At 35.8% G+C, this 72089-nt stretch overlaps 1 pseudogene across 1 annotated transcript; it reads left to right on the top strand.

Annotated features, from left to right (window-relative positions):
• The first annotated feature begins 24259 nt into the window (after positions 1–24259).
• LOC149174841 (cysteine-rich receptor-like protein kinase 15) lies at positions 24260–37836 on the top strand (annotated as a pseudogene). The gene is made up of 6 exons (XR_016257946.1): positions 24260–25332; positions 35812–35945; positions 36152–36362; positions 36451–36680; positions 36933–37083; positions 37242–37836. The product of XR_016257946.1 is annotated as a cysteine-rich receptor-like protein kinase 15 (transcript).
• The last annotated feature ends 34253 nt before the right edge of the window (positions 37837–72089 follow it).

Here is a 72089-nt window from a genome sequence, read left to right on the forward strand (position 1 = left end):
GCAATAGCCCGAGACCGAGCATGCAATGCGCATGCAGTAGCAACAAATGAAGAAATGGGTTCCAAAATCCGAAATCTGCATAACACAGTCGCGACTACGCGGTAAGTGCCTAAACTTGTTCTTCAATTGCATAAATCATATTTCAAGGCTGCATGACTATGGGAATGGTTCAGATTGAGTGAAATCAATGGCCAGTCAACTGGCCACCCTCGGCCAGTTACACATCCTCATGGAATCCAAACGAGCCCCGTTACATTCAAAACTTCCGATTAGATGTGCAGCTGGCACATGTGGAGTTTCCATTCAGGGAGAAATCGTCGGGACTAGTAGTGGTGGCAACGGATGACGGGAGAAATGAGGTGATGGCGGTCAGAAACATGTAGAAACATTATGGCTGTGACGTCAAATCAACGGTCCGGTGCAGCCACCTCATCCCCTCACCACGAATCACGCCGCAGTTAAAATACGCTCAGTTGAAACATGCACCACCCTCTGTTCATGACTGCAGTACGCATCCACCGCTTTCAGAGCAGATAACCAGTCGTCATCCACCATTTTTTCTACCTATTTTCGAAAATCTCCCACCTATCGGGCTCTACCGGAAGCACAGTTCTATTCTACAGGAGCCGATAGCTTTCTACAGGAAGGGTTCTACAGGAAAGGCAGAGAATAGCTCTGCAGAATGAAAACCCTGAATTTTTATCGAATTTCAAGCTCAAAACGAGGTAGGCATGGGAAAAATTCTCTGTGCATGATTTGTCTATGCAAGGTGGTGAATTGAACATGGAATTAGATTGAAAAATGAGAGTAAAAGTCTGCCTATGCATTGAGAAAAAAGTGAAAGTCTGCGTGCATATTTCACTGAGTTTACCTAGTTTTTTCTCTGCATCTGAAATCTCCTCATCATTTTTTCTAAATTCTCCTATAAGGAAGAGACATGCAGCAGTAGAGCCCAGCCTGTGTGTGTGAAAAAACCGAATTTACCTATCTATCTATGTGCTGAAAAAAGAACCTGTGTCCTTATACTCTGTTCTGTAAAAAAAATTCTTTTCATAAACAGACAGTCAAATTCTGGGTGACAACAATTTAAAACAAGACAATTATTGCTATTTGATATTGTAAGGAACACACAAGAAATTCCTTCTTGGGTTCAGAAGAAACCGAATTCAGCTATCCTCTATTTTAGTGATTGATTGTTTTTTCCACTTGAGCATTTTCTTTTCTAGTTGAAACATAAAAAGAGCACTCAACACCATGCCAGGAGGATTCATAAGGAAAGAACCCTCAGAATCTAGCAAGTTGCACGAGCACCCTGAGGTGGTGGACGTTTTCACTTGGGCAAATTGGATATCCTTCTTTGACAGAATTTAGGGTTATGATGAGGAGATAACTGAAGAGTTTTTGATGTCCCTGAGACCACAATCGAAGACACATGCCACAGTTGGTTTTAGGGGTTTGACCCTAGAACTTACACCTAAGCTCATCAGTAGAATTACTGGTCTACCATTGGGGATCCCTTGGAACAAAGAGGAGAGATCATTGGGCCAAGTTGCTAAGAAAACATTTTTTCTGCCTGAGGAGCATTCTGTAGAAGACAAAAACGGGGTTAGAAGGACAAGCTTGCCTCCTCTCTGGAGCAAAGTTAGTTATCAAATAATGAATTAAATCACATGTGAAGGGAGGTTTAGCATCATTTATGGATACCATTTCAAGTTGCTACATGAATTAAGGTATGGGATGGACTTGCCTCCAGCCAAGAAACTGAGCATCCCATATTTCCTTCTTCAGTCCTTAATTAAATGTGGTACAAAGCTAAATGAAGGTATCCCAGATCAATTGGCCCATCATGGGTTCATCAAACTGTTGGTGGAAGATGCTTTACACACCTAAACTGTCCCCATAGCTTGGGAACTCTTCATAAATATGTCCAGGGATGATAACATTAGAACTTTGGCCGAGAACATCACCCCATCCAGCAGTGAGGAGAGGGAGCAAACTAAAGCAATTGAGAAGGATAAGGATGAGGGAGCACAAGACATTCAAGAAGAGAGAAAAATAGAGGAAGAATAGAAAGAAAAAGAAGAATTTGGCAAGACTGTTGAGCCTAAAATAGATGAAGAAACAACAACAAAAATAGCAAGGGAAAAGAGGACATAGATTAGAAGGGAAAAGGCTGAGAAAGCCCAAATGAAGGCTGCCACAGCCAAAGCAGGCACCCAGAAAGAAAAGAGAAAGACACACCCTGAGATATCAGTCATACAGACAGAAATAGTGGACACAGAGGTTTCTATAAGAAGTGAAGGAAAAGAACAGCAGGAAGAGAAATCCCCTGAGACGTTGGCAAGGGAGGCAGCGGTTGTGCTTGCTGCATTAAGCACACCTACAAAACAAAAAGGAAAAAGAAAGAGGAAAACCTCCATGTACTTTAAAGCCAGGAGAAGCACAAGGATCAAAGTGGGAAAACCCCAGCCACAATCAAAGGAACCAATTGTCATTAAGGACACAACCACTAAACCAAAAGAAGAGTCTCCTTCCAAGATATCTATCACCTATGAAAGAGGAAGCCCAAAAACCTCCACCTGGAGAGAGAGAATTAGGATGATGGACTCAAAGGCAACTCTACAGGAAGCTGAAACATCTCTACAGGAAACTCTAGCTAAGTTAAAAGAGACTGAGAAATTGGAGGAGAAGGCAGCCAAACAATCACAGGGAGAAAAAAAGACCGAGGAGATACTAGAACCAAGCCCTCAACCTAGCTTGGGCTCATATTACAACTTGTTAGAAAGTGGGAAGATCATCCCACACAAGTTTGTTGTATCACTTTTCTTTCCATTATAACAAGAACGCGTTAGGACTCACACTTGGATGAGAATTTCCAAATCCAAGGGTGTTGCAGACATAAGCCACCTGGAAGAACAACTAAAAGGATTAAGAAAAGAGTTGGCCATGGTGAGGCACATGGAAAACAGTAAAAGAGACAAATTACAGGAGGAGAATGAGCTGCTAAAAAAGTAGTTGCAGTGACAGGAAGGTCATAAGGAAGATATGCTGTCCATTTTGGGAGAACAGCAGTAGCAAGAAGGACCTCCAGCAGACAAGGAAACAACCGAGAAACACTAGAGAGAGGAAAATCTGCAGGCTAATGTTGAGTTGCTGACAAAACTGCTGCAGGAAAAGGAGTCTCAGGTAGCAGAAGAAATACAGGGTTTAAAACAATAGTTGCAAGGAAAAGAGGCCTAAATGGCCTACATGGCTAGCTGGGCAATAGAAGCCTTACAATGTAGGAAACCTGCTAAGTCCTATGCCTTATATCTTAAAGATCAATGGTTGCAATTTAAAATTAACACATTGGCCCAAAGGGACACCATTCCATTTCAGAATTACAATCAGTTTATGTATCTGTGTGACAATAGCTCAGCTGAAGACGAGGCCAAGTTAGTAGAATTCTATTTACACAACTTGGAACTTCCAAACATGAAACTATGGGACCCCAATGCTACATTGGGAGATGTGCAACTCATGGCCATGGCTTCTTGGTTAAGCCATGAGGAAAAGAGGGCAGCAGAAATTCAGAAAGTTATGGGCAGGGAGCTAAGTGAGCCACTCATGATTAGAGCAGAACCAGAAGATCCCTTAGCTTTAGTATATGCCCATCAGCACCTTTCCAACAACCCTTAGGTTCTCCCAAACTACGTTGAAAGGCAAGCTCAGGTCATTGCTCACTTTGAAGACATGGAAAGACTGTTGGGTGCTAACTGCATTCATGCTTGCACAAGGAGATGGAACACATTGCCCCACAGTCTGAAAATAAGAGAGTACCACTCCCCAACAAGGATGAGGGAGGCTTTGGCAAGAGTGCCAATTTATAAACAGTCAATGCAAAATTTGAAGGCCAACTGGATTGGCCTAAAGTTCAGTCCTCCATTGCTTTTGGGACTACTGGAAGGGGTCAAAGAAGAAGAAGAACACAGACAACGGGAGGAAGTAGAGAGAAAAGCATGGTTTCATGACTGAGAAGAGGACATTACCTCAGAAGCCTGGGATGTCAGAGAGGCAGGCAAAGCAATCAAAGATGATGAGCTGGATTAGTTTCTCAGAGGATGAGCAACACATTCAGCAGGGGGGTGATGATGAGCCCCAAAAATGGGTAACTTTATGGGCTCATTTTGCCTATTATTCTCGATTAATCCACCAATCTTCATAGTTTTATGCATGCTTTTGAATATATTTATGTTAATTGAATGAATGAGAATAGTCACTTGACCACAAATCTAATACGTGCTTATTGCAGGTTTTTGAACATCTTTTGGACCAAGGTCAAGCATTTATGAGCAATTTGACAGCCAAATACGAAGGAACAAGGCTAAGGATTTATAGGAAGGGTGTCTCCTGCACTAAATGACCCTTTCCTCGAGTTATCCACCATTAGCGTGGAGTTCAACAGCCCACCAAAGATGATTTCAAGGGGTAGCCGAGCAGGTTTTGTGAAGTGGCTGATTAACTGTAGTCTTGAGCAGCCAAGCTCCTAAAGTTAAGGAGGACTGTTGGGAGTCCTCATGTTTCATAAGTAGGAAGGCTTTAGGCCCTAGTATTTTGGCTATTGAACAGTTGTTTTTCACACTTTAGTGCAGCTTTGCATTTCAACTCATTTTCGAGCTCTTGTTGTAAACAATTTTGTGACATGATTATTTTTTGAGTAATGGAGATGAATTTCGCTTTGCACCAGCTCTGAGATTTCTTAGGAGGCTATATCTCTTGGGGCTGGGCCAATCCCAAGTGCCAGTACCTCCTTTGTGTACTTTTATGTGTTTTCCTTGCATTCATAGAATAAATCTCTGTTATTTAGGTTAAAATCTTGCTTTGTTACTTAGGTTGTTTTTGATGATTAAGATAGTTTCATGCTTTAGGTTGATTTGACAGTTTGGTGACAGAAAATATCTACAAAAAAGGCCATCAAGCAATCCTCGATCTCATCTCTCCCTCCTTAGGACCATGAGCTGAGACCAAGGCATACTTACTGCCACAAAAACATTGTTTTTGCCTTCCAATGCAATTGCTAGTGTTAGATTTTAGGTTGGAAGAAGTTGATATCAGTTGTGTTTGCATGTTTAGATCTGTTCTTTCTTAGTTTCCATAGCTATCTTGCATGATTTCCAGTCTATAAACTTCTATTCATCATGTTTCTGGTTTTTAGGTCAAAATAGATAGATCTCTGGTTTTTCTAGTCTTGGTTCGATCAGTTTTGGAAAATAGTGTGTAGAGCACCTATCATACATTCATATATACCCTTCCTCCATCATACAACCTACTCCAACCCCTAATTCCAGATGCCTTCCCTTCATTCGCCACACTTTCCCAATTTACCCTAATTTCTACATTTTTGTGCAACATTTCTCCCTTCATCCTTGAACGAATCCAACCACCTTCATCACTCCTTAGCCTCATTTACCAGGTCTGAGACCCCTTAGCATCCTTACCCATCGTTCATTTCCACTTTCCCACCATTTTTCCATCATCAACCCTCTAAAATCCACTTTCAGCCATTCTTGTAGAACCCCTGCAGACTTCCTGTAGAAGTTCACGTGAGCAGTTTTTCGATATCTGATCACTATGGAATTATCTAGAAGGGTGCTAGGTACCCCTTAGGCCCTCTTCTCACCTTCCCAACCTCCTGCAAGCACCCACTCCATTTCCTTTCACCAATAAACCCCTGCACAGTCAAAAATAGTTGGCACTTGCATAATAATTCTGCAAAATTACTCAAAAATAGAAAAAGATGCTTTTTCCATATTTTCCCTCAAAAGTCGCTTAGACACATGCATTCTACCTTTCCAAGAGTCAATGGCATCGATTTCAGCAACTTTCGTCTCTTTTCTTGCACTAGTAGGGTTAGTTAGTAAAACTAGGGTTTGCTAGGGTTTGCATTTCCTTTCAGCTTTTCGCTTCTTTCTACAAGTAGACTAGCCTCTTTTGAGTTAGCTTTCATCCATCACAGTTAAAGGCTTCTTCTAAGAGCTCATAGAAGTTGGCTAAGCTCCTAGCGAACTTCTGCCAGTTGATCAAGTGACAGCCTGCGGCAAGAGCTAGTACTTGTGCATACATCACCATCGCTTCCAAGTTTGTTACGAACTACCGGGTTGATAAAAGTAAAGAAGGGAGTCCCAGAAGTTGTAGCATCATTGCTGCAATACTGGAGCCCACCAAATGTGCCATCCTTTTTCAACTGTTTCTTGATTGGTGCAGTGATATGAGCATAGCTTTTGATGAACTTCATGTAGTACCCTGTATGCCCCAAGGTAGTGCGCAACTATTTAACACTTCACGGTGCTTCCAAATTCAGAATTGCTACAATCTTCACAGGGTCTACTAGTAGTCCCTATTTGCAGACCACATGTCCCAACAAGTTCCCAAAGGGAATGAGGAATGTAAACTTCTTGAGGTTCAGCGCGATTTTGTTTCGTCGGCAAGTATCCAGCATCAAGCGTAAGCTCGCTACATGGTATTTAACCAATCCAAATACAGTCCAATCATCTAGATAAACCTCTAGGAATTTGTGGATATAGTCTTTGAATGATGCAACAACTATGTGAGAAAAAATGGTTGGTGCATTCTTCAACCCAAACAGCATAACGGTGTATTGAAAGCAGCCCCACTTAGTCGTGAAGGTGGTCTTGCTCTTGCCTTCCAGCGCGATTTTGATCTGGTGGTACCCTAAGAACCCATTAGTAAAAGAGCATGCTTCCTATCCGCCAACATTTTCCAATACTTCATCTATGAAGGAAGTTGGGAATGGGTCGTGCACACATGTGTCATTCAACTTCCTAAGGTCCATGCATATTCTTACCTCGCCCTTTTGCTTCTTTTCCTATACTACCATAGGGCTTACCTAGTCAGATTCTTCCACTGGCTCGATGATTCCAGCTGTGAGCATTTTGTCTAGTTCCATGTGGACCTTTTCCTTGTACTTCGGATTCAAGCGATAAGGCCTCTACTTAACCGGCTTCACGTTGGGTTTTAAGGTGATCTGCATCATCCCTAAATCGCCAATGATCCCCTCTAAGTCCCTGATCTTGGTCGGGAATAAGTCGTGGTACTTGTGGAGTAACTTAGTGACCTTATCTACTGTCGTGTCATCCCAGTAGTCACTGAGCGTTGGATACTTAGGTTTGGCCTTCGTACCAATGTTTAGCTACTTTGTCTTTACTAACGCAGTTAGGTCAGGGTCTTCAATCAATGGCCCTTGAATCTTGTGATAGCCTTCAGTTTCTGGAATATTAAATTTTCGTGGATCTTCATCATCTTCTTCAATAGTCACATTGTAACACTCAAGCGCGCAGCTTAGTTGGGTCACCCATTCTGGTTCCTGGGGTATCTTAAAGATAGCTTCTTTTATTGCTTGTAGTGCATCATCAACAATAGCCCACCAGCGATCCTCAAATAGGAAGGTTAACAAGAATCCTTCGCGCAAGATATCCCATTCGTTTGTTCCATGGTGTAGCTCTGTCTCTATATACCAGTTCTTGGGTATAACATCCAGGGTATGACAGAACATATGCACCCACTCAAGTTGTGGCTCTTCCCCATAGACCTTTGTCCATTTGGTGAATTGTGCACATGGATCATCCCGCCCATCATACTTGTCTTTGAACTGCATCTGAGGCTTACCAAACTGCATGCGCATCATTCTTCTGTAGTTGCGCTAGTCCTAAAAGCTTCTTTGGTGCATACCCCACCACATTGTGGGCGTAGCTCATAGTACCCATTTTAGAGCATCTAAGTGTTGTTGTTCCTGCACTTTTCTTTCAAATTTTCTCAGCGAGTAATCCATCTCACTTAACCCATCATACATAGGCAGGTCTCTCACCTCCATCGATACACAGGTAGTGATCTCATCATCATGTTACAATTTAGCGTGGTTACCTCGTGTAACTGGTTCTGCCCATTCTATCTCCTCACTAGAATCTGATTTGCAGGAGGTTTTACACTCCCATGAGATTCGGCCATCCGTGGTTGGATGTACCCAGTCTTTCTCTGGTGCGGTTATCTTCTAGATGCAGTCCAGATCATCGTCATTGTCATAGTCGCACACTAGCTCTGTGTAGCACGATCCTTCTGCAGGGCCTAAAGGTACAACTACGCACAAATACCTTTTCTCAAAAATAATCTTGTGCTTCTTCAGATTTATCACTCCATTCATGTCAGTGGCCCAATCTGTTCCCAATAGCGCGGGGTAGGGATTGCTATCATCAACAATCTCTATCACTTCAAAATCTGCTAGCGCACTTGCTCCTTTGATATCTACTGTGATTCCCTGCAATCTCCCCATAGGTAGGATCTTTTGCTGGTTCGCCATTTGCAGTTGGATAGGAGACCATTGTAGTGCAGGCCTGCCCATGCACTCCCATGTCTACTTTGGTAGGACATTCGCATTCGATCCTAGATCCAGAATCACTTGATCCATCTCATATTCCCCAATCTACGCGGTCAATCTCATCTCCCTTCTTGTTCGTGTCGTGTCCTTCCCGAGCTTCCGAACTACGTACATTTCTCCTGGCGCAATCCCAACACATCTATTTATGAGTTCTTGCATTCCCTTTACATCCTTGTTGTCGCGCAACAGCTTCGTGCATGTCTCCAAGAGCATAGTGAGCATCGATGGGTCCATTTCCAACTCCAATCTGTCTTTACTTCCTGAAGTGGAGGCATTAGCGAAGCTCCTCTTAGCTTCCATGAAGGTCTCCTTAGCACGCTCCAAATCAAATTCTTGTTCCTTCGTTGGAGCCCTGCGAACCCAAGTACTTTCTTCAGGCTGCTTGCCTTTGTCATTCCTTATCATAATTCCACACCGGAGCACGATATTTACATTAGGGTCTTCCTCGCATGGCTCAGACCTCATCATTTGTAGGTTCTAAGCTGGGGGAGGTTGGAGTGATCCTTTATCGCGCAACCTCGCTATCAATGTGGGGCAATCCTCCGTCTCATGAACAAACAACATACAATACAAGCATGATAGTCGCGTTGGATTTGTACAATCGTGGGCATAATGCCCTGGCTCTCCGCAATTGTAACATATCAGCTGTCTGCGACCTCTTCCTGGTCCCCCTCCACCTCGGCCTCATCCGTGCCCCTGAAATCCAGTGTGTGCAATTCTTGTGTTTTGATCAAGGGGCCTTGTTTCAGTCTAAACTCTGTAGGTAGGAGTTTGATCCATCATCAACTCATAACTTCTACAGGTGCGCTCATCATGTCCTACTGATTTACAGAAATTGCAGAACAACTGTTGTGAATCCTGCCTATACATTTGTAATATATGGCAGTTATCTGTAGCATGCTTTCCTCCTATCTAACAAATCGCGTACCATATTGCAGGTGTCACGCTCAGTCCTATTTGTGCCTCCGGTCTCAATGGCATTGGCCCTCCTCCCATAAGATAACTCATGAACATCGGGCAGTGGTCCTTGTCATGCCCCTGGCCCTTGCATTTTACACACCATACCTCATCGCACATCTCTGGGTAGGTTGTCTTGTCTTGTTTCAAACTCTGCATCTCAAGGCACAATTTTTTCAACTGCACGTGAATCTACTGAACTCTAAGGTTGGGATCTTGTATCGGGGTCTGATGAAATCTCATCGTGACCTCCAAGGCCTTGGCCTAAGTGGTTATCCTCTATTGTGACAGCACGTTCCATAGATGCGATGTTAATGATGCTACGAACCATTCGCGATGTTGCCCATCTCTTAATGTCATGTTAGCTTCACGAATTGTGCAATTCAGTCTGTGATCCAACTCCCAAGGGGTCTCGCCTGGTAGCATTGTGATTTCCTTGAACCCAATGATTGACTGTGCCTCTGACTTTGGCCTACTAAATTCTTTGTTTAGCGCATCATGGATATCCGCGATCCCCGCATTTGGATCGTCATTGGAATTCTTAATGTACCAAGTTAGTGTGCGATTCTGCAAAGCACTGACCAACGTTGCCTTCTTTATATTGTCATCCATGACTCCTTGCACTTCCCATACAACTTTTATCATGAACCAAGACTAGTCTGGATCTTCATTCCCTGGTATGAGCGAAGATGGGGGTGAAGATGGTGAAACTGGCAGTGGTGTGGGTGGGGTTGGTATGCGTAGAATTCTCTGCCTTATCAGATTGATTGCACTTCTTGGCAAGACCTTCGCGAGCTCTTCTTTGCCCCCTCGCAGAGGTGAAATCAAGGGGCTAGTTCCTAGTTCTATGCTACCTTCGTTTCTATATATTCTCCCACTTTGCGTAGCCCCAAGCATCAATTTATCCGCATAACCCATTTTTCACACAGTGGCATTTTAATCCAAGTGTTCAAAGATTTAACATAATTACCTTGCGGTCCTTTAAGGAAGCATCATTCTGCCTCGCTATAACTGATTGAAGTATCTACCACGAACTCGGTGATGAATCCTCCTATGATTCGATCGAGCCAGTGATCGACAGTGCATGTGATCTTATCTTCCGATGCTTCCAATTTGCACACCAATTCTGAAGTCCGCCCAATAGGTCTGTCGAGTTTACACCTTCCTTGGCTATTTTCTAGCTTCACGATCCACTCATATAGCTCAATGGGGAAGGATGTGAAGAAAATTTCGTGGATATCTGTATATAAGTAGCCGTCTAACCACTCTTCCTTTGATAGTCGCAGATTCCTATTTTCCTACACCGAAAACTCGTGAATATTCCTGTCCAACCAATCTTCAATTCCTTTCTTTGTCGGATTCCAATGATACAACATCAGACATCTCTATGCAGATCCCAGTCCCAGCAACTAAACCATTTCTTGGCTTGTTGTGGCCTAACCCAGGTTTGGAGTTAATTAGCCAAACAAATCCCTGTACTACTGGCCCTTTTGGCAACAGTCCGTGGAGCACAAACTGAGGTCTCACCCGAAGTAGTATGGGAGGGTGTTGTAACCAGGTTTCCACACCCTTGAGATGTCTGAGAGGTTCGACTGGTCCAACTTTTCGCCCCTGCATGTAGGTCACTTTACGCACTTCCCTATTCTTCATGCTTTGATACATTGCCTTCACGCAACCCTAACCAGGGGTTGTGGAGCTTCCACGTTGCTAGAGCAGTGCTTTACGCTATTACCTGAGATCTTACTTATCTTCATATACTATTTAATTACCTTCGCGTACATGGATGTCTTACATTATATTTATTTATACAAAACATTCATATGAGTTCAAGTAGCAAATAAATAATATATTTGCAAATTATACCCAATCATACATTAAAACAGGAAAAGATACACAGAAATATGGTAAACTTCTATTTATTGATTCTTCCAATGGTTACAGACTTGACCTTCCCTGTGCACTCAACTTCAGGGATCTATGCACTCAGCTGCGGACTACTAGGCCTCTGCGCACTTAGCTGCAGAGCCTACTCCTACTCTATGACCGAAAGATACACTTTACCCTTCGACTTGATCACTTAGACTTATCATTCCCCTTCTTTTTTTTCTCTTCTACTTAGATCCTTACTCTATTTATACAATCCCATGGTCCACGGACCATGGGTAGGTCTATCTAGCCGACATTATATTACAAAAACTAGGGCAGAAAACCCTGTGACTCTATTATGATTTCGCGCTCTGCACCAACAATTCGCGAAGCTTTTACAAAAGGATTTGGTCAAAACTTGGGCTTTAAGCCCCAAAGCATGTCTTGGGGGGATTCAATGCCCAACATGTTAATGTTACAAATGCTGAAGATGATCTGGTCAACCTATCATTGCTAGGCCTTCCTAAGAGCTGGCACAACTACCAGGATTCGATAAATGGGAGGGAGAAGCTACCAGAGTGGGAGAATTTTTGGTCTGACTTGGTGCAAGAATAGATTCAGCAGAACACCATAGATGGATCCTCATCCAAGCATGATGCTGAGGAGAAATATGCCTTAGCTAGAAAGGTGAAGAAAGGGAAATAAAATTCATCCAATTCCAAATCAGATTCCAGTCAGTGCGGCAAGAAGAAAAACATGTCGAAGATTAAATGTTTTCACTGCCATGAGCTGGGACATTATGCCATAAAGTGTCCACACAAGAAGGTAAATAGGAAGCCCTCAGGAGGAGTGGTAGGTGAAGCTCTTGATTCACAATTCGAGTTGGATTTAACCCTCATTGCTTGCATGGTGACATCGGTGATGGGTAGTATGTGGTATTTTGATAGTGGAGCCTCATTCCATATGACTAGAAACAAATAATTCTTCAGTGACTTGGAGGAGAAGGACCTCTATATGAAAGATGATGGAAGGTATAATGTGACCCACATCGATACTGTTACTTTTCAAAGGGAGTCTGGTTCTCCTTTCACATTAAAAGATGTCATGTATGTTTCAGGTTTGAATAATAATTTGGTTTCAGTTGCTATGTTGGAGGACCATGGCTACAATGTGAAATTTAGAAAAGGAAAGGCTTTCCTTCATAACATAGCCTCAGAGCAAGTGAAGCAGATCGGGGTTCGAGTGAGGAACCTCTACAAATTGGATGTAGAATATTGTGTTGCTTTAAGCACAAAAACAGAGACGGTGCAGAGTCGAGACATCGATGAGTTGTGACATTGAATATTGGGTCACTTGCACCACGTAGCTTTGAAGATCGTGCAACATGTTTCTACAAGAATTCCCAAGGGTACACTAGAGAAGGGAGATACATGCAAAGATTATATATTGGGAAAGTACACCGAAGCCACCTTTCATGATAAGGATAGTCGAGCATAGGCAATCCTTGAAAGAGTTCACTCAGATGTGTGTGGACCCATTAGGGGGGTTTTGAGGTCTAAAATGGGCCTCCTAAGAAAAATGTATAACCAAAATAAACTTTATAAGACCCAATAGGATTCAAGATGATGATGTCAACCATGGGGATGATTTTCTATTTTTGGAGTAAAAAAGTAAAAGGATTAAAAAATAATAAAACAATAAAACTACTTTTTCAACTCATATTTTCACCTTATCTCCCTAAGGTTTTACTCAAATTTTGAGTGGGAGTACTCATTAGATGCAAAATTTAATTCCTCATCCAATTAGTACCCATGTTGCATACTTTTGATAGACCCTGCTAAACGAAAAATGAGAAATACATGGAAAAGCATGATTGCAATCTCGTTTTTCATTTATTTCTCATTTTTCGTGTAGCAGGGTCCATTGAAAGTATGAAACATGGGTACTCCTTGGATGAGTAATCAAATTATGCATCCAACGAGTGTTGTTGCTCGAAATTTGAGTAAACACATAGGGAGCTAAATTGAAAATGCGAGTTGAAAAAAATAAGTTTTTATTTTTTCCCTCTAAAATTTGATGATGTCATCTAATCTTATTTTATTACTTCCATAATTATTTTTTATAATTTCCATAGGAGGCCCATTTTAGACCTCAAAATTCCCCTAATGGTTCTCAACAACCTCCACGACCAAGCACAAATATTATGTAATATTTGTAGATGATTTCTCATGTAAGTGTTTTATTTTCTTCATGCAAAAGAAAGATTAGATGTTCTCCAAATTTTGTGAATTTAAAGCACTTCCTGAGAAAGACACTGGAAGGAAAGTGAAGTCTCTCAAGAGTGATAACGGTGGAGAAAGTGTCGAATGAATTAAATAGCTTATGTCCATCAGAAGGAATTCAACGAGAGTTAATAGTATCCCATAACCCATAGTAGAATGGGGTGGCTGAAAGGAAGAACAAAAGTATTGTGGGAAATGCACAGGTATGTTAAATGATTAGGATGTACTGTTGCACTTGTGGGCTAAAGCATGCAATGCAACTATATATGTGCAGAACATGAGTCCTCATCGGATTCTTGGGATGAGTACACCAGAAGAAGCTTTTTTCAGGTAAGAAACCAGATGTGACACACTTCAGGATCTTTGGTTCATCTATTTACTTTCATGTTACCAAGGATGCAAGGAAAAGGCTAGATCCAACAACTAATTTGGGCATATTTGTGGGGTACATTGATGCACCTCACAACTATCTAGTGTACCTGCCATCTCACAGGATTACATTGGTTCATAGAGATGTGAAATTTGATGAAGAAAAGGCCATGCGATGTTCCCTTGAGAGAGAGCTTCAGTTACATGGGGATGAGGAGCTTTTAGCTCTAAAGGAAGAACCTTGAGATGATGTCGAGAAACCACATGCAAAGGAGCACAAAGTGGAAGCACTCACTCATGCAGAGACTTACAGAGATGGAAGGAGGTACACTAGAGAGGCTGACATATTGATTCATGATGCTAGAGAGAATGTGTGATCACCCACTTCACAGTGCAGGTAGAGGATGTGACTAGATTGGTACACTAGATACATGGATTTGATGAGCGAGAGTGTAAAGATTGAATCATCCTAATTTGAGGAAGTAGTGAAACAACCAATATGGGTTGATGCCATGGTTGAGGAGTATGACTCCATTATCAGAAGCAATGTTTGGGAATTGGTCCCAAGACCAACAGAAAATTTAGTGGTGAGTTCTAGATGGATTTACAAGGTAAAGAAAGTAGCAGATGGGTGTGTGGAGAAACAAAAGGTTATATTTATGGCCAGAGGGTTCTCTCAAGTGGAGGGAATTGATTACAAGGAGACCCTTTCTCAAGTAGTAGGGTACTCTTCAATCAAATCTATTCTAGCACTATTAGCGCAGATTGGATGGAAGATACATCTGATGGATGTGAAGACAACATTCCTCAATGGTGTGATTGAGGAAGAGTTGTACATTGAGCATCCGAAAGGATTTTATACCTTCAACAGCCAGTCACATGTGTGCAGACTCAAGAGAGCATTGTATGGATTGAAACAAGCACCCCATGCTTGGTACACCAGGATTGGCAGTTATTTTACTAGGTTAGGCTTCACCAAAAGTGAAGCAGATGCGAACCTTTACCATATTGTAGTTGAAGGTATATTGTTGATTATACTATTATATGTTGATGATTTAATTTAAAAATAACAGGTGATGAGAAGTTGGTAAAACCTTTCAAAGAGGATCTTTCAAGAGAATTCGAGATGAAGGGCCTGGGACTCATGCATTATTTCCTTGGTATCAAAGTATGGAAAGGAGATGAGAAACTGTTTGTCTCTCATGACAATTATTCCAACGAGATACTGAAGAAGTTCCACATGGAGAGCAGCAAAGCCATGGAGGCTCCTCTAGCAGGTACTTGGAGGAAGGAAGATGCTGCTTCAGATGAAGTAGTGGAGGCTACTATTTACAGGCATCTTGTGGGTTCACTTATGTATTTGGTGAACACACGACTGGACATATGTTTTGCAGTTAATCAGCTTAGTCAAGCAATGGTTAAGCCAACCAAACGCTATTGGAAGGCATCTAAACATGTGTTGAGATACCTCAGAGGCACCACTCAGTTTGGTATTTGGCACAAAAGAACAGAGGGAGTGAAGCTGTAAGGCTTCATAGATGCAGATTGGCTAGGGAGTCAATCCGACAAGAAGATCACATCAGGGGGAATCTTTAGTATTGGGTCAAAAATAGTTTCTTTCTACAATAGGAAGCATATATTAGTTGCACTGAGTTTGGTAGAACCAGAGTACATGGCTACTAGTCAAGCAACTTGTGAGGCTATTTGAATGAGGAAGATCCTTGTTGGGTTATTTGGTAAGCGAATGGATCGTTCAATGATTTACTGTGGTAATAAGAGTTGTATAAAACTCTCTGAGAATTCAAATTTTCATGATCGGTCCAGGCATATCGACATTCAGTATCACCATCTATGAAATTGTGTGTAGAAGAGAATCATGTTGCTAGAGTAAATTCCTACAGAGGAATAGGATGTAGTTATTTTGAAAAATCCATTGTGAAGATGCAAATTCGAGTTTCATAGAGGTAGGATCGAGGTGACAGATAATCCATTTCTTTTTGAGAGGGAGCGTTGAAAATGGAACAAGAAAATCCTAATTTAATTTTGTCCTTGAATTAAATTGTGAATAAAATTGTAATTCCCCATCTCGTGAAAACTTTTATTAGTTAACTAAGTTAATTGACTTAGTTGGCTTAGTTAATTCCAATCGAGGGTAGTCATGTAGAGTGTATCCTACTTTATAGGATCCCTGGTTTAGTTTATTTTGAGTTGTAATTAATTAATTCAGTTTACCTGAGTTAAATCTAGTTAAACTAGTTCCAAGTGTTGGAGGAACTAGTGGGATGTCTAGTAGTGTGGCGCTACCTGTCGTGATCAACTAGTTAACTGATGATTCACTCATAAATGACTCATGCATGTCAGATCTGAGAGTTACCTAGTTGAGATTGGAGTTCAGGGACAATGTATTATTAGTTGTATAATAATACGAATTGTATAGGTGGTGCATGCAGTGAGAGGAAGGCCTATGAGGATTGTACAATTCATATTGAGGAATTTCCCTAATTAATAGGGGGCCAATTCCCAAGGAAACAACAGAAGGAAATAGGGACTTGGGAAAGTGGTAAATTGGTTAGGTATTGGCCTAGGTTTGTCTAGGAAGTGTTAAGACAGATAACGATAGTGCAGAGGTTGCTCTAACTTGAGCAAAGCATTGTAATCTTCTCATATTTTCTGACTGATGCAATATATAGATAGCAGGTGATTTTAGCTAAGGATTTCCCCAGGAAATCATTGTGTAATGTGTTGGTTGAATCATTTATCTTGTATCCTTCGTGATTTCATGATCTTTTAATTATTTCTGCTGATGAGTAGAGTAGATCCAAATCTATTGTTTTAATAATTACAATTAACAGTTTGAATCTACAAGGAATTCCTACAGTCAATACCTAATAGTATCTTTCTTGCATTGCCAAATCACCATATGAAGTTGTCCATGAACCATGAACTAACTTTTTGGAAACTAAGCCAGATGTAAAACCCATTTTTTCCACCAAGTTCGCCCATTTTGTAGCATTCCACAATATTTCTCTGTTTTAGTTACTTATCCTTCATGATGTACTACAATATCCCACATCGAAAGTATTCTCGCCACACACTCTTAATCAAAAGTGCATGACTGAATATCTTGATATACAAAATTCCCCATCCGCGGAGTCCTTACTCTTGGTTATGGCATCAAATCTCACCAAATGAAAATTGGGTCCCCCCTGGCCCCCAACGATAGAAAGTGTGCCATAATAGCCTTGGCCCTTTGAGCTATATTCGTAGCGATTGAAAAAAGGTGCATCCAATACATTGATAGTTGTTGTAAAACTAACTGAATGAGAGTTAGTCTTCCCGCCATCGAAAGCCAATGGTGGGACCAAAGTGAGAGTTTCCTCTAAAATTTCTCCAAGAGCCAAAACTGATCCACATTCTTGTAATTGAAACGTTTTCATTTGAAACCTAGACAAGTGAAACTGTCCTCCACATGTGAGACTGGTACCCAAAATAACGTTGCAATGTTTTGTATCACCTCCAAATCTCCAGAAAAGTGAATTAATAAAGACTTGGAACCATTTAAATATAAACCAGAATTCGCTCCAAATATAGTGAATATGTGATGAAGGGCATACCATTGTTCCCAATCTACTTGCCCAAACGTGAGAATATCATCCACAAAGAAGGAGTGAGAAGTAGATACAACTTGAGTGACCTGCATTCCATGAAATATACCCCTCATGCTAGCTTTTCAAATATTTCTGCTCAAACGAACCATTACTAGGATAAATAGTAAGGGAGACAGGGAACAATCTTGACACAAACCTATTTCTGCCTAGAAAAAATTAGATGGGAATCCATTTATGAGGACTGAATAATTTACATAAACCACACAAGCCATATCCTAGCAGACATTCTCCATTGATAGAATGATCTTGACAAGTCTCATTCTTAGAAATGACCAGTTCACGTAGTCGTATGCTTTATGATGATCTATATTCATGACCAAAGCCCGCTTTTTCCTGGTATGTATAGAATGAATACACTCCTACGCAATGGCAATCATATCATGTATCTATCGCTTGGGCAAGAAACAAAATCGTTGAGGAGAAATATTTGAAGATGGTATGCCTCGAATCTCGCAGGAAATGATCCTGGAGATAAGCTTGTATGTGATATTACAGAGGGAGATAGGCTGAAAAACAAAGAAAGTTGACGGATGAGATGACTTGGGAATAACAACAATGAAAGTCCAATTTATGGCACCTAATACTGTACTAGTTAATTGAGATTCTTCCACCATATTCAAAAGGTCCTAGCCCGTGATGTCAAAGAAATGTAAGAGTAGTTCTACCCCATCCGTCTGGACCAAGACACTTATTCTAAGAAAAAGATTTAAGGACGTCTAGGATTTCATCAAAAGAAATAGGTCGGAAAACCTACGCGTTCAAATGGACTGAAAAATATTTGAAAAACATCAATCCCCCAAAGAAAGTCTTCAACATCGGCGCCAAGTCTCCAAGAAATATGTACAAGAGTTAATAATAAAGATATACCGATAATTAAAGATTCTATACATGCCCCCCCACCATGGACTCTTTTAACCTTATTAAACCACCATTAACTTTTTTAACCTTATCAAATGAGTCAAACATGTTTTGTCATTTAAAAAATATATAATGAAAGTGGCCTTTCTATTAACTATTCAAAGTCACACTTCAATGCAATGGGAAAAATATCCCCAACTTATTTCTTTGGCATATTCTAGAAATATGTAGAAATTTCTGAAAAAAAATACGATACATTACCGATTCAAAGTCACAATTCAAATTTTATTGCATATTCTAGAAATGTCCAGAAATTCCAAAAATAAATTATAAACTGTATTATTTATTCAAAATCAAAATTAGATAAAATGGAAAAGAAATATCTGGAATTTATCTTTATGGTATATTTCAAAAATATCTAGAAATATGTAGAAATTTCTGAAAAAAAATATGATACATTACAGATTCAAAGTCACAATTCAAAAAATGTCCAGAAATTCCAAAAATAAATTATAAACTATATTATTTATTCAAAATCAAAATTAGATAAAATGGAAAAGAAATATCTAGAATTTATCTTTATGGTATATTTCAAAAATATCTAAAAATATGTAGAAATTTCTGAAAAAAAATATGATACATTACCGATTCAAAGTCACAATTCAAATTTTTATTGCATATTGTAGAAATGTCCAAAAATTCCAAAAATAAATTATAAACTGTATTATTTATTCAAAATCAAAATTAGATAAAATGGAAAAGAAATATCTGGAATTTCTCTTTATGGTATATTTCAAAAATATCTAGAAATATGTAGAAATTTCTGAAAAAAAAATGATACATTACTGATTCAAAGTCACAATTCAAATTTTTATTGCATATTCTAGAAATGTCCAGAAATTCCAAAAATAAATTATAAACTATATTATTTATTCAAAATCAAAATTAGATAAAATGGAAAAGGAATATCTGGAATTAAATTCCAAAAATAAATTATAAACTGTATTATTTATTCAAAATCAAAATTAGATAAAATGGAAAAGAAATATCTGGAATTTATCTTTATGGTATATTTCAAAAATATCTAGAACTATGTAGAAATTTTTGAAAAAAAATATGATACATTACCGATTCAAAGTCACCATTCAAAATTTTATTGCATATTCTAGAAATGTCCAGAAATTCCAAAAATAAATTATAAACTGTATTATTTGTTCAAAATCAAAATTAGATAAAATGGAAAAGAAATATCTAGAATTTATCTTTATGGTATATTTCAAAAATATCTAGAAATATGTAGAAATTTCTGAAAAAAATATGATACATTACCGATTCAAAGTCACCATTCAAATTTTTATTGCATATTCTAGAAATGTCCAGAAATTCCAAAAATAAATTATAAACTGTATTATTTATTCAAAATCAAAATTAGATAAAATGGAAAAGAAATATCTGGAATTTATCTTTATGGTATATTTCAAAAATATCTAGAAATTTACAATCAAAACATCTTCTTAAAATTAAATCTTTTCAAGCAGAAAAAATATATACATCTTCAATCAAAATAAGAATATACATCTTCCCAAAATTAAGTCCTCTCAACATGGATGGCTGTGATTCAGATAAAAAAAATAGACGTGGATCAAAATAAGAAATATATATATTATCTTAAGATTCACATAGAAAAATAGATGTCCGAAGTAATAAATGCATTTTCAGAAAATGAAGGTCCGAATCAACGCACGTTGTGAATCACACGGAAAAAATGTATAATGCGAGCGTGCATCTCGCGTCAAATCAAAATCAAAATTGAAATTGATGTCGAGGGGACCTGTGATTCACATGAAAAGAATTAAGGTAAACGTATGTTACAAGTCATGCAAAATCAAAAAACCGAGTCATGGAAGGCGGCTAATCACAGAAAAATCTAAAGGATTCCAAAGTTAGAATCGTGGTCAACACAGGCTGCGATTCACACGAGAAGGATGAAGGTGAAAATGAGTATAAACTGATAAAATTAGCAAAAATTAGAAGTTATGGAATGTATGGTAAATGGAATTTTATTGTTATATCCGCATAATGTATGGTATTATTTATTTAGTTTTCTGCATAATGTATGGTATTATTTATTTAGTTTTGCTTTGATTATATATTAGTTTATTTTTTATCGGGAAAAAATTATGTTATTTATTTATAGTTTAAAATTAAGAATTTAATTTTTGTTATTTTTTATTTTATTTAAATTTATTTATTTGTAAGGTAATTGGTTGAGAATTTATTATGAGTTGTTTAGTAATTTTTATTTTCTATTAGTTACACAACCAAGAGGGTCTTATACACTAAATTAGTGTCTTTTTTTTTTTAAATTGGATAATGATAATAATAATAATAATAATATTTCCACTTCCTCTTAGAGTGCCCCTCGTATAACCACATTAGATCTAACCACATTAGATCTCAGTTTCATAATCTTTGTTACAATACTAACCTTCCTAATTATAATGAGCTCGGGAGGCTTCTCTCCAAGCTTTTTGAGCATAGGAATAAAATCTTAAATCAAAATGGATAATTTGTTTCTTTAGGTCCGATAGACCATTATTTGGTCTCAGCGGACATTAACCATCATCACTCTCATTATGAATTATAGTTTTTTTGCCTATGTTTCCATTTTTATATATATATATATATATATATATATATATATATATATAAGTGTATATATTTTTATATACACAATATTAATTAATCATATTTTTTAATTTTTGGTGATGTCATTTAACAATATAGTATTTTATTAGTTGTTTTATTTTGTAATTAAATTTTTTTCTTTATTAATTTTTAGTTTAATTAAACTCTATTTAAACTAAGCCGCAAGTACTAACTACTCTATAGCGCTGGCTAAATATGTAATGAATAATAATAAATACTGTATAATTATTTTATTTTTCATTTTTATTAAATATTATATAATGGAAAGATATTAAATCAATTATTAACTTTTTAATTCAATATTTACGAAAAATATTACCTTTATAATAAATTAAATCAAATATTAAAAAATATTACCCTCATTAAACTTTATATATAATTAATAATTTAAAAATATTAAATCAATTATTAATTTTTTAATTCAATATTTACCATAAACATTACCCTTATAATAAATTAAATTAAATATTAAAAGATATTACCCTCATTAAAATGTATATAATTAATAATTAAAGTTGGTTAATTATTAACTCAGCCACCAAGTTTGCAAAGAAGCCTCTCCATTTAGTGATTATTTTGCATTAGGGAAAGATTTTATCTTGATTAATTTTATAGTGTTGTTGAACCAACAACATTATCTAATATGTTCTTATTTGTATGATAAAGTTAATTCTTTTTAGAGGTTTGAATTCAAAAATATTAATTTTTTTTGTATTCAAGCTTTTGTGATCTATAATGAATTAAGCAAAGCTTTTTGGTAGAAATCACATAAGAGAATTTTTTATTCGAGGCATTTCAAACCAACAAGTGTTATTCATCATCATCCTTTGCCATGGTCTGCCTCTTCATCTAGTCCTGATGATGAACAACACTTATGTCTCTGCATTGCTCTCTATTTAAGCCTTTGCGATGGTCTTCCTCTTCATCTGGACTTGATGATGAACAACAACAGGCCCAATAAAAAATTCTCTTATGTGATTTTTACAAAAAGACTTTGCTTAATATTAATCTTACTTTTAAAACTAATTGTTTAAAAACATTAAATTTATTATTATTATTCATTTATATAAATATATATTCTTTATTTTATAATTATATAATTTAATTGAATATTTTTTAAAACAATAAAATTAAAAATTAATTAATTAATTCAACAACTAATTTTTTAACAGCTAATCTTTAACAATTAATTTATAATGACTAATTCCCAACAGTTAATTTTGGAATCATATATATCTCTACTATTTAAGCATTTGGATAGATTGATTTTTTTTTTTATCTTTATCCTGAATATAAACCACATTAGATGGTTCAAACCGTAGATCAAATCTTAATAATGTGATCAATCCGAAAGACAATATCATTAACAAATTCAATTGTTTAAACTTAAATAATTTAACATAAAAAATATATATATATATATATATATATATATATATATATATATATATAATCATTAAGTTTTTATGTGACAAGTAGTGGGATTTGAAATTCTAAACCTATATTTATTATTTGGAAAGGTGGGGAATTAGTAAATTCTTTCTTTTATTTTTATTTTTTATTTAATATTTATACAAATTTCTTTTTAATAAATATTTTCACAAATTATTTGAAAGTTACTTTTCTGATTTATTATAGGATGAAGAGTATTTATATTCTATTTTTCTTATTAAATATGTTTTATCTATGTGAAGAATTGTATTAGTGTTGAGGGTTATATCATTGTTGGTGAACTTTATCATAAATTAATATAGCCATATAAATTAATGATAATAAATATGGATAGATATAAGTCTATAATAAGAATATACAAATTTACTTTATAGTACATTTCATATAGTCAAGAAAAAGAAAAAAATCATAAAAATTAACTAAATTAATAAGCATGTTATTTTGGAGAATTAGACACTTATATGGATGGTGAGAGAGTTAACAACCCTTTTCGAACACTCATTCTACCCTTACTTGATCTATATATCAACTATAGCAATCATATAAATTAAAGGACTAATAATATTAATAACTATCAAAACACTTATTTCAATATACATTTGGCAAAATTCATAGAAACTAACTACATTATTACTTTATTTTAGATTATGGTTACCATTATTTTATTACTACTATTATTATTAAAATAATTAATATATGAGATAAGCATATACACATTTAGAATATGTAATAAGATTTTTTTAACATGGAGATTCATCCCACTTTAACATGGAGATTCCTAACTTACAAATAAGCATTGTTACAATATCATAGTTTAATAATACTATAGGCTCAACAACCCATAACTCATGTTCATATAACATTTTTTTAATTAATCAATATAATTAAAATAGCAAAAAGATATACCTATTTTTAATATAAATCTCAAATTTTTTATTTGTAAATATTATTAAAAACATCCTAAAATATTTAATAAACATTAAATCTTTACCATTCACTTAATAATTATTAATAATTTAATTAAATTTATAAAAGATTATTTCAAAATAAATATTTTTATAATAATTATTAATAATTTAATTAAATTTATAAACATTCTAGTTCAAAATAAACATTTCTATAAATATAAATATAAATATAATTATTTTCTCTGAAAAAATATAAATATAATTATTAATAATTAAATTAAAATTCTATAAAACTTTTCCAAAAAAATTCTATAAAACAATTTGACTGCGTTTAATTCATCCATACTGGCATAATAACGAAAAGATCCGGAGGGTCTTGCGCTTCCTAGTGCAAGGGTCTCTTCCAGTTTTTGATTCGGTCAGAGTCATCCATATCGGGAAGGAGAGTCTTCTCGTTCACACCCTTACCTTAGGTAAGAGTGAACATCCATCCTGGCATAATAACGAAGTATGAAAATTTTTAAATAGTTTTAAATTGAAAAAAATAAAAATAAAAGAAAATCACGATTGAAGGCAATTTGACTGCGTATAATTCACGTATCCTTGCATAAATATTGAGAATTCAATAATAATTTCACTGCGCATCTTTCACGCATTCTTACATAATTCACTAGTGGTTTTCGGCGACTAACGTTCCACTTGAGTTAGTCAGGTGACGTCAGACGAACATATTATTGATGGACCGCGCAGTATGCGGTTCTTATTGATTAACCACATTCGCAGAAGCACAAATTTTTGTAGCATCACTGCTATGTCTATTCACAGTTTCCACTGTTCGATGGCAATCAGAATCCCATCGAATGTGAACTTTTATGCAAGGGATTCTGCAACTTCTCTCCTGATCCCCCAAATTATCACGCTCTTCTACTTTTTTATTGTTCTTCCTGCCTTGATCAATATTAGTCTTTATGGACAGATTTGCAATGCAGTGACAGAGGTTCCTACAACTCAGTGCCGTGACGGGAACTATACAGCAGGCAGTAAGTTTGAGAGCAATCTGAATGCTCTCTTTGGTCGTCTTGTTCAAGGGACAAACCATTCTGGGTTTAACAGCTCTGTGTATGGCGAAACTCCTAACAAAGTATATGGCCTCTTCCAGTGCAGGGCAGACATGACAATCGACCAATGCTACACTTGCTGGCAATTGGCAACGCTTAACATACGACAAAAATGTGGGAGTAGCGTTGGCGCTACTTGTTGGCCTTTCCACTGCTTCTTACGTTATGAAAACTATAGTTTCGTTGGAATACTGGACACAAGTTTAGGGGTTAATTCTCAGGAGGGCTTCGGAGGGGATGCGGGGGTCTTCGTCCCCGATGACTTTCAAGTTGCTGCTAAGAATCTCCTAAATAACTTGTCAGCTAAAGCAACAACTGAAACGAGACGCTCTGCTTACGGTATAGCTCTGGATTCCTTGTCACAAACTATTTACGGTCTGGTCCAGTGCACAAGAGATCTAAGTACTGACCAATGCAGCACATGCCTACAATACTCAATCAATACAATATTCACAACTGATACGACTGCAGGAGTTCAGTATTGGAGTAGAAGTTGCATCCTTCGTTATGAAATATATCCTTTCTATAATTCGTCTATGCAGCTTCCGCAAGCCCCTCCAGGGAACCCAACCAACAGTCCAGAGAGCAAATCTTCAGACAAAAGAACATACATAATTTTAGGCGTTGTGGGTGGGTTGGTTCTCGGGTTAATCATAGGCGCGTTCGCAATGGCGAGAAGACTGAAGTCTGCCGTAGCTCCAAGGGGATACCAAGGTATTACTGCCACATCATTTTATGAACTCGTAGGTATTGCATGTTATTGGAAATGATTTTAAAATTTTCACTTTTACCTAGCTTTAGCGGGAATTGCTTCGTTCTCTCAGTTTTCTCTGTTTTTGGAAGCCTGATGAACTGAGACTTTCTCTGTTGATCCGTCTCTTGCTTCTTCCTGTTAGTTTTCATGAATTCTATAGGTTGTTGCATCCCTTAATCCCATCCGTCCAGCTAAGAATGGATCCCGACCTGCCTACAGTTATATGGGCACACTTTAATCCCATCCCTCCAGCTAAGACTGGACCCCGGCCTGCCTCCAGTGAAAGTCTGGTGTTTAGCTATTGTTCAGGATACCACCATAACCCTCATCTCCATCGCCAGCGCGCGTGAGGGGCCGAAAAGAATACATATTGCATATTCTTGTCAACCCACACGACCGTTTAAAGCAAGGGCTTTTCGAACCTTTAGCTTATACACAGCCAGATATGGGTGTGAGCGACCATATTCAATACACTTTTAGATTTACTACACCGTTACACAGAGGCCCACAAACATACAGTTGACCACTCGAATAGCACCCGCCCCAAAACACAGAGAGTATAAGTCATAAAGGCCTTATATATCATAATTGTAAGAGTTCAGTTTACTTATTTTAAGTTTCAGTTTTTTTGTGAGATGAGGTGTTATAATTTTTTATAAAATAATATATATATATATATATATATATTTGACTGTATAATAACACGGTTATCAAGCAGCTCACAAACAGAGAGTTAATAACTCACGAAGCCCTTATCTATCATAATTGTAAGGATATATTTGGAGAAGTTCAGCTTAATTATTTTAAATTTGAGTTATTTTTTAAAATTCGGAGATTTAAATTTGATAAAAGTTTTATTTTATATATATAAGAGAGAATGAATCAGATAGCTCACGCAGTTCACAGGTAAGACCAGCTAGACCTCGAAGTTGCCAAATAATCCTGTCACTTGTTTACTAATTAAATTAAGTAGAGATACAAATATTTATAAAATTATATGCCAAATAATCCTGTCACTTGTTTATGAATTAAATCAAGTAGAGGTACAAATATTTATAAAATTATATTCATTTACCGAGATTAAAACAGAATCCTAGAAATTAAAATCTAAATGCTAGATAAAAACATAATCTAAAAAAATAACTACTTTATCCATTATTTCCAAATAATGATATGTAGATTAGCCGTGTTTGTTTAAATGTACAGATTTTAATAATTATGTTTAGGCTTAGTATAAAAAAAATTCAAATTTGCTCACAGAATGGAATTTAGGCAAGATTTTGATAAATTTTGGTAGAAATTTGGGAAATGCAAATTTGTAAAGTTTCAAGACTTGAGTTGCTTCAAAAAATTTTAATGGTGCTGAATTTATTTCAACCATAAAAAAACATGAATCAATCATTATTATTATCAATTTTTTTTAAAAAGCATAACCAAATTTCAATAATTTTTTATAATCAAATAAATTTGCTGCTCCTTAAACATATAAATAATCTTTATATATTTTTAAATTAAATATAATCATCGAAAATAGTATACATACAGTAAGCATAATAAACATGCAGAATCGCACAGTTTGCCAAATTAAATAATCATAAACAATTATTATTGTAATAGCAATTATCCTTTGTTGATAGGTGTACTTAATAGTTACAGTAAATGAAATGCTCGAATTATGCCATTTTCTTCCCACTTTCAAAGTTATGCCATTATGCCATAGTCCGCACAGATTTGCCACTCCTGAAACTTCTTATACATTTTTTTTTTTGAGAAAATCAAAATAGTTATATTAAGAAAATATAGAGTTCAAAATACATTTTCGATATCATATCTGTGTGAAACAGCAGGAAGACATGATGGTGTTCCATTTGAGAGAACTGATGAGGCAGCATATTTACATTTTGTCACTGATTTTTTTGTCACTGATTTAATAGAGAAAAACCAGCGAGAAACATTGAGCCCCGCATAGAGCAAAAAGGCGCAGCATAGGCATGAGGAAAAACCATGAAACAAAACACAATTGTCGCTTCAAGACAGAAGCAGAACTTCCAAAAAAGATTGAGAGAGTCAGTGGGAGCTGAGACAGGAAACCTGTAAGTGAAAATACATCAGCATTGAAGAGAAGGTGGCCGAATATGCTGTATATGAAAAACAGAGCTGGATTGGAGATTAATCTGCGGGAGGCAGATTGCCCGTGATTTGGATGAGGATAGAATGAAGGGGCAATTTGGAGTTCTGGAAAATGCATTCATTCCTCCATTTCCAAAGATACCAGCAGGTGAGGATAAACAATGAGCGCCAGGAGGGGTTCTGGGCGCTCCACCAGTTGAAGCCTTCCTGTACAGATGAAAAAACTTGATGAGAAAAACCATATATCAAAGATAATTCATACCAGATTGTTGAAGATGAGGCACAGCTGAAGAACATGTGGGCGTTGGATTCAGCTTCTGAAAGGCACATTTGACATCTGCCTGGACCCTGCCATCCCTTTCTTTGGAGAACCTGCCAGGTGAGATTCCTGTCCGAGAAGAGGAGCCATGAGAAAAGAATCATCTTGAGTGGACAGGAAGCTTTCCACAATTTGAGGGGGAAGATGGGAGAGGAAGGTGACTGTTGTGGTAGGAAAGCAGCATAAAGATCTCTGACAGTAATAGATTGTGTTGAATTGTGAAGCGACAAGATGAGTTCGTCCTTGGATCCCGATTGAGAGAAACCCTTGCTAGAAAAACCATTGATAGCAGATGACCATAAGGGACGAAGAGAGAGGGGCAGTGATAATTCAGCCGCATCCTTCCACACAGGGGACTGAGATGACCAAGATTTTATTAATTTGTCCCATGTGAACAAGCCCCTTTGGAAGAAGAAGGAAAGCAAAGCAGGGGGAATCATTGATTCCAGATCGAACACAGTAGAATCCATGCCAATAAAAATGCTAGATCCCGTGAACAATTTCCATCTTAAATTCATCAAGAAGAGAGACTGGATCTTTCTAAAACTCTGCCAAATGGGGGAGCCTCTTCTGATGCCCAGGGAGCGTCTTCTGTACCAAAAAACCATAGTTTTTCCTTTGAGGTATTTCTGATTTATGATAGTGCTCCATTGACAATTCCCGTATATACCTCTGATGAGGGATTTGCATAGTAAGGCTTTCCCGAAAGTCGGCATGTGCAGAAGGCCCCAACCGCCCAGAACCTTCGGCCTTGTGATGGAGTCCAGCTTTACGAGATGGATCTTTGACTGATAAGATCTGCCGCCCCATAAAAAGGAGGCCGCCAGAGAAGCCATTTTTCTTGTAATAGATGCAGGAAGTAGGAAGAGGTGGCCCCAATATACCGCCAGTTGAGAGAGAACAGAGCGAACCAATATGTATCTGCCTGCCAAGGATAAAAAACGCATCTCCCAACATGAGATTTTCTTGTAAAAACGCTCGATTAGCCATTGCCAATCCCTTGCATGATAAGCTTTAGCTTTTAAGTGGAAACCAAGATATTTAAACCCATCCTTAATCAATGCAAGTTTTATGCCAAAACGAGCAGCGATCCATTGTGCTATGTCCGGATTTGTTCCATTGTGATACAATGTGGATTTGTCTTTATTAATAGAGAGGCCCGATGCGGAGTGAAATTTCTGGAAAATCACATATAAGCAAACCCATGAAGATTTACATAGCATCGCAAAAAGGAGAATGTCATCTACAAAGAGGTTATGAGAAAGGGAGATGTCCTTGCAGATTTTGATCGGCCTGCATCTCCCTTCTGCAACTGCCAGATTGATCTGTGAGCTGAGGGTATTCATCACGAGAATAAAAAGTAGTGGGGATAGAGGACAGCCTTGGCGAAGGCCCCTCTCCGCAGGAAAGAAAGAAGATGGTATGCCATTGATGAGAACAGAGTAATTGACGTTTTCAACACACGCCATAATCCATCGAATACCCTGAGCATTTAATCCAATTTTTGCAAGAAGGATTCGAAGGAAGCCCCAGTCTACGCAATCGTAGGCTTTTTTGAGATCTATCTTCAGGACTGCGGCATCTATATTTTTTGTTGTAATTGAGAATAGGCATTCCTGCGTCATAGCAACAACGTCCAGAATAAGCCTATCTTTTAAAAAGGCATGCTGCTCCTTTGTAATGAAGGAGTTAAGAACCACCTTCAGCCTTTCGGCAATAATCTTAGATATGATTTTAAATAGAGTATTGCAAAGGGCTATCGGCCTGTAATCGAAGAACGATTCCGATTTGACCTTCTTGGGAATAAGTGCTATAAAGGTGGCGGATAGCGCACTGTTAATGTTCCCAGACATGTGGGAGGCTTCCACCATACCCAACAAATCTTTTTTGAACAGATCATAGAAATGACTAAAAAACTCGATCGGCCAACCATCAGGGCCAGGGCTTTTGTCCCTTTTGAACTTTTTAATGGTGTCGAGAAGTTCCTCCTCCATGATAGGCTTAAAGAATTGATCATTTGCGTTCTCGTCAAACATTACAGGCAGCTGTTCCACAGCCCATAAAGAGTCATATGCATTGCTATCCTGCCTTTTATAAAGATTTTGAAAAAATCTGGTAGCTTCTGCCGAGATATCCTGTTGAGTGTGGAAAAAACCTCCCTTGCCATCCTCAATCTTCCAAATGGAGTTTTTGGCCCGACGTGCATTTGCAAAATTGTGAAAAAATTTAGTATTTCGGTCACCCTCCCTGAGCCATGTCGCTCTACTTTTAAGCCTCCATAATGCTTCCTCCTTTTGCAACAGCTCGATTTTCTTTTTTTCCAGGGACCTGATGAGGGCTTTTTGATCAAATGACAGACCATTATATTGAGCCGAATTAGAGAGATAACTTATTTCTTTTTTGATGTCAGATAGCTCCTGTTTGTCCGATCTCCTCTTCTTGATCTGCCAATCCTTTGCTGCTTTCCTGAGCATTTGAATTTTTTCCCGGAAGGTAAGTAAGAAAGCGTCTTCAGAAAGATGGATATCCCTCCAAGAATTTGCAATGAGAACATTGAAAGATTCATCCTCAAGGTGGGATCTGTTAAATTTGAAAGGGTACCCCAACTTGCAATTCATGTGCTCCCATGCGAGGAAGATGGGCCTGTGATCCGAGGAAGGCTCCAAACCCGTTCTAGCAACAGGCATCCCCCAGCTTTCGATTATGCTGACATTAATAATAAAGCGGTCTATTCTTTTAGCAATGTATGCTGAGCCCGTCCTGCCATTTTCCCAAGTTGGAACCAATGTTTCAGGAATAACATCTACTAAATTTCTGTTAGCAGTTCCTGACGCATTTTATCGGCCGAGCGGTCCTGTTTTCTACAACTGCCCCAGCATTCCGCAGCATGGAGGGTTAGATTTAGATCACCCGCTATTAATAAAGATTTTATGTCTAGAATTTCAGATTCAAACAGCTTGTCCCAGAAAAAAGATCTGTCCCTATAGGGCGCGTAAATATTCAAGATGTTGATAATCTGAGACCTTCCTCTGATAGAAGCTGAGATGAGAATCCCAGCACAACATTTGAAAGCCTTTGCTCTGACCGAGGCTGGGTTCCACAATACTTCCAGACCAGCTGACATTCCTTCCGCTTCTGTAGCAACCATATACCAGCTGGGGAACATTCTTCTGAAAAAAGCCAGAGAGACCGAACTTGAATGCATTGTTTCCTGTATAAAAATGATGAGAGGATGAGCAGAAGCAAGAGTCTCTTTTAGCGCTAGGAATTTAGGGGCGGCACCCAGTCCCCTAATATTAAAAGATACTAAAAAAGTCATTTGGAGGCTTGTCCAGCCTGACATGCTCTAAGAGGCTGTGAAGCAGTAGGTTCCATGATTGGGACTTCCACAAGAGACAAATTTGTGACCCCCAAGTCAGAAGCAATAGTTCTGCCTCGAAAGTGACGGCTGTCTCCTTTTTCTTTTTTCTGACAGTGATATTTATGGAAGAATTGGGGCTAATGGATGGGAAGGATGGCTTATGTATAGTGAGAGGTTCAAGCACCGATGGGTTCCGTTGAAGGAGGAGTTCGATATCACTATCGAAACAATTAACAGGGGATTGTGTTGGGGAGTTGAATGGGGTAGGGGTTATCATAGGTTCCTTACCCTTTTGCATGGCAGGAGCCGGCCCATTTGAAGATGGCGATGAGGAGGAAATCTGAATCGGATGTGATCCCACCACAAAATCTGCTTGATTCTTTATCTGCGGAGAAGGAACGGGGTCCTCGTCTTGAGGTTCAGGGATGGGGGGACAATGAAAGTCCGCTAATTTTGGCGACTTAGATTGAAATTGAGATTTGAGCTGGGAGCAGCGAAAATCAGTGGATTGAAAGGAGAAGAGATTTTCAAAGTCATTTACATCTTCATAATCTGGCCCCGAACTTCTTTTCCTTTCTGAGGGATGCCTGTTTATCTTGTGTTTAGATCGGTACCTGCAATTCCTAATGAGGTGACCCGTTCGATGACATAAAGAGCATCGAAAAGGGATGCCCCAGAAGTCAAGCCTTTGACAAATTTTAAAACCTTCCCATAAAATCTCTATCTGATCAGGATAGCCTCCCTTGTAAGGCCTCTCAATAAGAATCCACACGATTCTCTTGTCCTTTTCACCCCTGACCCATGGGTCGAAATATATGAATTTGCCGACAGCTTCTCCGATCATAGTGAGAGTTTCAGTCGTCCATAATTCTAAGGGCAGGTTTGGGATCTTGACCCAAATCATGTTGTGTGATGGAGTGTTCTTGAGAGGGTCGAAGCCCATGAACCATCTGGACAATGAGAGAAAACTTCGGCCAAAAACCCAAGGTCTGTTCAGAATCAGCTCTAAATCAGAAGCCTTCTGAAAGTGGAAGGAAAGCCAGTCTTTACAGCAAGCATAATAACACGCAAAATTGCACAGTTTGCCACATTAAATTATCAGCCATAATTATTATTTTAATAACCAGTATCTTTTGTTTATAGGTGTACCGTTGTACGTAACATTTACGGTAAATGAATTGCGCGAATATGTAATATCCTTCGCACTTATATGTGAATATAGATTTATTTTAATATTTGATTTTATATAATATTAAAAATAATTTGAAAATAAAATAAAATAATTTAAATTTAATATTTTAAAATTATATTTTGTTGAAGTGCTGAACTCGAAGACTTTGAAGATCTCATTAATTTCTACAACAAGAGTCAAAGTTTAACAGTGAATATCTATGGTGGAGTTTGTCTAGAGTTGGAGCTTGTCTCGAGTTTATTCCACGACCATAATTAGTATATGTGGTCAATTTTAAGCTGCGGTGGAGTCCGAGTTCCTACTACTTTGAAGTTCAAGCAGGGGGATTCAAAATTTCCAAGGGTTTAATTTTTAGATGTGTTTTGAGAAGGGCATTGAGAGTACAGGTGCAGAAGCCAGGGGTCCAGCAAGGCAGGCAAGCTTTAAAAATGAAGCATTCTCTAACTCTGACAGTTCCCACAGGGGAATACGTTCCTTCTTATCTTTTTTTTTTGGGTTAAATTTTGATTGTTTACGCTATGAGTACTTCACCTTACATATCTAAGTCTTTGTAGTACAGTGACACCAAGTAAAATGACTCTAGAGAGATGAAGTGAATATATTGAACTTTTAGATAGATGAAGAGAAGAAAGGGAAAACCAATTTAAAATAGAGTTAATAACATCGTTGGAAAACAATCACAAATCGCTAGAAAATAGAATAATCTCTTTGAGAATGAACTCCAAAGAATGAAAGGTCGGATTCAAAAAATAGAACATAGTAAACAATCAACCATTGAAGAAAATGACTAAAGAGAGATTAAAAATCTAAAAGAAAAATTAAATAATAAACTTGTTGTAAATAACACAAAGAGTAAATTAGATATTAAACCCATAAAAAAGGAAATTAACAAATTGATTGAACTCGACCATGAGTGCCATAAAAAAGCCTTACAAGAGCCTTACACCTTATAATTGTTGGTATAGAAGAACAAAACAATGAGGACACATTAGAAATAGTAAAAGAACAATTGAAAACAAAACCTCAAATTCAAACAACTTATAGCATAGGCAATCGAGGTAGGAAAGTTACTTGAGAATACACATAGACTAATCTGTATTAAGGTAAGCTTCAATGACCACAAATTAGATATACTCAAGAAATTCGTGAACCTAAAGGAAACTAGAATCTTAATAAATGAAGATCTGATTCCAGAAGACCAAGCTAAACTTAGGAAAGAAGTCCAAAAGGTCAAGGAGGCAAGAAAATAAGGGAAATGGGCTACCATTAGGAATAGGAAAGCTATTATTCCTAATGGGCTACCATTAGGAATAGGAAAGCTATGTTAAGATTAGCCATTGACTTGAAATCCATGGCAAAAGAGCTAAAGGGAAAGCTGGTTTTAGGAGATACCACTCAACTATTGACCATCTCGTCACTCTCAGGATCATTGTCGAGGGATGTTGCAATAGTAAAGCTGATCTATTTTGTTGCTATGTGGGCTTTAGAAAATCCTTTGACACTGTTCCTCGGGATAAGCTTTGGAAAAGACTTGATGAGATCATGATTCCTCCTGAGTTAAAGATTGTTGTGATTTTCCTCTACAAGACGGTTGTTGCCAAGATTAAGACCACTGAAGGGTGGTCGAAAGATGTTAAATGCAATATCGGGGTTAAGTAAGGGTGTCCCCTTTCCCATACCCTTTTTGGTATTTACATAGATAAGTTTGGAAATTGCGGGCTGCAAAGGGACTAAGCTTGCTCATATTATCATCACTCTTCTCCTCTACATTGATGATATCGTTCTTCTTTCTAGAAGCCATGAGGACTTGGACAAGCAATTTACGACTCTTCGTGACTATTGCTCCAAGATGGGTATGATAGTCAATGCGAACAAGACTAAAATCATGATAATTAAATCCAAAAAGGTCACCCATGGAAATTTCGTCAATGATGACAATTGCTTGGAACATGTATCTTCTTATAAATATTTGGGTATTGACATTCCATATCACCTCAACTGGAACTACAACATTGAGAAAAGGATTATTGGAGGCTGGAAAGCTTATTATGCGCTTGAAAATAATTGTAAGGATGTCAATCTTTGTATTTGGAGTAAAAAAACATTCTTCTTTGAGACCCTCGTCACCGCTATTGTCCTATATGGTCGTGAAGTCTAGGGTTGCAGTATATCCAGAGAGTCTTGGAGAAAGATTGATATGATTCAAAATTGATAACCTACAACCTCAAGATCAAGGGAAATACTCCCTATCCTATCCTCCTGATCAAAGTCGACCTCTCTCTTATTGAAAACAAGATTTTTTTAAAATATCTAATGTATAAGAAGAAGCTTTACAACATGGAATCCAAGAGGCTTCCTAAAATTGCTTCTAACTTTAGTCAAAACCTCTACCTTGGCCTCAAGCGTGGGTGACATAAGGATGCCAAGTATTGGCTCAACCACTGAGGAATAAATGAGGAGATCATCATGGGAAGCAAGGATAGTGTCAACGATACTATCACTTCCAAATTTAAGGATAAGTTATGGGACGATAAAGAGATGGAGGGTAAAAGGAAGCTAAAATATTATAAGGAGGTGATCAACCCCATCCTTGAGAACTATAATTATCTTTCTATTTTGACCAACTCAAAGAAAAAGATGAACATTGCTAAGATTAGAACTAACTCTCATGAACTGTGGAGTGAAACCAGGGGATGGTCTACTCCCAAGGCTCCCTAGGATGATATAATTTGCTAGCTTTGCGGTACTAAGAAATTGGAGGATGAAAAACACTTTCTTTTAGATTGTCCGACCCTTACTCACATCTGCTCTCATTTCTCTAACATTTGTCACACTTCTAATCTTTTTGACTTACCTTCTTTTTGAGCACATAAATAATATTCTAAAGAATTACAATTAGATTCTCCTTTTTAGAGTGAGATAGACCACATTAGTCTTAGTGGACGTTAATCATCATCATCATCATCAATATTTTAAAAAATATTAACCAATTAATATAATTAAATTTTTACTTAAATTTAATTTTAGTGAAGAGGTATTTTTTTTTTTAAATATTTTCCAAAGTGATTTCTAATACACAAAATAATATTTAAAAATAAATATTAGTATTTTTTTATATAAATAAAAAAATCTATCATAACTCAATTGTTAAATATTAATATTAATATCATTATCAAATTATTTAAATTTAAATATATATATATATATATATATATATATATAATTCTCAAATTCCATTATGATAATGATATACTAAAAGTATATTTATATTTTATATTAAGACAGCAAAAATTGATAATTGTTTTAAATTATTATATTTTCATACGCATAGCACGGTAATACTCGTCCCAGACCCCATTCCTGGTTAAAAATTATAAAATTGAATTTTTGCTTTTATGTTTTATAATATAACTTTTAACTGTGTTTCCATTGTATAGATCGTCACGAGGAAAGCACATTGCTCGGTCATGATCGACAAATGGTATTTACAATGGAAACATTAGTAGCTGCTACGAGAAACTTTCATGATGATAACAAGCTGGGAGAGGGAGGCTTTGGCCCTGTATACAAGGTAACATGGGCTAATTCAAAGGCTACTACCAGTTATTTTTACAATCTTAAATTATAGAAAATATGCAGATGCTCTAATTACACCCATGACGGTTGGATGTAGATTATTAGATTGATAACAAATATTTTGCAAGAAAATTAAGCAAAATATTAAGTTTAATTATTTTACAAAAGTTTCATACAGAAATTGTGGTTTGAATCTCTCAGGGAACTACTCAGGATGGAAAAGAAATAGCCGTGAAAAAACTGTCTCTAAAATCTATGCAAGGCAGAAAAGAATTTCTGAATGAAATTAAACTTGTGGCCAAAATTCAACATAAAAATCTTGTGAATCTACTAGGCTGTTGCGCAGAGGGGTCAGAAAGGTTGCTTGTTTATGAATACTTACCCAATAAGAGCCTTGATAAAGTCCTATTCGGTGAGTGATTTCCATTTTATTATCGATGTAGATAGATAACATTAATGTTCCAAGAATGCATGTAATGAAAGCCCATTCATGGATACAGATCCAAACAAACGCAAAAGGCTTGATTGGCCGAAGCGTTACAACATCATAATGGGAGTAGCTCGTGGGCTTCTCTATCTTCACCAGGATTCTCCGTTGCGGATTATTCATCGGGACATTAAAGCAAGCAACGTGTTGTTGGACGAACAACTGAACCCAAAGATATCAGATTTTGGCTTAGCAAGACTTTTCCCTGAAGACGAAACTCACGTCAAGAGTTGCTGGAACTTTGTAAGATTTCAATATCTCATACATTGTCAATGCATATGTTTCACTCTATGCTCATTTCGTTTCTAGAGAATTGAGAATACTGAAATTGTACTTTAAAGTTTATGTCATCTTTGTATTGTTTTTGGAGACTTACATTTTCGGTTAAGCTTTTACTTTCTAACATATACAACCACAGTTTTCTATTACCTAGTTTAAGTATTTTTTTTTTCTTCCCTATTATGTAATCTTTGACATTGTACATTGGATATGCAGCGGGTATATGCCACCAGAGTATGCTATGCAGGGACAATTATCTATAAAAGCTGATGTCTATAGCTTTGGCATTCTTCTCCTGGAAATTATCGCAGGAAGAAAGAACACTGATTACAATTTGTCAACTGAAATGCAGATTCTTTTGGGATGGGTGAGATACTGTTTCCGTTGTATATGGAAGTCAGCATAACTTTACTGTGTTGTTTTGTTCATCTATAAACCGTTTAGGGATTTCACATTCCATCTTTTGGATATGTCCGAAGTGTATATATACCTTGTCATAATGACGAACTCGTTGTGTTAATGCAGGCATGGAGATCATACGATGGAGGAAATATCGTGCAAGTGATTGATCCAGCCATAATTGAAACATGCGATGAGGCGCAAGCCTTGAGATGCATTCAGGTTGGCCTTTTGTGCACACAAGCCGAATCCCATCTTCGCCCACTGATGTCTGCCGTCAATTTGATGCTTTCAACTGATTCCGTGACGAACTTACCGGATCCCACGAAACCTGCTTTCGTGAATTCGTACGTTTCCCAAGCCGCCAAAACAAGCCGTTCTGGATCGTCTTCTGCAACCGCATCTTCTATGTCATCGCCTCACACTCCTTCGTCTCCTGCATCTAATGCCACTGATTCCATTAGCGAGTTGGTACCTAGGTAATGCAAAATCTGCAGTTCAAATAAGGCAGAGATTTCAGTGAACGCTTTAACATTAGTTTATTATCGTAGCATCATCATCATCAATTTAAACTTTATTATATAGCATTTTTAATGAAGCGAATAATGGGACAGATACTCGAAGTTAAGTTGGGCTGATGCTTCGTTACATAAGTTTCTTGACAAAACATATATCAATTGAAGTTCTCAATATTATTATATTTATATTGATTTATAAGAATCAGGAGTTATAAATTTTTATGTTTTCATCGAGTTTGTCATTATATTGATATAAATGTTTGTAGTTATTTATAGTAATAAGATCTACTATACTTATAAATGGAATATTATAGTTAAAAGAATGAAGTTCTATATAAGAAGTGTTATATAAGAAGTGTTAAATAGTAGTTTTTTTGGGTGTAGTTTAGTTGAAAATAGTAAAATTATCTTGTCATTGTTGTTATATATTAAAAGAATTAGTTACTATATTTTGTAAATATATTGAGAGTGAATGTTTTACAGATTTTATGAAAGTAAAATAATAAAAGCATTTGAATTAGTCAATAATTTAGAATTTCTTTATTGAGAATTATTGTTATTGCATGCAAATAATTAAGTATGTTCCTTGCAGAAATAACTATGAGAGTAGGTATATTACAGATTTTATGAAAGTAAAATAATAAAAGCATTTGAATTAGTCAATAATTTAGAATTTCTTTGTTGAGAATCATTGTTATTCCATGCAAGTAATTAAGTATGTTCCTTGCAGAAATAAGTATGGTCAATTTCACAATTAGAGTTATGTTTGTTAAAACGTAAGTCAATAATAAATTGTACCAAAAAAAGTATATTTGAGATACGAATGGCCTCTTAAGATTCTCTACCAAAATTTATTTGAGAAAATTAATACTATATTTTTCTTTATTGTAAATTTTATTTTAGTTAAATTTGTTAATATTAAAAATAATAATATTTATTATTTAAAAAATAAAATATTGATGTTATAAAAATATTTAAAATAGTTTAATTAACCATTGTATTATGCATAAATATAAATATCAATTAGTTAATATTTAGGATAGATTTTAGAGTAAGTAAAGGATTCTATAGATATAATTTTTGAAATAAAAATTATACAAATTTTCACCCTTAATTCAAAAAAATTTCAAAATACTAGATAAAATAAGGACTAAACTAGACACGTAATTATAAAAAAAATCATTATTTAATTTTCTTATAATGGAAAGAATATAATGTTTAAAGATTAATATTATATTATTTTTAAAAAATTAAATTGAAAAAAAATCAAATTAGTAGATAAAATAAAGACTAAACTACCAAAGACATTGGTAATTATAAAAAAATTAATAATTTTCTTATAATACAAAGAATATAATGTTTAGAGATTAATATTATATTGTTTTCATTAAATTGAAATAAAAAGTAATTAATAAAACGATACTTTATATTTAATTACATAAATATAAATTGAAACTTTATATTCTATATATAAAAAAATATATTGGATTGTGTGCCCAGATAAGAATATATAACTTGGTTCAATATTTTTTTTAATAAAATATATAATTAGATAAATGCTCAATTGTATGGAACCATGAAATATAGATGAAATATATTTAACTTTATTGATAATTTGTTTGTTCCAAAAATGGTGTATTATGTTATGGTGAAAGCCCTTTTATTACTCAACTCTAGAAAACCAAGGATAAGCCTTGTAGTATCGGTTGATAATTTGTTTATTTTTAAAATGGTGTATTATGTTTTAGGTCTAAGCCTTTTTATTAGTCATATTTATTACATTTATAAAAATTGACATAATATGGCGGTCTTTGCTAATCATGAGCTATGATGGACCCATTCATTATGTAACAGCTAAAAATCAAATTTATGTAACTAAATTGATGTTATAGAATGAAACCACGTACTCATTGAATGAAACGCCATAATAGTGGAGTAAGAAATGCTCGGGGTGGGCAAATAAATCCACGAGAAAGTTTGGTAATCAATATCCATGCAACAAGACACGCAGATGTCCACACATTCACACGTAGAATGACACAATTAATTATTAATTTGGTTAGGTGGTATTGAATTTTGGGGAAAGGATGTAGAGTCTTAGTTCTACCATTTCTTTCTTCAAAGCCTTAATGTAAAAGCTATTCATGCTATTTAATAAAAAAATATAATTGAATAAGATTTGATCAACGGACTATAAGTGCATTATTATTTTTGCAAATGTTTATTAAACAACGCAATTAGCAATACCATGTTTAATTTAACAGTCAATTAAATTAATGAAAAATAAATTAAGTTATTTTTTAAAAATAATAAATTTTAATTTGTAATGTTTAACTATAGAAATTTTGAATCCATGTTTAATTTAATAGTCAATTAAATTAATGAAAAATAAATTAAGTTATTTTTTTAAAAATAATAACTTTTAATTTGTAATGTTCAACTATACAAATTTTGAATTTTTTTTGGTCAGACCCAAATTAATATGGATTTTATCAAAAGCTCAATGCAATATCCCTTATAGATTTTGAATTTTATTTTTTTATTATATTTCAAAGTGATAAAATTAAGCTAAATTAAATTTGAAATGAGTAAGAAGAAGGTGTTGAAAATAATTAAGTTATAAAATTCCCGAATGTTATATATAATGGATTTTATATAAATTTGTTAATTGTATGAATATTTTATATGAGATTAGGTATTAATTTTATTATAAATATCATATGTATTGATTTTAATATTGAAAATATTTATTTTGTTTTTTTGTATTATAATGTTATGATAAAATAAAAATTTATTGTAGTGTTTTAATTTTTCTGATTTCAGTTTAATTTTTTATTTTATTTTTAAATTTATGGTATTTTATTAAATAAAGTGGTTAATGCTCTCAAGTCTTATAAATTCACGAAGTCAAGTCTTACATACTTTGGGTTCTTCTTACTCAATATCATAAACTACAAAAACAACAAATTATATTTAGACCAAAATACCCATGGTTTCATTCTTGGATCCTTCATTTATGTCCAATAGTTGTAGGAAATTATTTGTATAGATAATAATATCCACTCTTTGATCTAATGAGATCAATGAAAAAGAGGATGCTAGATAATTACAGAAAATCCCTCTAGATCTATTGAATTTAATCTACTTTTATGCTATGAGAAGAGGCATCATGACACACACCCTCTTCCTGAATGTTTTCGTTATGTAATTTGACTAATGTAGCTTTAGAGATTCAAAGCTCCATCTCCTAACACTTGCTACATACACATGAGGAAACAAATATGCCATTCCTGAACTTTTCAAGCAACTAGGGATGTTAATTATAATTAAATATAACCTAATATGGTCAAGAAACATTAGACAGTCCATTCATTTCTATATATAATTGAATAAAACATATGATGGAAGGAGAAATCATATAGATCCATATAAATATTGAGGGAACACCATTACAACAACCATATTATATCTTGAGTCTTGGCTGAAGATCCTCCTTGCTATTTGCCCCTTAAGACATCTTCTATAGCTAACAACTCTATTCCAACAACATTTTCACTCACATATTCTAAGTTCCCCTATCCTCCAATTTGGCATATTCTTATAGGAATTTAGAAGAGTTAGGGATAGGATTGATGGCATGTGAATTAGGTGGATACAAGCCATAGATAGACTTCATTTCATGTGAACTAAGGAATTATAATTGATAGATAAGTTCCATGCTCAATTCTAGGTTATAATGAATTATTTTCTCTATTATGCATTTTTATCTCAAGTTCGAGACTAAATTATGATCTTTTCGTAGTTCATTATGAATATTATTTTCAATTACGACTTCTTCTCAATTATAAAATTGTGTTAAAATAATTAATTTTCTTGTGAAATAATTATGAGAAATTACTCAATTATATTTTTTTTCCGCATAACATCTAATAACTTCCTTGTAAGGACAATAATAGAAAATAATAGATGCCCCCTAATATATGAGGTCATAAGAGAAACTAATCGATAAAGTACATTACAAAATTGATGGTGAGTAGAGTGGCATATGTAAGGATATCTTGGATCAAAGAAATAGAAATAAATGTAACCAGTCATAAACTAATTATATATATAAATCATCCCTAAAGTAAGCATACCTGTTCTAAGTACAATGGAGGACAAATCATGGCCACCAACAAAATACACTGCAAGTACATGTAACAATATACAATAACGTGGCCATGAAAAAGTACATGGTGGATCCATGTCATAAAAGAGATCATAGACATGAGCATATATAATGTGGATATATTTCATAGTATAATTGAAGAATACATCTAGAACTAATGTGAGTGCTAATGTAGTCCTTAATGTTTTCATACCATAGCGACATACTCCAGCATAACTTGGGAGAGCTACCATGAAGGAGTAATCGCCCTTGGGGTCCATTGTCTTGAATCCAAAATTATTGATGGTATGATTATATAATATATGAATATGTGATCCAATTAAAGCATAGAAGAAACTGTTTGATTACCAACCAATAAGGAAAACCATTAAGGGATATAATGGGACCCACCAATGATAAAAGTGGACCCTAGAGTACTTAGTATAATCTAGTGCGCATGAATAGATGAGATGAAGTTGAACATTCCAAGAAATAATTTATTAGATGCCAATGAGGTAAACTCACTAATATTGATCATTAGGAAAAATTCCATTGATGTTGGCAAGCTCCAAGATACTAGTTGGTTTCTATATCTCTCTCGTAGATAATGAGTTGATGTTCATGGGAAGAGATTTGTCAAGGGAGGGACTCAATGTATGCCCCATTTGTGGAGGTGAAACAAAGTGTATCCCCCATAAATTTACATGCAATAATAATTAAGATATGATGTGAAGACATAGAGTCACGAAGTACGATTTCCATATTGATGGATGACACAAAACATCAACACAACAAAAAATGGCCAACTCAAGCTTAAAATTCCCTTGAACATAGTTTACATGACATAGGAATATATTAGCAACATTGATGCAAATGAACCAATGATATATTCCAACTACACATGAGGCATTAAAGCATTCTCCATGGTGACTAGGAAGTGTACCTAGTTGATGTTACAACTCTCATTCATGCCATTGCTGCAACTCCTACTCTGGCCTATTGTTGCAACTCTCGCTTGTGTTTGTGGCTACGACTCCTAATTTGGCCCATCGCTACATCTCTTGCCCGCATCCGTGGATGCAACTCTAGCCCAACATTGTTGTAACCCCAGACCATGCCATCGCTGCAACTCCACTACAGTTGTGCTAGCTCAATAGTCAAATAAACAATTGTCACCTTTGAATCAGTAGACGCATAACAATTGGTCTTCTCATGAAGGAAAGCGACAAGGAGCAAGTAGGCAATCAAGAAAGAAAGATGACTCATTTGCCACCTATCGTACAACTGATTAAGTCAACATTTACTTGAATTCCTGCTATCTGTGGGAAAACAATGTATCAAGATGGAACAGCTATCGTACAACTGATTAAGTCAGCATTTACTTGAATTCCTGCTATCTGTGGGAAAACAATGTATCAAGATGGAACAGCCTGATTCTCATGGCTATCCATCCTTCTCAATCACTGATTCACTCCATTTAGATAGATTAGGCTCTCTATAAAAGACAACGAACAATAAGAATTTAAGGGAGATAAAGACATGTTAGAGATTGCATCAAAGACTTGTTAAGACAAAGTTGATGGAACTCCAGAATTTAAGGGAGATAGAGACATGTTAGAGATTGCATCAAAGACTTCTTAAGACAGAGTTGTTGGAACTCCATTTTGGTCATAATTTAAAGTCCATTTTCTTCCTGAATGGTGTGTTGAGTGTTTGAATCTACTTTCTTTCTTAACCTAGTGCCAGTCTAAGGAGGTAGGGACCCCTCCTTAGTCAAGTACTATTAATATTAGTAGATAATTGTAGCTTATATTATTTTTTTAGTTTTGTTTTTATGCTGACGCAATTCAATTAATTTACGTTGTTGCAGTTCAATTAAATTATGTTGTTATAATACGATTAACTTACATTGTTGCAATTCGATTAGATCACATTGTTGCAATTCCATTTTCATCACGATTCTATTATTTTTACTCTATTATAACTCACAAGTTTGTATTGTTTCTTCATAAGCAAGGAGTAATTTGATAATTATACAGTTCATTGCATCTCGTCATCTCTGCAATTGCACAAATAAGGAGAAAATTTTGTTATGTGAATTATATAAGCGCATTGTTTTGTTATTTCATGACCTAGCCTTGAACCGAAATCATTTCGTTGGAAACATCAGTTGAGAACTTTTGTGTCATATCTTTACAATCAAGTAGAGTAGGAATCTGGTAATATAATTGCAAAATGTAATTTCAACATTAATCTATGGGTCAAGGGAAAGCTCAACTATAAAATGATGATGAAAATAGGTTCCATGTTTAAGGGAAACATAACTGATAGTTGCCACTTTTTAGTGAAAATATTAATGAAAAATGCCCATGCTTGTCTTGTTGTTATCCACTTTATATATTAAATGTAAGTCACACAATGGTTAACATATACTTCCACGCTATTGGAACAGACCTAAGTGAAGGGAAGAAAAGGGTCTAGCAAGGTGAAACAACTCACATAGTGGTCTCTCCAAGATAGGTGAGGTTGAAAAATAGAAGAAAAACGAATAAAAATGGGAAGAATTCAAGGGTGACCACAATGGTGGTGAATGGGGTTAAAGAAAATAATAGTGTGGCTGTAGGAATTCAGACATTAGCAACAATATGTAAATGTAACCATAAATAAATAGAAAGATTTTTGGGAATCTCCTCAGGATATAGCCAAAATCAAGGTGAAGAGAGAAGAATGAGGCACAAATTTGAGTCATGAAGGGTATAAAGGAGGATTCATGGGCCTATGATTTTTTTCACAACATGGGCACCAAAATGGTAATAGAGTGCTACTCTAGGGCTCACATGAAAGGTATGCACTACTTGACAAGTTATAATGTGCATGAAGGAGGGGATAATGTTTTAATATGGTGGTATCAAGCCTAAGGCACATCAATGGCAACAAAGACGGTCAATAATGTAAGGAAACAATGTAGGGAAAGGACTATCCCTATATACCAATTTTGAAAATGCACACATCATATTTAATCGATGTCATCACAAAAATGCCACTTTGTCTTATAAAAATATTCTAGAAACACTAGACCCAAGGTTAAATCACATAATGAAAGAAATGAAGAATGGATTAGGTAAGAACAAGGGCATGCTTTTTGTTTTTTTATTTTATAATGTATTTCTTGTATTTTTAGATACGATTAATTAGCTATGAATAGTTCAAGTCTTAGTTCCAACTTCCACATATACGAGTGGAAATACATGTCTTGTGACATGCATGCTTGCATGAACACTCAATTATTGTGACACATATCAACATATCTAAAGGACTGATGTATGTAACGTACTAGCCTCTCCATGGGTGTGCCTTTGATGAGGGTGAACCAGATATTGCTAACAAATGAAAATAAAGCACTAAACATGATAATCATTGAATTGAAATAACCAACACATAGAAAGTAAAAAACACTCACATCACACACCAAAAGCTAAAATACATAATATAAAAAACAATATGTAATTCGATAGGTTACACAATGTAAGGTACACTACTATGCATAACTCAAGGATCTTTATTGACATTAATGAAGTCATGGGATATTTTAGAAAAATATGGCACACCATGCCAAGGATAAACCAAATATACCTAAAGTGACATGTTACTCAAGCTTTTTTATTTCAATGAGATCCAGGAACCATGTAATTATTAGGAACCACTCGAGGACATGAAGGGTAAGTAGTCTTATGACCTAGCACAACTTCTTGATGACGACCATCATGGCAAAATGGACGTACAAGACACTTGTTGATGTGTAGATTTAGAATTTATAATTTACAGGGAATTGAATATTAGAAATACAAGACTTGACTTGGTCCAAGGGTGGCACTTCACTTCATGATCCAAGAAAGGACCCTTGCCACAATTTAAGATTTAGTGTATCAATATACACCATTTCTAAATTGGGAAAAACAAATGCATGATAAGGAATATCCTCCCTTGGCTTATCAATTGAAGTGATTACCTCTGAGATGGTCTCTTTTGAAGGAAGCTTAAGGTCAAGGAAGTCAAGAAAAATAAGGAGAGTGATGACCCATGTGGGAAAAATATATTGATCATATTCCATATTATGGTGGAGTTATGATCAATGTCAATAGGTGTTAACAGGATCACTAGAGAGGTAGTATCTTCTATTAGAAGAAACATGATAGTCCCTTGGAATTAATCTTCAATGGGCACCAAGTAAGGATAGGGATCCCTACGAAATACAGTGGTGATAGAGGAGATCACGTTAATAGGATATATGGTTTCAACGGTGAGTGCAAGGGGAATGGGAGATGAACACATGAATGATGAATCTTTAAGCATCCCCATGAATCCATAATTTTGTATGGATTCACTTATAAATAGTACATGCTTACCAATGCTTGTCATGGTATTAGCTGTGTAGTAAACAAGTTGGTTAATGGTTGCCACCTTCCCATTATGTGGAAAGTGAAGAATATAAAAGACCATTGAGACCATAACTGTTATTTCATATAACTAACTACAACCAAGGAAAAAATTATAATTGTGTGGAACATATACTACCTTAACCTTGATCGAGATAGTTTTATCTCCTAGCTCTATGGATAATTTAGTGAGAATTCCTTTCGATTGTAAGGTATGACCATTGAAGGCTTCGATTATGACACTTCATAGCACGAGTTTTGGAGAACTAGGAATATTACTGTATGACATGGAAATTAAGCAAGCATAACCACCTTTCATCCATATGTGTTTGAAAAGCATCCTTATGAAGAACTATAACATGGATTTGGAAAGAATTCTAGTGGGAAAGTCGATGTTGACTTGTGTTCATGTCAAATGTGACAAGACTCCTATCTGAGCAATAAAATACACCTATCATTGTTAATATTTCATTTATATATGTGGAGTAGCTTCTTAAAAATTCCAAGATAGACGTGGCACACAATCCCTAGGACAAGTCCTCCTTAATGATATATTTGTGAGAAACTTGTGCATTTGGGTCATGGGTGATAGAGAACACCATTTCAAGGTAATAACATTATCCCTAATGGCTTATCTATTGAGGGAGGACCCTTGTTGTAGAAATTAATATAAATTTTCTACTACTGATGAAATCAAACTGAAATCAAGAGATTACAATTTTCCTCTACTATTATGGAGAATGGAAATCACAATTTAGAAACACATGTAATGCCATGCAACCATTAAAACACCACATGAACACAATGCTTTATAGGGGAACCCCAACTGGGAAAAACACCTCCACTGCTTTTCATTTATCAGATGAGATTCAAAAACTATTGTAGTGTCTTTCTTCGATCCTGAAGCACACCCTGGACTCTAAACCTATTCTCCTATTGATTTTGCTTCTCTATCCAACACATAGCCAATTCAAGTCCCCACATTGCTCCTATTTCATTGCACAATTCTATAGCAAATTAGCTCCAAAAATATAGGAATTTTCTCCTATTTGCTTGTGCAATTCCCAAGGATTGATTCACCTGCTTAACTTCCAAGCCTGTACACCCTCCTTTCTATATATAGGAGTCTAAGGAGTCACAATATAATCCAGCCGACCTAACAATAATAATATAAAGCCACAAAAATAACAATAGAGGGATTCTATGGGGCACAGAAATAACAATAAGGGGGTAATAGGGGCACAACAATATAAATAAGGGGTATAACTGTAATAGTAATGGGGTAATCACTAGTATTATGGGGACCCAACATGCCCCTCTCCTTCAAAAAAGTGTTGTCCTCAACGCTTGAGTAATTCTGGATACTTCTGCATAAAATTCTCATCCTCCCATGTGGAATCTTCAGCGGATAAGTTCTTCCACTTGATAAGATACTCTGAAATTGATCGATTTCGTAGCTGTCGAGTTCTTGTTTCTGTGACTGCTTCCGGTTCCAATATAATTTTTCCTTCCTCGTCAAGTTCTGGCAATATTGTTTGAATTGGGAGCTTGTCGCCTATAACCTTCTTTAAACATGAAACATGGAAAACTGGGTGCAATCAAGAAGCTGCAGGAAGCTCCAATTTGTATGCCATAGTACCAATCTTTTGCAACACCTTGTACGGACCATAATACTTTGGTGATAGTTTATTATCCTTCTTAGCTTGCTTTAGGGACATTTGCTTATATGGTTGTAGCCGTAGGAATACCCAATCACCTACATCAAAACTTCTTTCACTGCGATGTTGATCTGCCTATTGTTTCATTCTATTTTGTGCCAACACGAGGTTATCGTTTAAGAGTTGGAGGACTTGTTGTTGATGTTCGATGTGATGTTCCACTGCCTGAACCTTAGAATTTTCTCTTAAATATGATGTGATGGATGGTGGTTGATACCCATAAAGTGCCATAAATGGGGTCATTTTTGTTGCTATATGGAAGGAAGTGTTATACCACCATTCAGCGAGAGGCAACCATTTGACCCATTGTGTCTGTTTATCAGATACAAAGCAACGAAGATATCCTTCCAAACATTTGTTTACTATCTCAGTTTGCCCATCAGATTGAGGATGATAAGATGAGCTATGAGCTAACTGAGTACCAAGACAAGAAAATAATTCTGTCCAAAAATTTCCAGTGAAAATGGGATCTCTGTCACTTACAATAATCTTTGGGTTTCCATGTAGCTTTTGAACTGTTTCCATAAATGCAGTAGAAACTGTAATGGCTTTAAATGGGTGTGATAATGCACAAAAGTGTGCATACTTGGTAAGTCCGTCAACTACCACCATGATGACACTCTTTCCCTCAGACTTGGGTAAACCTGTGATAAAATCCATTGAAACCTCCTCCCAACGTTGGCTTGGAATGGATAAAGGTTGTAATAGACCCGGTGTCTTAATTGTTTCAACTTTATTTTGTTGGCAAACCAAACATTCCGCCACAAACTTTTGAATATCTGATTTAAGGCCATCCCAAAAAAATTCCTTCTTAACCCTGTGGTAAGTTTTTAAAAATCCCGAGTGCCCTCCTAAGGGAGAAGTGTGCAATTCCATAAGAATCTTTTGTTTTAGCTGGGAATTCTTACAGAGGTATAAGCGATCTTTGTACCATAACGAATCATTTTGCCAGCTAAATGTATCAGAAGTACTGGAATCTTGTTGTAGTTTTCGAATAAGTGCCCACACTTCTTCGTCATTCTTCCATTCCTCCCTTGCTTCATTTATCCAATCTGGTTGGATAATATAAATGGCACACAACAATGCTTCCACATCCTCATCCTTTCTTGAGAGTGCATCTGCCACCACATTTTGCTTCCCTTTTTTGTAGATGATTTCAAAGTCATAACCCAACATCTTTGTGACCAACTTTTGTTGCTCTTCAGAGGATAATCTTTGTTCTAAAAAGTATTTAAGGCTATCATGATCCATTTTTACCTTGAAGTGTCTTCCCATTAGGTAGGGTCGCCATTTCTTAAGTGCATGGAGTATTGCCAACATTTCCTTCTCATAAATAGCTTTGCTTAAAAACTTTACCTTGATTGGACGACTTTCAAAAGCAATGGGTCTTTCATCTTGCATTAGAACAGCACCAATTCCATTTCCTGAAGCATCACATTCCACAATAAAGGTTTTTGTGAAGTCCGGTGTAGCTAAGACCGGTGCTTGGCACATTGCCTCTTTAAGATGTTCAAAGGCCTTTGTTGCTTTCTTTTCTTCTTCCTCTTCACAATCTATGTAGAATAATTTCTTCTCAGCACACTTATGACCTTTTGTGTATTTGCTATCACAATTGTAACAAAGCCCTTTTGCTCTTTTTTCTTCCAATTGTTGTGGTGTCAACCTTGTAGGTTGTGGAAGACTAGGGGCAACAACACTTCCGTCTTTATAGTTTTGAGTGGTATGCTTCCTAGTTGCCATAATTTTGCTTTCCTTTTTTCTTGCTAACCTGAATGCCTTCTCTAATGAATCAGGTTCCCAAAGGCGAACATCATGTTGGATATTATCCTTTAAAGACCCTATGAACACATCAATCCTATGCTCCTCTGGAATATCTTTTACCCTTATGTTCAATTTTTGGAACTCCTCAATGTGCTCCATTATTAAACCCTTTTGTTTGAGACTTATCAATTGGCTAAAAAAAGTGTTGCTTTTTGTGTCCTCATAATGTGCTATCAATTCTTCCATAAAAATTGCCCAAGTGATAAACTGTTTACGAGAACAAAGCCATTGATACCATACAAATTTATTTGGTTCCAAATATACAGTTGCCATACGTACCGTTTGTGCGTTTTGCACATTATTGAGATCGAAGAATTGCTCCATCTGTAATATCCTTGTGGTGGGATCCTTGCCATAAAACTTCCTCATATAGATTTTTGGAATATGGTGATTCTTCGATCCAACATTAGTATCTATGGAATCATGATTAACATTTCTTTTGTTCTCATCATGAGTTTCCTTTACTACCTTTTCACCATTAGTAAGTATTTCTTGTAGAAAATTTGTCAAATCTGTCTTCAAATCTGCCATGCCTGTCTTCAAATTTGTGTTCAAATCTATCTTCAAATTGTCCATCTTAGCTTCCACGCCATTTATCTTAGCATCTGTTAACTTTTGTGAGCGTGACATTTGTTGCACTTGTTCTTGTAATTTTGATATATCATGTAGCATTTCTTCCTCTTCTTCATGAGTCATGCTAGAGCTTTCAGGTTCCTTACTAGGTGTTTGCATTTTCTTTCCTCGGGGCATCAGTTACCGATAATAATGCTCTACTATGCCCTTTGAATTCCTTCAAAATAATTTTTCAAACCAAGCTTAAGCAAAAATTTAAAAAAATCTACACACCTTTTTTCACTTTGTAGGAGCTCGATATTGCCTCTGATGTATCTCTGTACTTTCCAATAATCTAGTTCTGAATTTGTGACCTGTAGTAGCTCTCTGTGTCCTCTTTCCAATGCCACTAGTCTGATCCAATTTGGATTCTCCAAGAATTATTTATGCATAATCTCCCAAGATGACCTGATTATAGACCTTTCCAGAAGAGCGAAGTTGTATGAAGTGCCACGTGTAAAATTTTCGATATTTGGTTCTGAAAATGATATACAAGAAACTAAATTCCGTCCTCTTTATGTACCTTCTTACGAAATTTCAATATGATTCCCAGAGAGAAAGTCATGACAATTTTCCCCAGGTCACCTGTTTTGAATGTAATTCAGGAGTCTACAAAAAGACCAAGTTCCTCAGATCATATCTCCGAAAATATCGCGCTAAACGCTCTGAAATTTGGACCCAAGGTTCAGCGCAATTTCTTCTCAAATGGGTTTTTTTTGCGACTTCTGAAACGTCACAGAAAACAAATTATAGCAAAAATTCCACGATGACCTGTTTGGAGCAGCGAAACCCTAGAATCCAAAGCTCTGATACCAAATGTTATGAAACCAGCTCAAGAAAAGATAGAAAAGATAGATCAACGCCTTAGAATTCAGCCTCTTCGAGGGGGCAACCTCCTTTACATTACATAAATGAACAATTCTCCAATTATTCAAATGACAAAACCTCCTTTCTATATATAGGAGTCTAAGGAGTCACAATATAATCCAGCCGACCTAACAATAATAATATAAAGCCACTAAAATAACAATAGAGGGATTCTATGGGGAACAGAAATAACAATAAGGGGGTAATAGGGGCACAACAATATAAATAAGGGGTATAACTATAATATTAATGGGGTAATCACTAGTATTATGGGGACCCAACACTCAACTAGTATACAATTGATAATTGCAATGTTCCTTTTTCTCCACTCCAGCTAGGAAATTCGAGTTCCATGAATGTCTGGTCTATTTTTAGCTAATTGACTAGTTTAATTGAGAGATCACCGACTTAACAATATTTCTACTACTTAATTGACCTTTAACTGACTAAAATAGTTGCTTGAGATTAGTTAAATGAGTCAAGCTAAAAATAACTGAACTAGATTACTAAATTTTGGTAATCACTACATTCACAAGTCTAATTCTAGCCTATAAATGAAATTTACAGAGTAAACTAGTAGAAAAATTCATGTCACACAAGTTAACTACAATCCAAGTAATCTTGTTGACGTGGAAAATCGATTTACTAAATTTTACTAAGGAAAAAGTCAAATTTAGCCTTTATTGCTACAATTTCCAACACTCCCTCCTAGCAAGAAAGTGATTTTGCACCACCCCTATCCTGCACCTATGTAATTCGAATTTGCCTCCTGACAAAGCCTTTGTTAATATATTTGCATCTTTCTCCTGAGTTGGAATGCATTGTAGCATCATAATTCTCCTGAGTTGGAATGCATTGCAGCATCATAATTCCCCTTTTCACACAATCCCGCAACTGATGGTACCTAATATCAATGTGCCTGGACTTGTTATGAAATAATGGATTCTCAGAGAGTTTGATACAACTCTGATTATCACAATAAATCACTGTTGGATCCATATCTTGACCATAAAGACCCACAAGTATTTTACTCATCCATAATGCCTCACAAGATGCTTGGCTTGTAGCCATGTGTTCAGTGTCTATTGAGCTGAGTGCCATAGACCTCTGTTTCCTGCTATACCAAGAAATAGTTGCAGACCCAACACTGAAGATAGCACTTGAAGTACTTTCCCTGTCCGATGGAATCCCTGCCCAATCTGCATCATTGAATATTTGGAGCTTCACTCCCTCTGTCCTCTTGTACCATAACCCATACTCGATTATGCCTCTGAGGTACTGTAACACATGATTTGTTGCCTTCCAATACAACTTGGTAGGATTCACAAGGGCTTGAATAAACTGATTAAATGCATATCATATGTTGGGCCTTGTGTTCAGTAGATACATCAAGGATCCCATAAGCTTTCCGTAGGTGGTAGCATCTACTACCTCTCCTGAAGAAACACTCTCATTCCTCTAGTTTGTAGCTATAGATGTGTCCATAGGCTGTATTTCTCCATGTGAATTCTCTAAATTATTTCAGATGTGTACTTCCCCTTACTCACAAATATCTCAACATCGCCCTTCCATAATTCCATCTCAAGGAAGTAATGCACCAAGCCCATGTCCTTCATCTCAAATTCTCTTGCAAGGTCTTCCTTACAAGAGTGGATCAACTACTCATCCCTTGTAAGTATCAAGTCATCAACATACAAAACCAAAATAAGAAACTTACCATCTACCACAATGTGGTAGAGATTGGCATCTCCCTAACTTTTGGTGAAGCCAAATCCACTAAGATATGTGTCGATCTGAGTGTACCATGCTTGGGGTGCTTGTATGAGACCATATAAGGCTCTCCTCAATCTATACACATGTGGCTCCTTGTCATATTTTTCAAATCCCTTTGGATACTCTATGTAAATTTCTTCCTCAACAACACTATTGAGAAAGGTGGTCTTCACATCCATCTCGTGTATCTACCACCCCATCTTCACAGCCAATGCTAGAACGGTTCTGATCAAGGAATATCTTGCCATTGGTGCAAATGTTTCCTCATAGTCCACTCCCTCTACCTGATAGAATCCTTTGGCCATAAATCTAGCCTTATAATTCTCAATGGTCCCATCAATTGCATGCTTCACTTTATAAATCCATCTGGAACCAACCACTGACTTGTTCTCTGATTTCGGTGCTTCCTCCCATACGTTTTTCTTCATGATGGAGTCATACTCCTCCACTAAGGAATAAAAACACACTGGTTGAGAAAATGCTTCCTTAAATGTAGAAGGCTCTGTATCAATGAGTTATGTCATGAGAGCCATATACCTAGTGTACTTTTTTGGTGATCTCCTCTATTTGTGATGAGATTAGGAGCTCCCACATGCTCTTATGCATCCTATACCAATATGTCAGCTTCTATTCATCCCCTCTCTGGAAGATTCTAGTTGAGTGGGTGCCTCCACTCTACCTCTTGTCTGCTCCTTTACATGTGGTTGCTCCACAACAACTTGATGCTCTCCATTAGGCTCCTCCTTTGGAGAAATAATCTCCTCCTTTGGTGGGATACTCAAATCTCACTCTAGAAAGCATCTCATAGCCTTATCCTCATCAAAGTTGACATCTCTTCTCACTACTGTCACCCTGTAGGTTTTAACCCTATGCTGGAATTACTTGCAAACGAATTCTTAAAAAACACAGAAAATATACAATGGTGAGAAGCACAAAACAAATACACAGATATTTTCCCCTAGATCCAAAAACTGGGACTGCCAGATTGTTTTTTCATTTTATTCCTTTGAATTTTACAATACATATATATACATGGCGAAGCATCCATAAACCCTAATCCATTAACCCCAAATTAGAACATAACCATAGTTCTCTTGACCGAATCTATATAATACCATGGGCAAAAAACCATCATGCCCAATTCCATGTGTGAAATCCATGCATAAAACCATAGGTATGTCCACCTACCTAATATAGGGTCCAAAAAAAAATTCTCAGGGGGCTGCTCTGGACCCTATGTAGGGGGGTTACTGCCCCCCTGAAAACCCCTCAATAGAAGGGGCTACCGCCCCCCCATGATCCCCTTGTTGTTCCTGGTGCAACGAAGGGGGACCTAGTCACCCCCCCCTCTAACTCCAGCTTCATGCCTGGGGCTAGTCATGGAAAGAATATAACACACACCCTGGGTGAGGGAAAATACACACTATAGTTATGTGGTGTCTTTTTGTATCCTACAAAGATTCCCATCTCACATGTAGGCTTAAGTTTCTTCTTGATGTCCTTGGAGACATGACCATACAAAATAGCACCAAAAATTTGAAAATGAGATACATCTAGATTCCTCGCAGAGAAAGCTTGTTCGGGTGTGATCATGATAAATATTCTGTCAAAACTCTAGTTTTGCAAATAAACTGTAGTGTTTCATGTTTCTTCCCATGGATGAAATTAAAACCCCTGATCATGCAAAATGGCTCTTGCTTCTCCCACTATGTTTTTGTTCTTCCTTTCAACCACCTGATTTTGCTATGGGTTATGGGGTGCTATCCATTCTCTTCTAATACCCTCTTTGGCACAAAAATCATTGAAGGTGTTAGATACATATTATCCTCCATTATCACTTCTCAGGCCTTTCAATTTCTAACCAGTATCATTTTTGACCAATGATTTGAATTCAACAAAGTTTGAGAAAACTTCATACTTCTTCCACATGAAGAAGATCCATCATTTTCTTGAAAAGTCATCAACAAAATTTACATAATACCTATGTTTTGCGGTAGAGGCTATAGAAAATCGTCCACATACATCAGAGTGTACTCGCTCTAATATTGCTCTAGTCTTACTATCTCGACATTGGATGGTGGATTTGATATATTTCCTTAATGTGCATCCCTTGCAGACATCATGCTTTTCAAGGGTACATTTTAAGAGACCAGTGGTGATCTGCTGCATGATTTTTTAAGGCTCCATGGTGTAAGTGTCTATTGTAGCCGCTACAACTCCAATCGAAATTTTTGGGTACTTCCAAAATTTTGGTTCCCCCACGCTTGCCTCAGGCCATCAGGGTTATGATCGAGTTTTGGAATTGGTCAATTTCCGCGTGACCCTCTCGCTATAAATTGTGTCAGTGTTTCCCCTCATGTCATTACAAAAGATAGGCGTATTGTGCACCATCGTCCATACTACACATGTTCCCTAGTGCCTTCAATTGATTTAGGGTTTGGAAGATTGTGGGATTGTCCATATATTATTAAACCCTATGTTATCATAGCCAGAATCAGAGGTTAAACCAAATGTCCTTGGGCTTCACTTCGACTCACATTAATTGGCTTGCTCTCCACCAAGTTTTAATGGTTCTCAGTTGCATCAACGACACCCATCATTCCTTTAATGCTCATGAACATACACATTTATTTCCTAGAGTAAGGTTTGTTTTTGCATGGGATATTTAGCCTTCGAAGTGTGAAATTTTGATTCACATGTTAATATTTGAATCAATGTTTCAACATTCGAGTCATAATTGTTTACAAAGCCACCCCAAGAATCTCTAGTGCATTCATTGTGAGATTTACTTGGTTTAAGGATAACTTGAGCATGCTCACTAAAGTATTTTATTTTGGTTGATAACCTCACTCTAATATTGCAAATATAAAACGATATTGGACATTGATATGCTAAAGTCATAAATATATTTATTTTTTTGTATTATTATTTGGATTATTTTGTGGTGTTGCTCATACCACCTTGAAATATGGCATGCAGGTCCAACCATGCCATGACAGGTTGGAATATGTCATGGGATAAAGGGTTATATGAGGAAGCATAGAAGGAATTAACACTAACACTACACGTCACAAGTCGTAATTGTATGAATACTATGCGTTTTACTGGGCATGCAACACCAAATGCACACATCTATGCAAGCCATGGGTTTGTAACCCCCCATAATAAACTAAGTCAAAGCGAAAGGTATATACTAAGGCTCGCCAAGGAACCGTGTCCAATTGTTGTGAGGAAGGATTTTCTAATATGTGTCTTCCTTTGTATCTTTAAGTGCGCCATGTTACAAACCATTTGCTCGAGACATTCGTTTGAAGTTGTGGTGATGCTACGTATGTTCATGTGACAACAGACGCATGAGAATGCATAGGGTAGCTCATGTCAACAAATTTACACTACCTTGGCTCTCGTCCCCAGTCAAACTCATTAAAGGAAAACTTCGACCTGATATTGATAGAGATTCTTAGGAACCATGAGCTCAAGAAGATATGCAAGCATATATTTGGAAATACACCAAGATTCGAGTGCTTGACAATGCAGAATTCTTGAGAGCGATGGTGACAACGAAGAAGAAAATCATGGTATGATATTCTATAGACACCAGGATAAAAGGAGGCAACCGCAGATAATGATACCCCAAGTGTCCTCGTGTCTATTCAATCTCAAGAGCAGATTCCATAAGTAAAGAGAATTTTCTGAGTGAAGAAGAGGCTATACCCACGCCTAATTGTTTAGGTGTAGTTGATGAAATGTACTGATCCCAAATGATGAGCAAAGAAATGAATCATCGCAGCAGTTCAGGGACTTCCCATGCATCATTGAGTTGTTTGAACAAGTTTGGAAAATCACATGATTAAGGCTCACTGAGGCGATCTTGAAATGCGACTAGCTCTATGTCGCGACTAGCAACCTCCAATGAGTCACATTTTCACCCAGGTCATTGGGTCTGTTGTAGCTTATATTGTGCTTGAGTTTTATTTATCATTTATATCACTATCGGGAGTTCAAACTCGATAAAACTCCTTTATATTCTTTATCCTTCTCAAAAAGTCTAAAAGAAATGAAATATTTTGTTTATTATATATCAGCATCGTTAAAGGAAGAAATGTAAAAGAATTGAATATAAAGGGGTTACATGGAGCTAGAACCGATATGTATATATATAAGTGCATATTGAAATGAAAAATAAATAAAGAAATATATAAGATCTATAAAGGAAACAAGTGTGAAAACATATATAGCCAGACCTGAAATATATACATTGTGTTTAAAAGTTCGGCGGGTCTGCTGTATCGAAAAGCCCTTTATATACATGCATATGGGTTCCGCCAATCGCGATTTGCGATGACAGACCTAAAAGGATATATATTATATTTATAATACTAGCGGGTCTACAATAACGATAGGCCATACCGGATATTGATTACACCATGATTTATAACTCCGTCGGGTCCGCAATTATCACATAACGTTTATGACTTATGCTAATTGCGATTTGCGATCGCGAGCTGTACCCAAAAGTATATATATTATATTTTATAATTGAGGCGTGTCCGTCATATCCTATAACATTCTATATATATATATATATATATATATATATACATATATATATACATATATATATATATATATACACATATATATATACATATATATATATATACACACATATATATATATATATATACATATATATATATATATACACATATATATATATACATATATACACACACACACACACACACACACACACACACACACACACACACACACACACATATATATATATAAAGCGCCGACTGCAATGAGCGATGTGGATTTCAGACCCAATAGTTTATATGCTATATCTTATAACTCAGCGTGTCTGTCATATTGCAGATTGTTAATAAGTGGGTCAATACAACGTTGAAAAGGGCCGATTGCGATTGTGATAAAGCTATGCCTCATTAGTTGTGCAAAGCCCACGTTAGAAGCAGAAAAAGCATTCTTTATGGTATATTTTCATTATTAAAGGTACATAATAGAAAAGCGCAGATATGAAGGAATTATGTGTAAGTCCAACATTACGTTATTGCATCACTGGAAAGGGGCCGATTGTGATTTGCGATGGGAAGTCAACGGAGCGCCAAAAAGGTGGATTCGATGGATTTATGAAGAAGACTTAATACTTTTTCAGTTCTGCAGTTACCAAAGGTTTGCATTAATTTCACTTGGTAAAGGGGAAAATCAATGTTAAAGCCGAGTTCGAAGAAAAGGCAGATGAGCATGCTTTCCTTATGTTTTGGCCAATATAAGTGCACCTGATATATATGCAAGCCCCAACCTTCACACAAGTCAAAGTTTAATGTAGTTAATTATGGTAAAAGAGGATTAATTATTATTAAAGCGTTTGCAGAGGAACTCAGTAGTGGATTAACAGAGTGAGCCAATTGTTATCATCCTCTTCCAAATTCAGTTATGTTCCTATTATTTCATGTTCTTTGAGGTGTCTTTTACCCTCTGTAAAATCTTGTAATAGTTTTTAATTCAGATAGTTAGAGAGAAAGTTTTAGTAGTTTGACAGTTTTAGAGATCAGCAACTATTTCATAATGTATAAGAAGAGGAAAATTTACAAATAAAGGGTTGGTGGTTGGAATTTTGGAGAACCCGGAGACTAGGCCACTGTATTCCTGATATAATTGTTGATTAATGAAAGAATAAGAAGTTTCAATGAATTGTTGGGTATAATTTTGTAACTCTCTCTGTTATGTGTCATGTTATGTTTTCTTCTTTCAAGTATAGTAATGAAGCTGCAGGTCTTTATTTGCTTATGTAGATAAAGTCAAAATTCCTTAAAAGAGCAATCCTATACTTGAAGTTCCCATCTTCTTTTCTAAAGTTATAGATAATAGTTTCTGTGAAAGATCAGCATATTATCTTTAACTTTTCATTCAAGCTTTCTTCATTCATCATTTGTATCTAGCAACAAATGGCATTTTGAGATGTTCTGGTCATACATGTATTAAGAGTAAAAAACCAAGTCTCCAAGTCCTTCATTTGAGAACACAACATATATCTAAGTGACAAACAAGTGACAGTAAATAATATTTATTAATGTCTTAAGAACAATTTCTCTATAACCAGGAAATTGATTTCTTAAGGAACAACAGGGTCGCACCTCAGGTGAGCCTCCAGAACATGACCTCCATTAAATTGCAACTAATGCGACCTCCATCATTAGAGACTTTGCGATCTTGCAAGGAAATTAGTTTAGGATTCCATGAGGATGTAATGAACTATGCCACAATTGCATGAGTAGTCCCTTGACATGACACTGCTAGGATGCTCTAATGCCATAGGGTCCTAGAGGAGGATCATAGCCCAACGACAAGAAAAAATAAAGAATGGAAAAAGAAGTTTCCTTTTGTGATCCTTCCTGTATAGGAGATATTATACTCTAAAGAAAATTCGAAGTAGACTAAATGGGCTTGAAAATGTTAAGTTCCCATGTAGACGATGTTGTAAACACCATGATTCGAAGAGATGAAACTGCTAAAAAGGGTCAATATTGAAACCTTGTATATGTCCACCAAGGAAAACACCCAGGAGCTAGAGGCATAATTCACGATTTTGTGCAGGAAGAAGACAACGACTAATTGCATCCTTTTTTGTCCCTCTAGCAGGAAAGTGCAATGAATATTAAGCGATCTTCACTGGTTATTCAAGTGCACTCAAAGGAAAGTAGATTTAGTAATTCAAAGCATTGTGCTGGAGTTGCATCTTCTTTCGCATCAATGGACCATCGTAGTAACTAGGTAGGTTGCAAAGTTGCTTGGGCTAACACTCAAAGATGAAACTCTGTGACCATGCAACCTCTATGAGTCATAGGATCACAATTTTTGAGCCTCAAAAAAATGCCAAAAAGATGTGACCTTGATGTATGCGACCATGCGACCCGTGGTGAGTCAAACTTCCACTGAAGTCACTAGGTCGCAAAATCACACCCGAGAAAGTTCATAATGAATGTGACTTTACTTCAATGTGACTATGCAACCTCTCCCAAGTCACTTGGTTGCAAAATCGAGCCTAAAGGAGCTAACGACTGGTATGACCCATCCCCTGCAGCGACTACGCGACCACACAATATCCCCTTGCTGATGTCTCTTCAAGAAGGAAAAATATAATGAGGGATCAACGCATTGAGAAATATAAGTGGCGTGAAAGCTCTGCTTTGGAATCATTTTCTGAAGCGTCCTTTTCGCCAAGAGAATTAAGTAATTCTTCGACTGACAAAGCAACATTGGTGCCCATGAACAATCACATGAGACTACCATATATCGTTATTAAAAAAATCATTGCTTTGAGAGTTATTTGTTCCCACTACAACTGTAACTCTGTCTCATTTTTTGGATAAGAGAAGAAAGGATACAAATTTAAGGAGGAATTTGGGATGGTTCATGAATACAACGAAAATAAAAGCATCCGCTCACCTCCAAAAACATGGCACAAGAAGCATAATGGTGACTGTTGATGATGGGTGCAAGCTCAAGAAGCAATCATGCTAACCCCGAATTTGGTAGATATGTTCTGCATCCATAAATATTTTTCACATAGCACAAGGTTCGAAGGTTGTAAAGGGTTGTCTTGTTCAATGGAAATGGCCAAGGAATTTTACTTAACACCTTTGCAAATTTTTAAAACAACACAATGTAACAATACCCAACATGTGCGAAGAGGATTAAATAGAGTGTTGAATATGGTATAACAACAATAATCTAACCACTCAGGGAAAGCAACAATGGGTGCCACCTTAATGCCAAGACATGGAGCATATCAATGCACAAATTTGTGACCATGAATTTGCAAGCAATTTCAAGGCTAAGAATTCTTGCTCATTATTAATTGTGATATTTATTTCTTATATTTCATCAAAATACATTTTTCTTGATTCTTAATGGATGATTGTTTACATGTGTAGGACTGAAGCCGCGAATGCATATCCCATCTATTTATGCAAACACATAGGCCGAATGGTTTGCTAAAATTACCCAAGGGATGGATGTTGTGGAAATGCATGATCCTGGTCTATAGTAAGTATTGAAATCAAGCTAACTCCAAGGCAAAAGGAAGGTAGAAAGATGTTGGTCTATGCAAAGGGATTAGGGTTTCCCATGGAGCCTTAATAACTAGGGTGTCCTTCAGCAAGCCAGTTGGTCCCTTCCAAGTTCCAAGAACCTTTTAGTAAACTCGAAGGTGCATCACCCTAAGATGGATGATTGTGAGCGAAGCATATTAGAAAGAAAACAGGTTGCTTCTAGGACCAAGCATCTACATCATTGTGACATATGGGCTGTTAGGTTCCTATACCAATAGGTGTCATATTTCATGATTGACTGATAAAATGCCAAATATGTTCATCCTTTCCATGCTGCAAAGCTTCCATATTTTCAATAATCAAAAAATTTAAAAAATGAAAAGAGGGTACGCCCTAAAAGAAAAATCAAAGGGCAAAAAGAATGAATTGGTAAGAAAGAAAATGAACCCCAAAGAAAAGACCAAGAAAGTGTGCTAGTCCAAATGCCACTACTATTCCATTTTTCCAAAGAACTTATGGTGTGCAGTTAGTTGACTATTGTCACACTCAATGGATGGCCAAACAACCTAATCTTGGCCAGTCCATGTTTAAATTTCCTATTTTAGAGTTAGAGAATAAAATCTGTCCAAACAATTTAAGCTTGGCAGATCAGTAGTTAGGTAGAGAAGCAAGGGTGCTCAACAGTTAAATCTGAGCCCCTGGAAGAAATAAGGGCAGACTTAGATAGGAGGGAAACTAAAAGAAAATAATAGAGTAAGGGTTTGCTAGTTCAAATGCACCCAATCAAAAAGAAGAAAAAATGTTAGGTGTAACAGGCTGGGTAGGCAGTTTTGAGGTTGCAGAAGCAGGTTTATGAGCAAATTGTCTTTAAAAGGTAATTCATCTCTCATGGAGATCTGAAGCACAAAGGAAGTTGTTTGGTTACAATTAAGGTGAACCATGACTAATCTCCCTCCACTTCCCTCCAAAAATCATTTACTAACCTCCTCAAGGACATTGAGATCTGCTCAGTGCTCCTAGTTCATTTCATTTTATGAGAAAGACTAAGTGAAACTCTATTTCTACTTAGGACATTGAAGCCACATTTCTTGTGTAAAAATACTTTTCTTCAATTCTACTAGGTTTTCCAAATTCATATCTTGGATACCTTTCACTCCCCTAAGCTTAAGTTTCACCTTTTACTTAGTGCTTTTGTTTGAAAAAATTCCTCATTTTAACCTATTAACTCTATTATATAACTTCTATATAATGTTTTCCCCGCCCCTATTATATAAAACACATAAAAAACCCCAAAAAACTAATAACCCGACCCTCGAAAATATAGCCATATATCGAGGTTCTTCGAGAATTATTGGTTCACCTGGAACCATGTAATAGCCCTTTTGTCCGCGCAAACCATGGAATTCATTTAACACTTGGTTAAATGAATAACCAGACCCGCAAACCCCTATAACCAAAGTTTTAATACACGCCCACATTACAAAATGTTAATATTATATGGGTCCCCTGCGCCATAGCCCTCCACCGACTTCGTCACCCGTCAATCGTTGGATCCGATCCCGTAGATCAGACGGTCCATGGCGATATCGCGACCCCTCCGATGCCCGTCCTTTAGTGCCCGAGAAAATGGCGGTTTTTCCGTCGTACAGGATCCACGTGGTGCGTGCCCGGGGCTATCGTGACCCCTCTGCCCAAAACAACCTTTGTGCAAAAGAGGTGTGGGAAAATACCACATACCGCCCTCGCTTCCCCCCGCTGACATTGTCACCCACGTCAACACCCACGTCGTCTGCCATCGCACCTCCGCATCATCTGCCGTGTTACCCACATCACCACCAGGTCAGCCACCGTACCCCAATACACGACAATGATTACGTCATGCTGACGTCACCCGAAAAAAGTGCCAAAAGCTTGCGAAGCCAAATTTTGGTAAAAAAGCCCATTAAACTATCGTTTTCGTTCATTTCTGTCCATTATAATTACAAAGCCTCTGCATGATGTTTCATGTCCAAAGCACCATTTCAACTGCTCGGTCCGCCACCCAAATAAATTCACTCCACAGCTCGGCTCCTCAGCTCGGTCCGCCACGTGCATTTCACCCAGCGCGCCCATTACAACAGGTATTTACCAGAACTTTTCTCCCAAACCTTGTTTTTTCTAGTTTTCTCTGTAAATTCACCAAAAACACCCAAATTTGAAGTAGAAACGCTATGCTCCCTTCAAACTCACGCACTGCAACCTCTGTTTTTACCCATTTTTTCGGGAAATCCCTCAAACTCTGTCTCCCTCTGCAAATTCACTCGCTAAGTTGAATTTGAGCTCGTTTAGGCCTGCAATTTCCACAAAGAGGACCCAAATGTGTCATTTTACCTATCCTGTTCCAAAAACTCAAGCTCCAAGATTAAGAAATCATAAGAAATTTGAATAATGGAGGCTCCAGTGGCCCTCAATATTGCCCCCCTCAATGCACCACACAAAGAATTGGAATGGTTGCTCCTTGCTGACAGAGATTTCCAGATTAATGACTTAATTAGTGACAAGCCTCACATCCAGGAAGTTTGTGAAATTAGGAATAGCCACCGTGGTAATACTGATGTCTATGGAATTTGGGAGTCCTACATGACCATATATTACCTCCCCTCAGTAAATGTGCTCCCTGATTTTGTCCACTTATGCTATGCCAATTATGAGCCTACTCAAAGAGCAGTTGTGGCTCCATCTGGGACTGTCCTCTTTTATATCACCCCTCAAGATATCAATGAGATGCTACACTTTAAGCCAACCCAGCCTCTGGCTCCTCTTTCCATGGGATTCTTGCTCGACCAAGGTGCCAAACTGCCCGATTCAGAGATAACCAGAATAGCTCAATTATTCATGAAACCAAATTTCCAACCCCAGTAACCTCCACCTTATCTGCATTCTTGGTTCAATGAGGCTGGGAGATTCATTGTTGATATGTCATCCTACATATTGGGATTCAAGACTAGTGAATTTGTTGATGAGACCATCCTGGTTTTCTTATCCATGTTTACTCCAGGACAACCCCCTGCTGTCAAATATGATTATGCTGCTTTCATAGCCAATAAGATCCATGAGAAATTCATGATCCTGGACAGAGAAAGAGTGTTTAAATACACATCATACCTATACCATCTGTTGCTATACAATCAACCAGATAGCTTTCAAATTCCCCTCAGAAAATTGGATGTTAAAGGGGAACGAAGGTCTGTGATCTTTTGGACCTCAGTCTTCCATTTAGTCTATCACTCTCCTTACACTTACTGTGAATTCATTGACCTATTCATATATGCAGCCTCTTCTTTATTGATGACAACTCCTCCTACCAGACTCTCTGGTGGAATGCAGAAAATTTTACAGCTCTCCAAAAGCTACAATATAGGTGACTGGTACTTTTACCAGAATCACACCAAGATCAGGATATATGGCTGTGAGCTGTGCCCCTACAAACTGCCAAAATATGTGCCTATAACACATATTTCATTAAATTTGGAAGTATTCTATTACAAGGCGTTCAACAACATTCATTCTTTTGTAAATCACCATATTAACTTAATTCAACATAAAAATAACTTCGTAATTTCAAACCAAGTAGAGATCATGAATAGGTCAAACATGAGTTGTTATGTACAATAGTATCAATACACAATAGGAATGTGAAATCAAACTCTTAGAAGCAATTGATTCAAGCTAAATCATATTAGTATGTCTAACATCCAATAAAGATATTATAGTTATGGATAACGAACTAGATTCCTTGATGTTTGAATTTTGTGTCTGACGACTCTAAACCCCTTTCCCACAACCTATGGAGGATTTGTTGATTGAATGATGTTGATGCGAGGATCTTAGTGTAAATGGAAAGGATGTGCGTCCCTTGCACTGCATTGAAACTAGTCTACTAAAAGCTTAGTAAAATGTTTTTGTGCTCAATTTCCTACGGTCCCTTTGTGCATTTATGAAGCACTAATGAGCGGGTGATCATTCGTCTTCATAGCATCCAAGCATCCATTATAAAAGTTATGCATTGTTGATCTAGGTATTTCAAGAAGGTTAGGCACCATTGATCTATCTCCACTCAAAGCCAAGTACATCAAATGAGAGTTCTTAAATGGGTATTCGAGTCATTCCATTGTGATGGACAATGTCACAAATTGAAGTAAACAAGAATTAGCAGTCTTCTTGTAAGTAGTGGAGGCAAGAGTTTTCAAAGATTAGTATAGTTGATGGTAGTGTGGATATTTATCTCTCCTTGTCAACATTTTAAAAACCAATAATAGTCTCGATGTAATACCACCAACCAATTGTATGGAAAACCATGATCAATCATTACTTTCACGAAGAGGAGAAATGATAATAATTTTTAATGAGGAAGAAATAATTGTGAAACATAACTCATGGATTTTAGTTGAAATTTATATAATTCGCCGTGTTCTTTAATTATTAAATACTTAATATAAATACAAATAAATTATCATTAAGATATTGATTTTTCATATTAAATATGTATTAAAAGGCATTCATCTATGACACTTGATTTTTCATGTAGTATGAATAAACCACTTAAACCTCATTATAAATTAATTCTAATTAGTTTTTTAAAAGATGTATCTTTACTTACGTTAAGAGCTTTTTATCAAAAACAAATTATATTTATAAAATTATATCAATACATATAATTAAATGGAATTGAATAAATAGCTTCTAAGTCTTGTTGGATTCTATGAGATTATTTTAATTACAAATAATTTATTTTAGAATTGAAATTTACAAAATGTTAATCTTGATGGGAAAATCATGACATAAGGTGCAAAAATTTTGAAGACATCCATTTGTGGCCCATCTCTTGAATGAGCTTAAATAGTCTACTTAATGCTCATTGTAAATTCATTAATCCATGTTTTATTTGAAAATGCATTTTGCTTACATGGATTTTTATTCTAGAAATAGCAATGTCGCATTTATACATTCATATTAAACCACATGATAGTTAAATAAAAATCAATTAATGGTTTCTTGACTTATTGACTTATATGGCATGATTTCATATAGAAATAATTGATTTAAGAATGCATAGTTAGAAAAAGTTGTTGATTCAAAATAAAATAAACGAGTTATAACTCATCAACAATTGATTTTAAATTATTAATTTTCTAAAAAATATATTTTTACTTACATTAAGAACTTGATTTCAAAAATAAATTTCATTTACACATACATACATACTAAATAGAATTTAATACATACTTGTCTTGTTGGCTTCTATGAGATTATTTCAATTACAAATAATTTATTTAAGAATTAAAATTTGCCAAATGTTAATAGGGGTGGGAAAATCAAATGTCGTATGTTGCAGAAAGTTTAAATTCATTTATTTATAACTCATATACTGAATGAACTTGAACGATATACTTAACATTCATTACCAAATAATTATTCCATGTGTTGTTATGAAAAACATTTAATTTTACATGGAGTTTTATTTCAAAAAAAAAGATGTCACATTTATACACTTATATTAAACCTCATGATAGGAAAATAAAAGTCGATAAATGGATTTATATAGGCCACTTAGAACTCATTATCAATTACTTATAATTTGTTTTGTAAAATATATATTTATTTACTTACATTAAGAGCTACATTTAAAAAATGCATCACATTTATAAACTTCTATCAATGCATATAACCAAATAAAATTCTTCAAGTCATATTGGTTTATATGAAATTATTTAAATCACAAATAAACTATTTAAGAATTGAAAATGACAAAATGTTAATATGAATGAGAAAATCAATGTCTTATGGTGCAAAAATTTTAAATACAACTATTTTTGACCCATCTCTTTAATGAGTATAGATCATCCACTTAACAGATTGTTAATTAATTATTCCATGTTTTATTAAGAAGATAATTTTTCTTTACATAGAGTTTTGTTTCAAAGCAATACAATATGACATTAATACACTCTTAATAAATTAAGTGATAACAAAATACAAGTCAATAAATCGATTCCTTATTAAATTATGTGAGATGAGATGATTGCATATACAAATAGTTGATTTAAGAATATATAAAAAAAGTTATGGATTAAAAATCGAATGCCCTACAATTTAATGAGTAGTATTCACCTATGAGCCATCACCCATTAGCCTAAAGTGTCCACTTAATATTTATTATCAACAAATTATAAGACTTATTTTTGGAAGAAATGCATCATAGTATACGAATATTATATATCACATTTATACAATCATATTAATGGACATAACTAAGTACAAGTCAATAATATAATTCTAGTTCAAATCATATGATTTCAGTTTATTTAAAATACAAATTTACAAAAAATTAACTTTTAAGTAATGAAATTAGATTCCTTATAGTTCAAAGACATAATTCATCCATGATCGTGTCTAATCAAACCTTGATAGTCCACTTAACAATCATTATCATTAATTATATGTTTTTTTAAGAAATGCAAAATTATTTACAATAGATTTTTATTTCAAATATTACAAATCACATTTACACACTCATATTAGTGCATTTTATATGTAAACAATGAATAACTAACTTTGTGCCTTATTGATTTTCAATATGATATGATTGCAGTTACAACCATTAATTGATTTAGGCATATAAATTTATGAAAATTATGGATTAAGAAATCCCATATCTTATGCTTCAAAAAGTTCAAATCATTCACCTATGACACATTTCCCATTGGCGTTAATAGTGAATAATGCATTGTGAATAGTGAATAGTACACATAACATTTATCAAGTAAATTATTATACTTTCTTTAGCAATAATTACACCTTTGTGTGCAAGGATTTCTATTTCAAAACTTATATTTCACATTTATATATTATGATTATTGATGAAAATGAGTAAACATACGTCATTAAAAATAAAATTCCTCGATGGTTCATGCCAGATAATTTAAATGACAAACAATTCATTTAAAAATGCACGCACACATCTTAGAAAAAATCGATACAACAAAGTCATTGCAAAAGAAATTATAAATAATAATAAATATACATATTAATATAATTAGCAATTCCCATATATTTCAAAAAATATGAAATCATACAAATTGATTCAACAAAAACTATGCCCAAAATGTATCAAAAATTTGGAATGTACTTTTCAACAAATTTATAAAGGAAATTATCTCCATCCAATACAATGAAGTACATGTTCTATTGAACATTTGAATATACTAATGTTTTTTATTGATAAGATGAAGTGTCTTAAGAAAGGGGAATAAGAGTTGCATAAGCCGAGTATCTTGCTCTTTTCCTGTATAGGATTTTATCAACATGTGGTTTGATCGATATCCAATTAATTGAGAAGTATGCTTTGTTGTATCTATTAGCAATACATTTCATTCTTCATAATTATCTCCATATTGGGACCACACATCAGTCAACGTTTTCTCATAAAATTGTCTTGTTCTCCCTGCATCCAATTTTGCTTTCAAATGACAATGAGACCTGTCCCGTGCAAATTTAAAGTCCTCTATATCAATATTTGATTTTTGTAGTACTTTTCGGATGTACTTGTCAGTGACATTTACTGTCCATATTGCGACATCATAATTTTTTAAGCAACATTTTCATACTTGACTGAAAAGACCTTAAAAAATAGGACCCATCACCAAACTGCCAATTTGGTTCTCTTTGAATATGAAAATTTAGTTCATCTTTGGCATATGATTGGAGGAATACTCCTTGCATTCCAAATATCACCATCTTTTGACTTGTAGTAGTGCTCATCTGCATCTACATTGAAACCACATGTATGATATTAACACATCTCCACTTCAACACTTCATTGATAAAGAACATAAAAACCTACTAATTTAAAAATGATATTAATATTTATTATGAATTATTTCCATTTGTATGCAAAGGGAATTTTACAATGAGTTAATAGTAATCACAAAATAAAAATACAATGGCCCCATTAAAATGAACAAACTAATGATATGTTTACTTTATACATACAACATAATACCTTTATTTAATTTGTATGGAATAAAAATATTCTAAGAACGCATTGGCCCACCATTTAAATCATTGGTTTTAATACTTATAATGATTTCTTTAATTGCAATTGAAAAATATAATTACAATGGTCTAGTGAAAGTAAACAAATAAATTATATATTAATTTCCACATACAATATAATACAATTTTTAAATTTCAAACCTAATTATTTATATGCTAATTTCTAGAGTCTCCACCTTAGTTTCTTTTGGTGCTTCTTTTAGTACAAATTGTATGTTTATTGTTGGTGCTACGTACAACCTAATATAGTTTTTCATCTTACATGGTGCTACATACAACCTAATATAGTTTTTCAACTTACATGGATTAAAAAATGTTACAAAAATACAATGGGCCATCCTTCACATTAGTAATTTCTAAGAGGTATAATGATAAATTAAACCAAAATTGAAACAAATAATTGTAATGATCTAATTCAAACAAATATACCAGTTATCTATTAATTTTTACATTTAATGTAATCCATTGTAAAAAATTCTATAGCATGGGAAATTTGATATGAAAACATGAAATGGCCATTCAAATCAATAATTATTATCAACACAATATCTCACCAAAAATAAGGAAAATAAAAGTATTTTTCTTTTAGTAATGACAAACCAAATCAATAATTATTTTATTAATGTTGTGAAATAAAACTAATAATTCGTGATGTCATACATATAATAACATGAAATAGACATCGGTCATATTAAGGTACTTCTAAATGTAATTGAACATCTTTAAAAGTAGCTCGCACGTCTGTAACCTTCTTGAGTTTATGCAATATTCTCCATAGCTCATCGATCAACAAATTATCCTCTTGATTTGTTCCAATGAATGGAGGGGCAAGAATAACATTTTCTTTGGGATTATCTTTCACGCTCTCAAGTGAACAATCCACTATAATAGTATTGGTTGCATCATATTGGGTATGCATTTCCCATACTTTTTTCAATGATTTAGTGTGTATAACTTTGCTTGGATTGTCAATGACCTTATGTCCCTTTTGTGGTTTACAATCTTAAGAAGTCCACAGAAACACAAGTTTATCTTGAATGTTTCTGAAACCAACTTTTTAAAAACTCTTGTTGTGCTTTCTTTCAAAGCTGTCGTCCAAATTGCAATGTCAAGATATTCATTTTTGAAACACATTTCAAAATTTTTTTTTGCATGTGGATGAATCCAAAATAATTTTTTCTCTATTGTGTAATCAACATCAATTCCCATTTTCTAAATATGCCCTTTGTTTGTTGTTTCATCATCGATGCTATGATAAAAAAATGTCCTTTAGTTCAAAAATAACTAATTTATTTTCAGTTATTTTGGCTGCAACACAATGAAAAATAATCTAGTCAAACCATTTTATTCGTGTTCCAAAAACTACTACATAAATTGTTGAAACAATACACTTCCCTTCAATGACTTTTTCACTATTTATAGATGAAATAATAAGTTCTTTTATCATCTTGATAGAACTTGGAGTAAACATATTAAACATTCAATCAACTGCCAATAATACTTCTTATTAAACATTCAATCAAATACCAATGCCAAGAAAAACATTAGTAATTGTCACACAGAATGAGTCGATCTTGCGGACAAGATAGACCTTCCTAGAATCTAACGAATCTAGTGACAAGCAAGCCAATCAAAAACTATCTTTCTCTAAATATGCATTTATAAACAAAGGCAAACAAGCGATTTAGGCCTACCTTGGGTCCAACGCAAGTTTGTAGAAGCCTCGCTCCTTTGATCCAAATGAGCTCCCTTGTTGCGAATCTACAAACACAAACAAGCAAACAAATTAAATAGCACCTCAAAAGCCAATATCATAAAACATATTTAACATGAAGATCAAGGAATTCATGAAACAAATGACATAAGACAATTTGTTGAGAAAAATGAATCTGATTGTATTAATTCAAATCAAAGAAGAAATTTACAACCCGTGCCTTGATGCTGTACAAGCTCCTCCCAAGGTCCAACAAGCAGTCTCCTCTACTTTGACAAGTTCCACTCTCTTCCCAATGAAGCCAAAAAGGTATGTGATCTCCCCTCTCAAGCTTAACTAGGAAGTCTCAATTCCACCAGCATTTACCCTAAAAAATGTTCAGCTTCTAACCTCCCTAGCAACCAGCCCAATGCCTTAATTTATAGTGCAATGGAGGGAAGTTACTAGGTCCTCCCTCAAAGGGATAAAGCCCTCCTTTAAAGGGACAACTCCTCTCATCAAGGGATTATCTCCTTCTCTTTTGGGATGCATGAACCACCTAAGAGCGACCAATCCACGTCAAAATTCCTTCTAGAATCATCTAGAATTAACCCAAGGTGAGTTTTTTAGAATAAACTTGCGCCTTTTTTACTTTCACAGGGGTCCACACCCACTCCTTTAGGGATAGAGCGGGCAGGTCCGCAGTTTTTGTAAACAGGGGGTGTGGGACCACAAGCAACAGTGAGAGAAAGTGCGGAACCAGAGCTTTGTTAATTTTCAATGTCTTTCTCTCATTTTCAAAGCTTGACTTGAAGAGCTGAGGTCTGAGACTTGCTTAGGAGGACAGTACAAGTGATGATAGACCCATACTGATTGCAAATAATCATGGTGACGATATTTTTGTGTAACAGATTCCCCCTAAAGTGCGAAGTTTGTAGTAGATGAGGATTTCATTTATCATTTAGGAAGAGTGAAGTACTTTATCATTTCTAGGATCATCTTGTGGAGAGCCTAGTCAGAACCTGTAAAAACATTCCATGCAAGATATATATATGAGATCATATCATCGTTGAGGTAGGAATTCCCATACTCAGATCAAAACTGACTTAGAAAACTAACTACTGCTCTGATACAGGAATGATCTTGTAATACATCACAAGTATAGACTCATGTGGACACAGTATGGATGCAGCCATCTGTTTATGAACAGTACATCA

The sequence above is a fragment of the Pinus tabuliformis genome, chromosome 4_1 (assembly GCF_031772625.1).
Source record: "Pinus tabuliformis cultivar Carrire ecotype Pingquan chromosome 4_1, CPIR1, whole genome shotgun sequence".
In the NCBI taxonomy this organism is placed as follows: domain Eukaryota; kingdom Viridiplantae; phylum Streptophyta; class Pinopsida; order Pinales; family Pinaceae; genus Pinus; species Pinus tabuliformis.